The sequence below is a fragment of the Armigeres subalbatus genome, chromosome 2 (genome assembly GCF_024139115.2).
Source record: "Armigeres subalbatus isolate Guangzhou_Male chromosome 2, GZ_Asu_2, whole genome shotgun sequence".
Lineage (NCBI taxonomy): Eukaryota > Metazoa > Arthropoda > Insecta > Diptera > Culicidae > Armigeres > Armigeres subalbatus.
Window position 1 is genome coordinate 37,919,826 of NC_085140.1, and position 72,089 is coordinate 37,991,914.

At 39.2% G+C, this 72,089-nt stretch overlaps 4 protein-coding genes across 4 annotated transcripts; all 4 read right to left on the bottom strand.

Moving 5' to 3' along the window:
* Positions 1 to 11,414: 11,414 nt before the first annotated feature.
* Positions 11,415 to 11,995, bottom strand: LOC134214279 (flexible cuticle protein 12-like). Its single transcript, XM_062693684.1, has 2 exons — positions 11,796 to 11,995; positions 11,415 to 11,694 (listed from the first exon to the last, which is right to left on the bottom strand). The coding sequence occupies exons 1-2, from the start codon at positions 11,918 to 11,920 to the stop codon at positions 11,505 to 11,507; spliced, it is 315 nt and encodes a 104-aa protein (XP_062549668.1). The 5' UTR covers positions 11,921 to 11,995; the 3' UTR covers positions 11,415 to 11,504.
* Positions 11,996 to 33,834: 21,839 nt separating this feature from the next.
* LOC134214280 (larval cuticle protein 65Ag1-like) lies at positions 33,835 to 34,330 on the bottom strand. The gene has a single exon (XM_062693685.1). It carries the CDS (start codon positions 34,261 to 34,263, stop codon positions 33,952 to 33,954), a length of 312 nt encoding a protein of 103 aa, XP_062549669.1. The 5' UTR covers positions 34,264 to 34,330; the 3' UTR covers positions 33,835 to 33,951.
* Positions 34,331 to 52,095: 17,765 nt separating this feature from the next.
* On the bottom strand, positions 52,096 to 52,570 carry LOC134214281 (larval cuticle protein 65Ag1-like). Its single transcript, XM_062693687.1, has one exon. The coding sequence runs from the start codon at positions 52,515 to 52,517 to the stop codon at positions 52,206 to 52,208; it is 312 nt and encodes a 103-aa protein (XP_062549671.1). The 5' UTR covers positions 52,518 to 52,570; the 3' UTR covers positions 52,096 to 52,205.
* A 14,375-nt stretch (positions 52,571 to 66,945) lies between these two features.
* Positions 66,946 to 67,450, bottom strand: LOC134214282 (cuticle protein CP14.6-like). Its single transcript, XM_062693688.1, has one exon. It carries the CDS (start codon positions 67,362 to 67,364, stop codon positions 67,047 to 67,049), a length of 318 nt encoding a protein of 105 aa, XP_062549672.1. The 5' UTR covers positions 67,365 to 67,450; the 3' UTR covers positions 66,946 to 67,046.
* Positions 67,451 to 72,089: the final 4,639 nt, after the last annotated feature.

A 72,089-nucleotide genomic window follows, 5' to 3' on the forward strand; every position in this document is an offset into this window, starting at 1 on the left:
GATGCTTGGAATTTGAATGTAAAACTGTTGATCGAATGAACCCGTATCAACCCTTAAAGGCGCAAGGCGATTTTTTTAGTAATCGTCGGAAATATTTTTAATGTAAATAATCATTGAAATTATTAACATTGAACGTATTTTCGGTTTGTTGTTTTAAAACAACATTGCGCATTTAAGGGTTAAAATAGTGTCAGTAATGCCCCACAAATCTATTACATAACTAAATTTCAGATCGATGGATAGCTGGTGATCATGTTACGAAAATCTGTTTGTTGTTTTATCAAATTTTATGAATATTTATTTAGCGGTCTTGTTTTTTCGTAGCAACGAGCAATGCATGCTAAAAAGGGGTGAGATTGGGCCAAGCCTTTGGTTGATTTGCCATACATAGTTGGTAATAGCCGTAATGTAGGCAATTATTTTTAATGAACGATTGAATCGTTGCATCGTCACCAGTGAACGTTTTGTATGTATTTAATGTCACCCCTGTGAGGGGTGAGAATGGGCCAATTTTAAACAACATATAACTTTGAAGAATTTCCCTCATCTATTATTTTTTCCCTACACAGTGGTAAATTAATTGTTCAAGCTTGTACCAAACTAATTACAACTTGATTCCAATATTCACTACTAGAGCTTTGCAACATTTACTTGGAGCATATCACTTTTTGGCCCAATGATACCCCCGTAGACGGTACTTCTTTTATAATAACTCGTTCGACCAACCCAATATTCAGACAAATCGTTATGACCTAGTGGGGAACGTACTGCCAACAAAAAAATGTGAAACATTCACAGCTTAAGAGTAAAGTCTCTTTCGCATTCGGTTGAAGAAAATGTATTCTCTGTTATCAAATTGTTGAGTTGTGCACTTTAGTAGTTAAAAGCATTATGGCTGACATCAACAAATTAAGCTATACTAACTGACATCGTTTTGTTCTCAAAAATTGAAAAAAAAAAATGTACCCTGGTCACGATAAGCAAATTGATTTAACATTTACCTAGGAGAAAAATAAAAACAATCAACCTTCGCTGTGCAACGAATGGATGATTCTTCGCAAAAAACCATTCAACCTTGGCGAACGGTTGCTAGTGGTTAAATGCATCGGTCAAGTCATAATATTTACGACCTGTTGGATGACTTTATGAACTTCACGTTCATCAATGGGTCCTCAAATTCGGAAGACGCATCTCGTCCGCGAGACTGTTTGGCGGAACAAGACGACATTGGAAAAATTATCTTGCTTTCTAAACGCCCCACACGATGATGATACCTTCCCAGCAAAATTAATACTCGGTGCATTGTTCTTGGAATTTGAATTATGAAATTTGTTGTACTTGATGTTAAACCTGGAAGTGATTGAATTTTAAACTAGGCAGAACTCCAGCTATGCACAAGCTACGATGACATTGGTGCTATGAAGATAATTTTTACCTGCAAAATATAGATGTAAGCCAGCGATTACCATTCAATTTGTCGTTAAACGCAAATTATACGACAATTGCATGAAATTATTTCGATCTCCACAGTACGTGCCCGCAGGATTGAAAAAGGTAATCCACATCTACGTACGCACACTACCTTCTTTAGATTATACCCAGAAATTGGTTTGAATTGACGAACATACATAAAATGGAATTGGAATGGATTCCGCGAATCAATGTCATCGAATTAATAAGCCTTTTAAAAGCAATATACAGCAGTAGTTGGACTGCGTGATTAAGTTTATTAAAATTTTAATTACGTGATAATTAATGTGGCATGCAAAACGATGATATGGAGAATGGAGATACGATGATACTTGAAATGTGCTGGAATACCTATGATGCACATTTATGGAATACCTAATACTACTTTAACATGAAACAATTGGCGAAATAGTATTTACCATCAAGATATCTAAATTTTAAATATTATCAGCTTTATTTGTCAGATTCAAGTTAAATCCCCGGTGGGTAGTTTGGTCGTATGCTGATATGGGAGAGGGGATATGCTTCTACCCAAAATCTGATCGAGGGTCTGTCCACTAAGGACCGGCTATTCACAACAGCGACTGTTCCTCATGTTAAGGGCGGCTGATCATCACCCTGGTACCAGCGAGGGACTCTAGCCAAAACTATACGTTATGGTCATTCGGAAATATAGGGGAAATGGTCTTACAAAAATTCAAGGGTTTTGCAAGCCAACCTTTGAAAAGAAAAACAAAAAACGGGTGATGCGCGAGCAAATATGTACCGCAACAATCTGCCAAAACCACAGCGACGAGCAGAGACTAGCGATTGCACAATGCACAATAGGAAAAAAAAGGACGTATTTTTGGCCAAAATTATGAATCCTGCAAAAAATGGAGGTACTCAACATAAAAACATAGATAGAAAAGAAACATATTTTTTCTAAGGCTTCAATTTTCTGGCATGGTATCGATTTTTGTCATATTTTACTAATGCAACGGAATTTTGTCACTTTTTGGCTTGCTAAAAGCCTGTTTAATGCTGGATAAAATACTAATGGGCATATAAAGGTTTAACGGTATATTCGTGTCACAGACAAATGCACGCAACACAGATTTCCTAAAATGAACAAAAAAGCACTTTTAGCTTCTGGTAAAAATTCTCTGAGTAGAATAAATTCCAAACCAACAAAGGAAGGTGATGACATCAATGAAATAGAATTTCACTTATTTGAAATTTCATTAAGATTTCTTTCATAATTATAAAAAGGTATTGTGGCAAGGAGTTATTCAACACACTATTCATTCCCAACACGTTATGGTTTAATCTATAATTCGATTCTATTATGTTGTAATGTCAAAATTGTAAATTTTGAACCCCTTCCCTTCTCACTGCGTAACACTTTTTATATGATAGATGATTTTTTTCTTGAATTAGGCGCAACGTTAAGACATAACCCTTCCACTCAAAATGTTATGTAAATTGTGTTCGTCGCCAAATTAAATTAAAGCGGCATTATTGAGTAACTCAGATGAAAATTGAAAAAAAGAAGTGTATAAAAAAACCTGATTAATCCACCTAACGGTAATGCTGTCTTTCTCGTGCATTATAAAGAAATGTATTTTTGTCATAACTTTTGAGCCCATAGTCCGACTCATCTTTAATAGGGAATAATGGAACTACATTCTATGGTCTTGGTTTTCCATAATGCCACTTGGCATAATGTCATTTGGAAGAAAGTTTATTTGGCATAATGGCCATTTGCAATAATTTTGAACTGCTACTTAAGAGTGGTTTATTTGGCATGATTTGGAACTGTGAAAGAGAAATGGTTATTGTATTTTTTGCATTTTTTTCACATTGATAAAACAAAACGACAGATCTAGTTCCGAGGAAGGGATCACATCCATCATTGACTTATTCTAAGCATAAGCCTACAACCAAGAAAGGAACCGCAACTATCGTTGCCTGGTGTCAAACCTAAATAAACCCACCAAACGGCCACATCCAAAAGTTGAATCCCATCCACCATTGCCTCATAGCAGGCAATCACCTACTTTTAAAGAAGGCCACAATTATCACGATTATTTCAGAACCAAAAATCATGGGGACACCTGTTCCAGAAATGGCCAACAACGGGGTTTCTTCGAACTGACCCTTCGGGATCCGGCCCAATTTTGCCATAGTCTATGATATTTTGAAATTGGCCGATTTTTACGCCCCGGGAGGCGTCCCCAAGGGCCTCAGAACTGGCCCCAAGGTGGCGAATATCATATTTATATGTCATAATCTCACTCGTATTGCTAAAAGGCTGAAGTTTGATATCTATATTACCAAAGTTTGTGATATTTTGAAACTGGCTGATTTTGGGGCCCCGAAGGCTACCCCAAGGGCCTCGGAACTGGATCCAGAGTCGCCAATATCATGTCTGGATGTCATAATTCCACTCGTCTTCCAAAATGCTGAAGTTTGATACCCATATTGCCATAGTTTGTGATATTTTGAAAATGGCCGATTTTGGTGCCCCTGGAGGCTTCCCCAAGGGCCTCGGAACTGGCCCCAGTGTGGCCAATATCCCCAGAATCATATCTGGATGTCATAATTCCACTAGTCTTCCAAAATGCTGAAGTTTGATACCCATATTGCTAGTATGGAGCAAAAATATTGAACTGTCCATTCCCGAAGGGTCAGTTCGAAGAAACCCCGTTGTTTGCCATTTCTGGAACAGGTTCAGCATTATTTTTGGTTCTGACAAAATCCTTACATACAAATCTACCGAAATGATATGAATAAGACTAAAAAAGCAACATTTTGTTAGACTTAGGGGAAACTGGACACACATGATCCCCGGGGACACATGATCCCCCCCTGTTTTCTCGAAAACTAATCACATTTTTATACCAGTGATATGTGCAAACGAATCCGTTATATAGATTATTGAATTTGAGTAACATTTGATATTAGTTACTTTCAGTATATGGGTTTTAGAGAGGTTTTATTATTTAAGCATTCTCAATCCTTTTTTTCTTCAAAGGAGAAAAGTTTAATAACTTTGAATATGTCCAACCAAAACGTACCAAATTTTTACTGGACAAAGTTTGTTATTGTAGAATTGAATCATTCAATTAACTATTGCTTATTTTCCATTGAATACAAAAAACAAAACAAGATAAATACTCAACATGGACACACTTGATCCCCCACAGTTTGGACACATATGATCCCGATATTGCATATATTAAGGCGTTTGTTGTATACCGTCGCATATTATTGTATTGTCTGTAACTAATTGATCTATTAGAATTCTTTACTAGTTAAAAGGTATAAACAAATTTTATTTCTCTTTAATTTTGTCAATCAGACAATACAGGCTCAATTTGAATTTCTCAATAGCCTTATTCTATAAACCAGAACAAAGTGTAGTTGAACATAGGGGAACAGACGGCTTTGGCAGGTTTTGTTTTATTATTGGCAGGGGGGTTTTTGTCGACCGAATTTTATGAAATTTGGCCACAATATTCTTTGATATGCAAAGAATGTTTGGGCCAAATTTGAGCATAATCATTCATAAAAAAAAAACCCCTGCCAATAATAGAACAAAACCTGCCAAAGCCGTCATTACCCCTACTTAGTTTTGATTAGTTTTATTAAATGCATTTTAACGTTATTTTCAATGAAAAAGAATGTAAATTAAGCTTTGAAAATACTCAATAAATCACAGGGCTTAAAATCAGTATTGTTCGATCTGGTATTATTTTTTTCCGTTCGAACTAGGAGAAGTTTACTTACAATCACCATTTATTTGTAAATCTTCTTAAAGAATTTTAATGATAGGCTCATTCAATATCTTTTGGTCAGTCGTTGAAGAGAAATCGCATTTGTGTAATAATAACACGCACTACAAAAATGATGATGAGAGTTCAGTGCGTGATCTCTCATGTTTCGGACAGCAGAACGATCGCGCGGTCGGCCGAATTATTGTGTTCTGCATTGCGCGGCCGGTAATAAAAATAATCAGTTCAGTGCGTGATCTCTCATGTTTCGGACAGCAGAACGATCGCGTGGTCGGACGAAATATTGTGTTCTGCATTGCGCGGCCGGTAATAAAAATAATCAGTTCAGTGCGTGATCTCTCATGTTTCGGACAGCAGAATGATCGCGCGGTCGGCCGAATTATTGTGTTCTGCATTGCGCGGCTGGTAATAAAAATAATTAGTTCAGTGCGTGATCTCTCATGCTTCGAAGCGGGCTTGGTAGTCATATGGCTACTGCTTCTGCCTCATACGCAGGAGGTCGTGAATTCAATCCCAGGTCCGTTCCATTCTCCTACTTTGTATCTTTCTCTTAATTTCTCATGTTCTAGCAATCGCTAGAACTGGAAATGGACTTCCATACCGTTTCCATTACTATTCCTATACCTTCAATTTGAGTATTCTAACAGCAATCTGCTAGAATTGGAAATGAACTTATAGAGCTCGTTTCCTACATCCAATTAGAAATTCCATCAGTTACATTCTCCTATCTATCACATTGGCAGCTCGTTAACCAAGACGGACCTCTGTCTCTCCAACCTAACCCAGAAATTCCAACAAATTCCGCATGAACTCGTGGCAAGTGCAGAGGTATATTCGGCTTGCAGTGGGCGAGTGATTGCATCATCATTTCCTCCCCCTTCCCTACATTGACTTGCATTCTGACGTGGCAGGCGCCAATATGACATAATATGACCTAACAAATGAGATCACCAGTACTTGTACATTGAAGATGTGTGCTAGTCCCAAGCAAACATCTGTTGGTTCCCTGTGCAAGAACAGCTGATCTGGTCATAATGGAGTAGCAACTACGAGCAGTCAATCAAGCTCAAGCTCAAGCTAATAACACGCACTACAAAAATGATGATGCGTGATAGTACCATATTGATGTATGAAGTATTGAAGTCATCATCCTGGTATGATCACGGTTGTGGTATTGGTAGTAGTCTGGCGATCTCGATGTACCGTCGTCGGGGGAGGCAATGGGTCAAATAGGGGTGAGAATGGGTCACTGTTTCAGCTACTTAGAATGCTTTTAGAATAGATTGAATGCATCTGAGGGCAATAAGACCAAAATATAAGAGACCTTTTTGAACAATTTTGCTCTACTACCTCTAGACTGTCGGTGAGAACGATGACCCATTCTCACCCCCAGACCCATTGTAACCCCCGATGGCGGTATCACAGTCTTTTTTTATTGGTCCCAAAACAGGTACTCAGGGATGGCCATGGCATTTGCAGTGTGGCCAATTTTCAGAGATTTAATAGAATAATTAGATTCTAAAATTACAAAGATATATTTATGTATCGATCAACCATTTTTGGTATCATAACTGTATCAATCACAAAGAAAGATCCTCTTGGGAACATCATGGTTGTCGTGATATGACCACTGTCCTTTAGTGGATTGGATGGTTAGAAAGAAAAGTGGAGTTAGTGGAGAAAATGGCCAATTTTGTTGCTATAGCAGACATTCTATCTGTCACTATTACTCTATTCGAGAACTAAAATACTTGCATTGCTTAAGGTGATTATACAATCAAGTCATGTGGTGAATTACAAATTCACCACTCGGTTTTCTACTCATATTACAAAAAGTTCAAATCTAGCGTAATGATTAACGTACAATGCTGAAATTAAAGTCGATTATTTAGAATAAGTAAGCAAACGATCTACGGATGATTCATCCCCATGGGCGTTGTTGTTCTTTCAATTCGTTCTCTTGAAAAATCACTAGAAAAAGCACGTGGTTTCCAAGATGGTCGATTTGTGGCTTTGTTGTATAACCACCTTAATACCAACAATATTAATACCAAATTTTCGACTGATTTCGACTGATAAATTCGTTATCAAGTCCATCAAGAAGTGTGCAAATCTGTGCATGTTACATCGAGAAATATCCTAAACAAAAAGTGGGGATCATGTGTGTCCAGTTTCCCTATAGAGCCCAAAAAGTAAGTTGTCATATTTACTGCACTTGACCCAGTGACCCACCGGAATAACTCCGGATAGGAGGACCACATCACAAGTCCCAACATGTATCCGTACGAGCAGAACAGTGATAAAACCAGGCCAATACGACAAAAAATGACGAAATGGCAGTGATTTGATTTTTTTTCCTTCACTCAGGCCGATACGGGTTAAGAATCACATTCACCACTGTTTTATTTCGGGAAACCTCCTACTTTCAAAAATGAATTACATTTACCGTTTCCTAATTCCAGACAAACGGAAACACATTAATTTTATTGCTTTATGCAGAACAAGTCATGAATCCAAATGAGGCATAACAATTAAGGATAATGTCTTTTGAATATCACTTTTTACCAATTTTTTGCCTTTCTCGTATACTAAGTACCTATAGGGTCATTCCATACCAAGTGACCGAACCACTTGTAATCGATTGTGGATTTGTTTATCTACCGATTATATGTAAAAATCCAAATTTATTTGATGATTGGACCCCTCGGCAAACGCGAGCACCACCCGTTTTTGACGATTTGTAAAAACCATATTTTTGAACGACTCATATCTCGGACAGTTTTAAAGCTAAAAATGACTTCTTATTATGCATTTTGAAGAAAATTCTTCAAACTTTTTGAGAAAAATAACGATTTTCAGTTGAAGTGTTGCCATCTGTATTGTTTTTGCGTTTTAAGTATAAAATTGTATTTTTCTGCCAATGAGTATATTTTTATTTGGAAAATAACACCAGCATCGTGTTCTCCAGAGAATTTTGCATAAGAAACACTCGAAACCCCAAGGTATTATGAGCCGTTCTCGAGTTATAGAGTTTTGAATGTTATATGATTCATATGGAACTTATCAATCACATAAGATTTTGTTATGCATACCTAACCTTTACCCTTTTTGCTAGAGTGTTTTTAAAAAAGAAAAAGAAATTGTAAAACATGTAACTTTGAATAGAAAATAATGTACTTGCTGTTAGCGTTACGGAGCCGAAATCTTTTTTATACTGTTTTATTCTTACAAAATAACGTTAAATTAAGTGAACCGGAAAAAAAGACTTGTGTTTCAATCATAGAAACAAATATTTGCTTAAAAACAGCAAAATAAAGACATACGAGAGGCAATTACGACAGAAGAAACGATATGATTATCTAAAACCTTGATTAATTCACCTTGCGGAAATGGTGCATTTCTCGTGCATTTTGAAAATAGTATTTTGACCATATGTTTCGAGCCCATAGTCCAATCAAATTCAAATAGGAAACAATGGGACAGGATTTCCCGTAAAATGCAACATGTTGTGAGCAAATCGGTTAAGGGCAAGTGCCTAAAAAGTGGGTGAAACTTTTCTGCGCATACACACAAACATCACCTCAATTTGTCGAGCTGAGTCGATTGGTATACAACACTATGGGTCCCCGGGCCTTCTATAAAAAGTTTGTCTTCGGAGCTAAACTATAGCCTTTCAGTACGCTTAGTGTACGAAAATGGGAAAATAAAGTAGCTCATAAGGAAGTAGACTTTCACTATGTTGTTGTGGAAAAATAGTGTATGAAAAAGGCAAATCATTATGTAAATGATACTTGTACGTACAGAAGGAGAGGGTAAGTGATTTGTGACTATTTGTGACAAGTGGGAGGTAAGAGGGTTGAAAATGGCAAAGAACGTTGGATGCTATTTTCAAACGAATTTTGTAATTATGCACAAGGCAGAAGAAAAGCTTAATGTGAATACTAGTCGACCAGAGGAGAATTATCCACGAAAAGTTTTTATCTTACTACCACGGCAATTAAACCCACACTTCACAGCACGCAAATGTGATTTGACGACAACCATGAGCTCTCAGTAACTCACCAAGGAATCGAAAATTGTCAACTGTATATGTATATTACCAAAATATGAAAATAGTAGACCAAAAACAAACATCATAAAAATGGTCTTCTTTGAGATAATAATTTTATTTTCTGTATTTTGAAAATAAATGGATAATATTTGCTATTCAATTAATTGTATTTATTGCATTTTAACTCCTAGAGAATTCAGATTTTCCTAAACCATGTGAGATATTGCGTTAAAGGTTGACCCTAAGGATGCCAAAAAACTTTACAGAAGAAGGATCCTTGCTGGAACGACGACCAAAATTAATCACTTAAATAAAGCTTTAAAAAAATGTTTATTCTGCTAGCACTGCCAAACTACGTGTACCAATCATTCAACTGAGCGTTATTTCAAAATTTTTAATCTTCTAGGGCTGAGGAACAAATTGTAGTTATTCGGATTAAAAATTAAGGAAAATTCCGGAAAGAGAAATGATTTTGCCGTCTAACAACCACAGTTCACCAGATAGTGCTGCCAGAAACATTGATTCTTTGCATATGATTTCAAAAATCAATCTTCGAAGAGTTGTAATATTTCCAGCAATGCTTATTCTTCAGCTAACTCTTTCGGCAGCTTTCAGACTATATGGTAACGTATTGAGTCAGATGTTTAAATTAACGATAACATAAAGCCTCTAGAAGCAAAAATGCAAAAAAAATCCATACTGATCTTCAGGAAACTCCGAAAACTAAAATAAAATTTCTCGAAAGTTTTCCCTTAGAAATTTTGAAGAGTTTTATAAAGAAATTCCAAAGTTTTTGCTGAGGCAGTGGAAAAACAGATTGCCAAGGAAATTTCGAAAAATTCCCCAAAAAAAATCTGACAAATTTCCCAAAGAAATTTTAAAGTATTTCTGGGGAAAGAAATTAAGTTTTCCATGAATTTGGGGGTCAGGTACATAAGCAATGTTTAAAGGGAGACAACGATGATTGAAATCGCAAAACAAAATAGGGGAACTGTAACAAAGAAATACAACTCCAATCTCGTCGCTTCTTTTGCTAACACGCGTGTTCACTAGTAAAAAAAATCACAAAAATAAGAAACAAACTAAATTCCTTTTCATTGCTTTGTTTTTGATGGGATCGAAATAGGAGCTGTGGGATGAAGTGCCGAACCATTTCCCTACATGGTCGCTGGCAATCATCGTGGGTTCATTAGTGATGGGGTAGTGAGGTTGTGCTGGATGGTGACATGTTTGATGTTGTAGAAGAGTTTGTGTACAAGTGTACCTTGTGCCTAATCAGAGAGCTTCCAGAGTATTTGAGCGTAAAATACAGCAAAAAATACTCGGCGGTAAACAGTAGAACGGCATTTGGGAACGGCATCTGGCGGCGTAGCATAAATCACGAGTTGGGAAGTACATTTGGCATAATGGTTGCTTGGAAGGGGAAGGGGGGGCAATACGCCCTAGCTAAGCAAACACTGCTCTATTGTCTTATTTGTAACGCTATTCATGGGTATTTTTACATTATGCATCAGTTAAACAAGATAGCTAGTTGATGCCATTCAAAAATTGGTAAAAATCTCAATCATATTGATAATATTCACATTTCAAAAAAGTGGTGATATTTTGTTGCCGGAAAACTCATGAGGCAAAACGCCTTTCAGCTGGCGGCTCCTAGGGAACAAAGTACCACGCTCGGCGAATCAGCATTCTAGTATGGATAGTCCGTGGAGACGCAAGTACTTTGTAGGTTATTGCCACTAGGGCGTTTTGCCTCGCCAAAATGCTAGATGTTTCTTCAAAATGTGGAAATTTTCGGTTTTTCCGACCTTCCCATGCACTATTTTGAAACTTTCTTCGCCTATCCTACATAATTTTAGATCTAGTTTTGTTACGGACATCTTAATGACGGTAAATATGAGGGAAACCACAAAAGGCGTTTTGCATCGGGGGGGCGTTTTGGGGCCTCTTCCCCTACTTAATTGGCTTTGTCACTAAATCATGTCATTTCGTTCACGGGATGATTCGAATCAGGCAATTAACAACAAACCGGAGATAAAACTCGAAAACATCTGCGTACTTCTTCTTGTGTGATTTTGAGTAGGAAATTACGATAATAGTCAATAACAAATATTGCGTTTGAAATTATTTACATCAGTTTTAATGCTTTTTATTTTTTACCATCACTAGCAGAAGTATTAACAATTACACTAAATTTGAGGTACAGTTTAGGCATGTGGTAGATGGGGAGCTTCTGGCTGGAAACCATTTTCATCGGCAACGTAGTTCACGGTGTAGGTCTGCCCATCAGGTCCCTGGTAGGAGTACATTCCTCGTACGACCAACGCGCTGACATCGTCACCGAAACTCTTCAACTGAGCCTGTTCTACTCGCTGGAGTCCGTTGCTTGTCTCGTATCTAAATAGAATCCAAACAACAACAAAAAACAAAATTCCCATGAAGCACTTCACTTGTAATCCACAGTTTTTAGATAGTTATCACATTTTCACGAAACTAACTTGAAATTATATCCATCCAGTCCCTGGTTGTCGTTCTCGTACTGCAACACTTGTGCGTCCCGATCTTCCACTGGGGCAGCAACGGCGATAGCCAGAACGGCAGCGAATACAACGGCGAATTTCATTCTGATTTATGATCGATTTGTTGCTCACTAAACTATGCGCTTCGAGTTACTCTCGTACAACGGTTTTCGACGACACTGATGTCATTCATCGTTGACCGGTGCATATTTATATATTCAAACCCTATCGACCGGAGAGCGAACGCATCCTTCAAAAAACCGGCGGTGGTAGGACAAATAGACGCAAGAAAAAAAAGCTGCGACAAGAAAAAGCTGACCCTCTACCCAGATAGAGGTCTAGCGCATCATATCTGCATTCAAATGAGGTTTTGTAACACATGTTTTGATTGTTGCTAGCAGCCCAAAAATCTAACGCCTCTTCGATGTAGATTGGAGATTAGTAATATTTGCCCACAATCTTGTAGCCATGATCTAGCTGACACGGACTATATCATGGGATCGTCGATGCCAACAGGGGAAATATCCGTGCCATGTTGAGATTTATGATGACCACAACCGCCAATGCGCAGCTTAGCGTACAGCTATGCTGAAATGTCTTCTAGTCCGAATCGGAAACATGGATTATAGGGTATCTGTTCTATTAGTGGTAAAATGTTTCTATCATTATGGCATTTAACACCTCGTTCGAATAGTAAAAATTGTCTGTCTTTATGATAGATGTACGAATAATCAGATTCTTGAAACTGTTACCCATCTTAGCTAACTATGATACCGGCCGAACTTTCAAGCGTTATAGTTGTGGCAAAAAGATTGATTGGGGTACAAAATGCATCAGTAAATAATATGGAAGCAGCAAAACTATTACAAGCGCTTATGCTTCGAACGATGACCCCAAAAATTAAGAATTAGCTCAAAGTTGGTGTCGCAAACTTTGGTTTTGGCATTGGTTTTCTTCAATCTTCTTCTTGGAGTTCATAAGCCAAGGGTTCACGGCTCAGTTGTCAACCCGAATTTCTGGAAGCCAATCGTCTACCTACATCCCTGTTTGTAAAATATTTAATCTGCACGTGGGTAGCATTTTACGTGAATGGATTTAAATATTTTCTCGGCCCACAACTTCCACAACTATTTCGCTACCGCCTTTCCTAGATTTTTGTGGATTTTTTCGTAGGCTCAACTTAACATTTAATCAGGGATTGAATCCTAAAGAGAAAGAACAAGTCTCTCACTTATCATCTCTGTATACATATACGATATGTAGCATACCATGAGAGACTTTTTTCGCAAGCTGTCATGATAGAGAACTGATTAGGGTTGCTATACCCCATGATAGATTTCTTTTAGAAAGCTCCAAATGCGGGGAGCAGTGGCTCTGATGATGGATTTCAACTTGATCTACACAGCTGTGTAGTAACCAACACGAAAGGAGCGGAAACAAAGCGAGAATCACCATTTTTCTGTGGGGCTGCCTATCCGATTCTGTTTTTTCGCACTTGTATACAAGTTTGATAAACTTGTTATCATGGCTTGTTATGATTCGGAACAGTTTTTGCCTCTCTTTTATCGTTGTTCATTTTCTGTTGAGAGCGATTTCTGCAAACCCTGGCAATTTTCTAAATCATGACATGGTTGTCAAAAGAACGATAATATTAATGCTTCAATTATGCGATACTAGATTGAAACAACAATAATGTTCACTTGAATAAAGAATGTGAACATGCTAAAGCAACAACATTGAAACAATATCCTCGTTGTTTGATGCAACAATCGGAATAGTTGTTTCAATCTTGCAAGATTCTTTTGCGTGTTCTGAAGGTATGTCCGAAAGATTTTTTGGACGAGTATCTGGACGAATTCTTGGAGGAATATCCGGAGGAATTCCTTGAAGAAAAATCCAGGGGAATTCCTGGAGGAATATCCAAGAGAATTCCTGGAGAAATTCTTCTTCTTCTTCTTATTGGCATTACATCCCTACACTGGGACAGAGCCGCCTCGCAGCTTAGTGTTCATTAAGCACTTCCACAGTTATTAACTGCGAGGTTTCTAAGCCAGGTTACCATTTTTGCATTCGTATATCATGAGGCTATCACGATGATACTTTTATGCCCAGGGAAGTCGAGACAATTTCCAATCCGAAAATTGCCTAGAGCGGCACCGGGAATCGAACCTAGCCACCCTCAGCATGGTCTTGCTTTGTAACCGCGCATCTTACCGCACGGCTAAAAAGGGCCTCTGCTGGAGAAATATCCGGAGGATTTTTTGGAGGAGTGTCCGGAAGTATTCCTGGACCTGGAGGAAAATAAGGAAATAATTTAACCGTTTGATTGAGAAACTGCTTAGGGGAAAAGTGGGTAAAACCGACACCTTAAGCAACTTTACAGTTCCCCGATCTATGAATCAATTTTCCGATCTAGAAATTTCATACAAGCATACTTTGGCTCTTCATGCATCAGTCCATGAGGTCTCAGGACAATATTTCTTGATAGAATTTGATTTATGATGGAAACGCGAACAGTCTTTCATCCAGTCTAAACAGCTAGGGTGCGGGTAAGATCGACACCACATGAGGGTAAAACCGACACATCAATTCGTTATGGAATCGAACATCAGAACAATTCTAAATGATGTTACAACATAATTGAAAATGTTTAACAACATTTATTTTTATATTTGTGTATGAAATTCATGTTTAGGGGTCACTCATAAACGATGGTTAAACAAAATTTTATATATTTAAAATCATCACCACATATCATATTTTATTTAGTTTCTTTGGTGGGTCGGGTAAAAAATATATAGAGTATAAGAATGTTAGAATCAAATTTTCTAACTACTGTAAATATTGACCTACATTTAAATTTCACTAATTTCAAAAAGTTGTTTATAACGGCGTTTTAAAATAAATGCGTAGGTATGGTGCAGCTATGATAAGAAATGAATATGGCTAGTTCCGTAGGTGACAAGTTACATGTCTACAGGAGGAAATGGATCACGAAAGAACAACACTAGAGAACGGATTGAATATATCTAAGAGCAAAATAAGCCTAGAAACCGTATTCTTCTTTTAGTGCTCTTGTTATCCGACCTGCAGGTTTTCCTTGATGACTCAATATTACCCCTTAGACCTATTGTCACGCCCAATGATGACATGGTAAGTAATCAGTCAATGATTAAGTTATATTCCCCGGCGCCCCTTTTCCAATACTTGAATTATATTATGCGAATGATGTGTCTAATAAAACAGAGGTATTTCGTGATTCGATGGCAGGTGTCGAATTTATCTCAACTGATAACATAATAATGATGAGATACATGTGGATGTTTATAATTAGAAAAGAAAACTATTTTTCCACAACATACAAAAAATGATGTTCAATTATGGATCAGAGATGGATTAAATACTGAAAATCAACAAATTATTGTCGAAAAAGCTTATACACTGATGCCAAAATTTTACATAACTCATCTCCTCAATGGTGATCAATGCTAATTGCCTGTTTATTATGACTCTTACACGTCTCCGCCAGTTACAAAATGACTAGAAATACAAGAAATCAAACGTTTATTCAAAGTGTGTCGAAATTCTGTCCGATAATCACTTGAAATCAGAGATTTGAAGTGGTGTTGTTTTTACCCGCAGTGTCGGTTTTACCCACAATTCCCCTATGTTTTTTTTTTTTTTTTTTTTTTGTATCTTTATTAAAGAGACTTTCAGCCCGAGGCTGGCTCGTCTCCGAATTCCCCTATGTGACATTTTTGGCTAAAATGAGATTTATATATATTCTGATTTCTCGTCCAAAAATACGTATTCGGGTAGAAAAAAACAAGCACTTATGAAGTACTGTTTGCAGTTTTTGTACTGGAAGTGCTCCAGGGTGTTGAGTTTTTCTAAAAACTATTGATCGGTATCGTAAAAATCGCAAGTTTCGGTGCCAATTTGTTCAAAAACATTTTTTGTTGTTTTCTCGAAATTGTGTAAAATAAATGTATGCAATTTCTCAAACAAATGATTCTATTATTTGGTTTATTTGTCTAATATGTCTTATCTGTCTTATTTCTCTGTTTTGTCTTATTTGTCTTATTTGCATCCTCCCTAAGATTGACAAGGACAAAAACATTGTTTGATGGAGATCTTAGGAGTCATCTTACTATTTTGAAAGTTAAGAAAATTATTTTGAGCTTTTTAGTCTTCACTTGTCATAAGACGAGTTTGTACAATCCCATTGAATTCCACCACTTAATTGTATCTTGACAGATACGTATTTCGACCTCAACAGTAAGGCCGTCTTCAGTGTCTCGTACTTGACTCGACTAAGTATTTTGAAAGATTTAAAATCAATCCTTTCATCACTCATGAAGACTGGATGGAAAGGAGATATAATTTTGCACGACTCTTTAATGTGACTTTCCCAGGTCGTGTTGAGTGGGAATCTGGGAGGCCCATTGTTTGACCACGTTCAGTATTTTTTTACATATCACAATAGGACAGCCCCATATAAAAGAGTTGCCAAAACTACCAAAAGGCCTATTTTCGATTTGGGCGTGTAAAATATGATGAATACACAGCTTATAGCCTATATTTTTATAATTTGGACGGTTTTGATTTTTTAGTTTGTTGTAGGGAGGGGTGGGCGTTCAAACAAAATTTTTTACGTTTTTTGGGAAAACGGGCAGTTTTGGCACGTTTCCGTCTAAAAAGTAACATAAAGGGTGCATTCGATAAAAATGGCACACCGAAAATCTCTTATAACTTTTGAACCGTATGAGTTAGAAACCTGAAAATTTGACCAAATCTTATTCATAGTGTATTGTTTACATCTGCAGATTACATACAGTGGTTCTAATTATATCATTGGAACGAGAAATTGCCAAACCATGAAAAAACCATGAAACGTGCTGGCACAGACAAACAGACGTAACACTAGAGAAATTACCATCGACCATGACTTCAACGATCAATTTGAATTTGATTGGTTGTGCGTTTCACAACTAGTGGCGCTAGCGTCGTAATCCTTCGAGTTTGACATTTCACTTCAGCGCCTTCTGGTGACAATGTCATACAAAACATTGTTTCGTGTAACATGCACGCAATATGGTGGTAGAGGAGTTGGGAGATGGATTTTTCAGAAAAATGTTCAAGTTGTTACGTCTGTTTGTATTTGTTTGTATTTTTTTGTGTTTTGTGGTGCTGGGTTACATGTTTACAAGGTGCAAAAAGCCCCAAACCGAAATGAAAAGCATAACACCACTGCAAAACCCGGAAACTTTACACGAAGTTGTTCACCTGCTCGAGGAACAGTTTGGTTTCCGACGCGGTCGGTCAACTGTACACCAACTGACTCGAGTTACCAACGTCCTCAGACGGAACAAGTTTGTCTCAAAAACATCAGCCATGGCCTTACTCGATGTCGAGAAGGCATTTGACAATGTATGGCATGATGGCCTGGTGTACAAACTACAACGCTACAATCTTCCCAGCTACCTGGTGAAAATCATCAACAATTACCTGTCGGCAAGGACATTCCGGGTCTCAATCAGCGGAGCGAGTTCCAATGCGCCCAACATCGTCGCAGGCGTCCCCCAGGGCAGTATCCTCGGGCCCCTGCTTTTCAATCTGTTCACCTCCGACATGCCAGAACCTCCAGAAAGCAGCATTCTGTCTCTGTTCGCAGATGACATCTCCATGGTCTACAACGGTAGAGTGATCAGAGCGCTAGTGGCAAAACTCCAAAGAGGCCTGGATGCCCTGACAGAGTACCTCACCAGCTGGAAGATCTGTATCAACGCGGCGAAGACCCAGGTCATCATTTTCCCCCACTCCAAATCCCCTAAACTTGTTCCGCCTGGGGACTGTAAAATCATCCTCAATGGCACAACTGTGGAATGGGCCAATGAGGACGACTACCTTGGCTTGACCCCCGACAGCAAGCTTATTTTCAGGCAACAGGTTGACAAAACGGTGACAAAGTGTAACGTTTTGTTGAAACTACTGTACCCTTTGATCAACCGCCGGTCGTCATTGTCCCTGAAAAATAAGCTTGCTGTCTACAAGCAAATCATCCTCCCTGTGATCGAATATGGCATGCCGGTCTGGGAGAGCTGCGCTAAAACCCACCACCTCATACTTCGACGGGTCCAAAACAAATTCCTGAGGACAATAACATCAGAGATCCACCGTCTGGCCGTAATGAAAACCTTACATGAACGCTTTCGTGAGTGTAAAGAAAAATTTAGGGTCCGTTGCTTGCATTCGTATCAGGCTCCAATTAGGGCGCTAGTTCCAATCTAGGTTATCAAATTTTTATTGTAAATATTAATGTACATAGTGGTTAGGTTAGCGGTTCTATACCATTTCGCCGAAAGACATTTCGTCGAATGACATTTGGTCGAATGACATTTGGTCGAAAGGACATTACGTCGAATGGACGATTGGTCGAAGTGACATTTAGTCGAAAATGATTTTTTAATCCACTAGAGACGAAGGACATTTGGTCGAAAGGACACTACGTCGAATGGATATTTGGACGAATGGACATTTAGTCGAAATCAGATTTTAGAATGAAGAATCTTCGTACATTTGGTTGAATAACGTTTGTTCAAAAACAGATTTTCGAGTTAAAATTCTTGGTACATTTAGTCTAATGACGTTTTGTCGAATGGTCATTTGAAAAAAAGAACTTTAGTCAAAAACAATTTAAAAATGAATGATTTATTGTGGTGTTCATAAAAGTCACATAATTATCGCTCCAATATTGTTCAAAGAATGATGGGTTCATAAAAAGAATAAATAATACGAAAACGGTGAATATTCCGAGAATATTCCCGACTGGATATCGACTTTGGCGAACCCCTCTAACCGACTACGATGAATCTATTCCACCTGATCAAAAAAAAATCAGTTGAATGATGTTTCGTCAATAGACATGACGTCGAATAGATTAGGTCATATGACCATTTGGCCGGAATTAAATTTTCGGCCAATAATTATCGATTTATGGTTGGAATTTTATTCGCAGCTTATTGTATAAATATTGAGTGAAAGAAAAAGATTCAATGAAAAGAATAAGAAAACCATTAGACGAAATTAGACTAAACGTCCTTTCGACGAAATGTCATTAGACTTAATGTTCCAAAGCCGACTACGATGAAGTATTGGCAAAATAATATTTCACCATCAGTACCTAATATTTTGCTATTTATGTAGGTTTTCAATTCAACAACTATAATCCACCAGGGACTCCAGAAGTTTCTGTTGGCTCAGGTGAGAAATCCTCATTAGCATCTGTTCGGACGGGAAGGAAAACAATCCAGATAGCAGCTAATATGCAGCTTCAAAGCTGTAATATATTGGAATGATTCGTTTTTTGTCATACAAAAATACAAATGTTAACTTACATTATCGTTTTCTTCTTCTATGCCCTTATCCGAAACAATTTCTCCAATTATGTGTTTGTAGCGTCCTATATGACAATAATTCATTCTTTAGACATAAGTTCACTTTAGTTTTAAGTACTACTTACTTGTAGGCAAATTTAATTCAATTAGCATGAACTAACACTACCTTTTGCCGTACTAACAACTTTTGTACTATCTAGAATAAGTTTAGGGTTAAGTATACATATAGCTGGTAAGACAATTGCATGTTCATATAATCACCTTGTTCAATAATTACAAAATAATCATTTAATATTTAATTTTAACGTTACTAGTTTTTATATAATAGTTTAAGAGAATAATCGTATAATAAGCAATTTAGATTTATGGGTCAGTAACTATCACTTTCGCTTTCAATCCACGTTTTGCTTTCTCTGTATGACAGTCCGTTCTCGTTTTATGCTCCCTCATCCATTGACATCTATGCTCGTGCGACGTTGACAGTGACGGCTACTGGCCGAACTGAACTCACTTAAGTGAGACGAGAGGGTGCTCAGTGGTCCCGCAACAGCATCCGTATTCGTTTCTTCCGCTGCTGATTGAACTTCCTCACGTCCACTGTATTCCTCTAATCAGTTTATCAATGTATCTTGTAGATTATTTATTCAGATTTAACCAAAAATCTATTGACGAGTTATCTATGTAACTAATTACCTATTACCGACTAAACACTTTCAACATTCGACTAAATTTCCATTCGACAAAATGTCCTTTCGACTAAATGTCCTTTCGACTTCATGTCCTTTCGACTAAATGTCCATTCGACCAAATGTCCAGTCGACTAAATGTCCATTTGACTAAATTTCCATTCGACTAAATGTCCATTCGACTAAATGTCCCTTCGACCAAATGTATTTTCGACTAAATGTCATTCGACTAAACGTCATTCGACGAACTGTCCCAAAGCCAGGTTAGCAAATTAAAAAAAACTCACAAGTGCCTCCTGAAGGCCGTCATGATACATTACATCCAGGTTTTTTTTTACGCGGTTGGAATTCATTAATTTCTCGGTCAACCTGAATTTTCACAGCTTTTAAAATACCCCCTGAATTTTCTTTGATTTTTTGTGAATTTTTTCGTGGGGTTAACTCATTGTTTTATTGACGCTGAGGGTCTTAAACGACTAAAACCAAACCGTGTAAAAAAAAACCTGGGTGTATATTTTAAAAATGTTTAAATAAAGAAGAATTTTTCTACTTACTAAGTTGTTTACCTACGTCAAGGCTGACTTCCGTCAGTTTCCTGGGCATGAATATTTCGTAACTTCTAAAAAACTTCTAACTAATAAACTAATACGTAAACTAATAAACTAATAAGTAAATAACTAATAAACTAATTAGTAAATATCTTCTCTTACAACAAATAGCACCATCGCTCGAAATCGGATTTACGAGACTAACATCGAAACGGTATCAATACCCTGGACTGGAAACCATGAGCAATTAAACGAAGACCACTTCATGATAATATGGTCTTCGAATTAAATTAGATATGCGTGCGATTGTGAGACCATCACAGAACTAATAAGCTTGAAACCAACACCACAATAGCTTATACGAATTGAATTTCTTCTCGCTTATCCTGAGTTTCCGGGAAAGGATTCAATTTTCTTAATCAGTAGATTTTTTGAACTCGATGATATGTATATCACGTGTCCATGCTTGCCTAAGTTCCGTTCACACAATGAAACACTTTTGAATCGAAGGCCCCAAACACTCTACGCTCAATTGTGTTCATGATAATTTTCCCAAACATCTCCAAAAGTAAATAAATTTATAATATCTAATGTTATAAACACAGCAAAAAGTAAAAATTCAATGATATGTATGAAACAACTGGGAAAATTTAGAAACAAAATGCATTTACTTCTTAATTGATTGAGGATGAATTTCCAGTATGGAGTACTTGCCATTATAGACGAGTTGGCTCTATTCCAATTAATTCCACAATTTGAGTACTACCAGAATGACAGATGATCATTTAAAAACGTAGCACTATTTCTGGGACATGCGTATGTTTCTTCAAAACAGACATAATGCTATGATGTACTCAGAGCCGTAGCGTGGACTTCTGGCGCCCTTGGCGAAACCTTACTGGACGCCCCTTTCTTGCAGATGTTCAAAACAAAAAACGCAATAAAAGTAGGGAGAATTAAAAACAATCATTTGCGTGGTATACCTAATTATTTCTTTATGAATTACACCTCTATAACCTTCAAATGTTCCAATATAGGGGTAGGAAGTAAGGATTACTAAAAGTCGTAAAACTTCTAGAAATCCATTGAAATTTTCCTGATTTTTTGAATTCACGCACAAGTGGATCAAGCTAGGCCAAAAATGTGTGCTGGTCGGTGATTGGAGCGCTATCGGACCTAACTTACTTAACTTACTTGCAGGTCATCCAACCTTCAGAATCGCAACTTCAACTCTGGAGTGAATTGGTAGATGGTCGGAATAACGATTGGACCTAGTCGTATCAAGAAAAACCCAAGTGAATTGATTAATGGCCAGAATAGTCTTCAGTCTGTCGGTGGCACTGTTGGATCTTATTGAAATCTGTTGATGCAAATTCTTGTATTCTGTATGCTGTAAGATGAGTGACGTTCACCATTGAACTCATACAAGATTCTGGTTTAATAGTATCGGAAATGTCACTGGATCAAATACGATCGTTTTCGGACCTCAAATAGTTTTTTTTTCTGTAAAATTTGTTTTTTTTTTCTCAAATTCACACAAAATCCCTAAAACTACTTCCGTGTATACGTTTTATACAGTCTACTCTGTGTTTTGCCTTTAGCGTATTGAACATTCTCCCTTCAGGGCTTCCTCCCCAGAAGCATGTTCCGTACTCCTTGCCATTTGCATTTCCTCTTCTATCTTTTTTCTTTTTTTCCTAATCCGTCAAATGAATTATGCAAAAGACAGTAGTGGAGGCGATGGCATAAAACTCCTAAATTGAAGGAAACGTGCCCCTTGAGCCCGGTTACTAATTGAACAGTTGATTGCGGAATCGTTTATTACCGAGGAAATAGTCTGATCGCTTGAATCTGAATCACTTTGAACCAGTGAGTTTGAGAATATTCGTGATCATTTCCCATAGCGACATTCTTGATTTTTGCGCCCCCCTAAAGCCTGGCGCCCTTGGCGGGGGCCAACCTGGTCAACCACACGCTACGGCGCTGGATGCACTGTATTGGCTTAATTTTTTGACAAATAGATCAGGCAAAAACAGATCCGTAGTGGATGGTAGGACTTTACTAAGAATTTAAAATATATTTGTTGTTTGCGACCTTCAAGCCCAATTAACCTCCAAGAGGATTAATACTCGTCTTTTTATGGTCAAATCTATTCCAGTAATACAGTTCCGGTCTGATATTCTAGCTAATTAATGTTTTATGTTGTAGAAGAACTAATTTTTCAAATTTGATTAGTAACCCAAAATAGGTTGAGGTATTTATCAAGAATTCAGTGCACCTTTATGAGAGAATGGCGCTGAATTAATTTGTTTTTCTTGGCATCCCACCATCCGAGCCAAGGCAAGCATGAAGTAGTCTTGTCATTGAAACGCTCATTTTTGATAAAACACTCATGTATCATACATAAAGTGTTGGAATTTATAGATTTTTTTTTCCAAATTTTGATCATAAAACAGCCCGTTTTGCAATGACCTTAGATTTTATCGACTGACCAATTAGTTATGTTGCAGTTCGTGTCTTCTAAAGCCAATTTGTCTATGAAATAAGAGGTGCAAAATGTCACATCCGATGTGTGAAGCAAACTGATTTAACAGCCGATAAATAAACACCGACCGCTATTCGAAAAGTAAGATATTTCCTTGAATATGATAAGATGATACCGCATTGATTGCAACTGATCGTTTTTGAAATTCAATCGTGGATACCAGATGGTATAGGAATCTGAGCTGGTAATGCTCAACGGTTACGACATACGATTCTACCACACAAACTATACTAAAATCTAGATTTTTATCTAATCATAAATTACTAACCCGGTCAACAGGTTTGTCTAGCTTATCTGGCAAACGCTTCGATGACTGCCAAAATATTCAAAACCGATCTACTAGATGTTGGCTAAGTAATAGATGGTAGCAACTGTCATCAGCCACCGAAATGCCCAACACACACAGTTGACACAATCGAACTTATGTGTGGATCCCCCATCCGAGATGTTCACGGCAAGTGTCATTAGGGCTATCGTTGGTATGGTTCGCTAGAGAGGTTGAACTTGAACCGCATAGAGATGAAGATATTGGGGTAGGATATTTTTTTTGGAAATGAGCGATAACCGATGATAGGTGGCGTGAAGTGGCCGGTGATCGTTTAGTTTGATTTTTTTGTTGGTTTGGCTGAAGCTATTGAATGCTAAAGCATCACGGCCGGTAGCGAACTTAGTTCGAAATGCACTATAGGACAGCTAATAATGGATGCGGTACAGACCGAACGGTTGAATGCATGCGTTGTCGCATTCCAAGTAAGAGTTCAATGTCAATAACCCCTTCAGATTGGGAGTCAGGCTACAGACGGGTGAAAACTAGTTTTGTCGTGTTCATAGTTTAACTCTCATAGGATGACATAATTTTCGGCACGACGAGTTTGCCCATTGCTCGATGACATGCAAAAACAAGTCAAAATATTGAGGTATGGATTAAGACTTGTTGAAATTTATAAGATATAGGGCTTAAATTACATATGTTACGTTATGCGAATATGAGAGGAAACCTTTTTTTTTATTGTTTTGCAAGCAAAAACGTAAAGCGTCACCTTGAAAGGTAATAGAGAAAACAATCAACATTATAGATTTTTTTATTCTAATGAGCTTTAATCAAAAGATAAAACATGTGTATGACTATCAAGACAAAAAAGAAAACATCGGAATGAAGTTTAGACACAAGAAGTTAAGAAAATTATTTTGAGCTTTTTAGTGGAATGTCTTCACTTGTCATAAGACGAGTTTGTACAATCCCATTTAATTCCACCACTTAATTGTATCTTGACAGATACGTATTTCGACCTCAACAGTAAGGTCGTCTTCAGTGTCTCGTACTTGACTCGACTTCACTGACTCAAGTCGAGTCAAGTACGAGACACTGAAGACGACCTTACTGTTGAGGTCAAAATACGTATCTGTCAAGATACAATCAAGTGGTGCTATTAAATGGGATGGTACAAACTCGTCTTATTACAAGCACAAGAAGTTTTTTTATGTTCGAATTTTGCACATCAGGCATTATATGGTACACCAGTATTAAAAAAAGCCAAAAATATTTCATGAAATCGATTCGATTCTAAAATCCTGATTTGAAAATGAACAACGCTGGGTAGTATCATTCTTCTGCGCCGGACAAGTGAAAATCCTATTCTCTTCTTCTTCTTATTGGCATTACATCCCTCACTGGGACATTGCCGCCTCGCAGCTTGATGTTCATTCAGCACTTCCACAGTTATTAACTGCGAGGTTCATGGACATGGTTCCATTTTTGCATTCGTATACCATGAGGCTAACACGATGATACTTCTAAGCCCAGGAAAGTCGAGATAATTTGCAATCCGAAAATTACCTAGACCAGCAGCGGAAATCGAACCCAGCCACCCTCGGCCTGGTCTTGCTTTGTAGCCGCGTGTCTTATCGCTAGGGCCCTAGGAGAGTCCTGTTCTATAATATGTTAGTCTATATCCAAGACTGATTAGGTGGAAATATATTTTATCTTGTCTTGTTTCCGCACTTGCAGAACCAGTATTGAAAAGCATCCTGGAAATGTTGGTTGTATATCCGAGCATTTTCTTGACAGTATTAAGATTTGCCGAACATCATAAGTACGACACAAATATTAACTCGGCCAGGCCCATCGTGCAGGCTCGAGTTTTGAAGATAATTTATTATTCCTCGGTGATCAGGTTATTCAGTAATGAATTAAAAGATCACCGAAGAGTTCTGAATTCATTAAAGGAAGAAATGGGGACAGCCTTACCAACCGTTTCTTATTGAGGGGGTAAATCTTGATCAACTTAGTATTTGGCCGCACGAAATTAGACATTTCTTTGCCGAAAAAGCACATAAAAAGGTGGTTCAGGTTTTATTATACATGGAATTTAGTAAACTTTTGAGGAAAAAATATCGAAAAATTATTCGTTGGCATTTCGGATGAATTCTCGGACTTTTCTCTCAATACCACTCGTTATTTTTAGCACAGTAGAACGGTCAACTTGATCTGTTGATAGTTTTTTCAATAACGTCATTATCATTCGGTTCATACCATTCCATTACGTCCCGTCTGTAATGGCAGCTTGTTAAGTCAGGCCAAAGCAACGCCGGACAGTCGGGGGATTGAATGGATTGCAAAAATCGCTTCTGAAGACACTCCTCCTTGTATATTTGCCCATTTATGGTTGCTCCAGTAGTGATGAACACTTTAGTTTTCTTTCCACAACTGCAGATGCTTTGACATACCATCAATTCGTGGGCAATCTTGCCTGCATAGACATATTTGAATTTTCCTGGGACATTACCCTTCCGTTTGGCAAGGTAAAACTTGTGTCCCGGGAATTGAAAGTCCATTTTAATATTAATTTCATCGCCCATCAAAATACATCAATTGTATTTCGTCAGAACTTGCTCGACCAGCATTCTTGCGCGATGTTTGGCAACCAGGTTCTGTTTCAGGGTCCTGTTGGGATGCTTACTGACATCATACGACTTGAAACCTTCGCGCCGTCAGATTATTTGAGCTTAACCTTTTTGCTAAATCACGGAGGAAATCCCAGAAATGTTCCGAACTGCTCTGAAAACTTCCACTTGTAGATTCTGGTCGTTTATTCAATTTCTACGGTTGTTTTGTTCCACGCGATCCAGCAATTGTGATTCCCGATAACGTTTGATAGTTTTTACAGTCAATTTTGTTAATTTAAGATACTTTGAAATCGTTCCTCCTGACCATGTTGGATTTCCAACGTGAGTGTGCAAAATTTGTTCCCATCTCTCGCATTCCATTTCCGATATCTTTTGATCGTGAGCATCAAGTCAATGCATTCAAATACCTTGGTATTATCCTGGACCCTACTTTTTCATGGAATAACCACATCGCGAATGTTGAGCAGAAAGTATCAGTATTATGTGGTGTCATCAGGAAAGTTAAGTCCTTTGTATCGCAGACCGCTCTATTGAATTATTATTAAGCTTGCATTCACTGCATATTACAGTATCTGAACATAGTATGGGGCAATGCATGTAAATCCAAACTCAAACGGCTTCACACATTGCAGAATCGTTGTTTGAAACATATTTTCAATCTTCCTCGTTTGTATCCCACAATTAGCTTATATAATAATGAAAGCCATAAAATTCTTCCTATTCGTGGTCTTTGTGAGCTTCAAACATGTACTTATGTGCATGATATAATATATTACACAGGCATCCATAATAACTTACCGATTACATTGAATAATCAACTCCAGAATACAAGACAAGCACATCACTTAGTCCGAACCCAGGCTAAAACTAATCTTGGACAGAGAAGAATCACTTTTATTGGTTCTCAAAAGTACAACATATTACCTAACGAGTTGAAACAAGTCTCGAATACAAACATATTTAAAGCCAGATTGAAACTGTATCTAAAACATTAAATATGTGAATATCTTTGAAATGATCATTTAACCATGAACTATCCTTAAAGTACTTTTATTATAATTTTTCGTCGTTTTTCCAACTATATATGTATACTTTTTGTGTTTATAGGGATCCCTTAAAAGGAATTTAGTTTCCACTGGGTACACCCTGATTAACTTATTGTTGTAATTGTTCATCACACATACCTAAGCATTTAAATTTATTTGTATTTCTATGTTAATCTTCCTTGTTTAGAAATTAGATGCGTCCATTGCCAGGAAGCTCTCTGTGCGAGTTTCTTGGTGTGGGGGAAGTGGTGGGCCATTTACAAAAAAAAATAAAAAAAAATAGTTATGAAACTTTCACCATAAATTAAACAAACCTTCCGCAACGATGTGATGTATTTTACTTTTCGGTACGGTCACCAGAGGCGCCGCAGTAATTGGAAAGAAACGGTCAAATACTAAGTGAATCAAGCCAGAGTCTATTATATAGAGTTGCGCAAAGAGGATCTTCTTACACTTATTCTGAATGATCTTCTTGTTATTCTGTTTGCAACTTTCATTTTTGTTCAACCCTTAAAGTGACTTCACGGGAGTGTTCACTGCTAAAGCTTTTTAATTCGATAACCAAGTCACCCACAGAGTGCAAACACGTGAGTTTCTTGTTGCTACTTTATTGGTGGGTGTATTGAAGTTTTTTGAAGCTGTTTCTAGAACAAATCTAATACATTTCAATTCATGCGTTTTAATTCTCCATAATAATCATTAGGCGATAACAATACTTCCGCCTTACCAACAAGCATTTGTTTACTTTGCTCGATAGGTAGACGGTTTGACAGTTCAATAGGTAGATTTGGCTTCACTTTTTGCGTAACTCTATATATAATAGACTCTGAATCAAGCTTTATATGAAAATTAATGTTGGTAGTAACTTTGCTAAGGGGCTAGTGTCTCTTCTTACTGATCCAACTTCCAGGGATGGGACAGAGGTATATCTGACAACTAATGCCTAGGCTAAAGCGCCATTACTCGCTTGCTGAAACGAGATAAAATAAAATAATATCAATAAACCAATAGAAAGAATCATAAAACAAACGTTATATTGACACATAAACCTTGACCACAGTACCTGCCAAATTTGATTTATTCGAAATATTTACATCAAAGTCAAAACATCTCCTCCCATTTTCTAAATCTTCTTCTATTTTTTACCTTTCTCGTATATTTTATTTTTATTTATTTACAATTTATTATTTTTTTCCCTCGGTTTTCATTTGTTTTCTATAGACTATTTTCATATGCCTGTTTCAGTTCCTTCCTTGATTATTCTTTTAGTGAAAATTTAATGTAAAAATGATGTGATTTTTTAAGTGCTGCATTTAAGCTCTTAACACTAGGATACATTCGCTGAAAAAACTTTCGCGGATACATTCGTGCCGATAATCTTTGTAACTAAATTTTTAAATGGCTATAAAACAGATTTTCTCAGGTTTCTCATGTTTTTTTTATCAATCTCTTAGCCATCTCTCTTAGTGGCATTGTAAATTATTGTGTCTAGGGGTGTTTAGTTTTTCGCTATAGATATGGGAATGAAGCAAAGCATTTATAAAATGCAATTTTGGTGATATAATCACGCGACCGCTTACGTAAAAGGCAATCAAACTCATCAAATGCTTTAGCCAAGCAAGCCTTTGGCACAGCAGAGTGCGATTGAATTCGCATTCTATACCGTCCCGCCCAGACAGTTACTGGGGGGCATGGAGTGCGATCCTCTCGTTTAATAAACAATGTGCACTCGCTTGGCTGTGGATATACAATAGTAAAGCCCATGTGGAGATTGGACAAATCAAGCATCCGAAAGATATTCAATTTGCAAAAAAGAGAGCTAACCGCGGTGGAGGTTGGTACTCGGATTCTGATGGCTTTTCCGCAAACGTGACCTTTAAGTGGTCTTGTTGTGTAGGGGTTATCACGCCTATCTAGAGAGTAGGAGGTTGAGGGTTCGCGTCCCTCCAAGACACGTGGATTCTTTTTCGCAAATTTCATATCAATTTGTCCATTTCGAAACATATGCTGTGCATATGCACAGCCAAGATATTTAACAAAAAAAAATGGTTTTCGTACGGCCGAGTTGCCGAATAATATGCAACTAATTGAGATATAATCATATTTTTTTATCATAAATTATATTTTCCATCTATTGATCATGGATCACATATTTTGAGCATCCCTGTTATGCATACGGTGATTATTCGGTGCAGGGTGTGAGAAACTACAGAAAATATTCAAAAGCATGCTGTCTTCTGTGAACTTGCTAAATTGAATGTAATGTATAGTATGATAATAAAATATATGTTCTAGGATGTCCGAATTGTCCTGGAATTTGAATCTAATGGTCTACCGAATCAACCACAACTTACATGATGTTCCAAGCTGCGTATCAACCCAATCATGTGCTTTGAGTATTTGTATTCCATTTGCGTCTCAAATCTCATATGAGATGTGGCATAGGAGATGTTGCAAGATCTCTAAATTGTGCAGCAGTTTTTATCAAATGATCTACCGAATCAACCACGACTTTTATAATGTTCCCAGACGCAGTATTATGCCAATTATGTCCTTCGAGTATTTGGTTTTCATTTGCATATCAAATACTGGCGTATGAGATGTTGTAGGATCTCCGAGTTCTGTCCTGGAGTTTGAATAAAATGGTCTTCTGAATCAACCACGACTTGTCCCCAGCCCAGCGGTATCTACACAATCCAAGCAAGCTACCCAAGCAAGCTCATCGTCAGCTTGAGTTTGTGTCTAAAATCACTAAAGAATATCCTAACGCATACACTACCCGCCAAAAGTATGGAAGCGCAAAAATAAGTATTGCAACACCTGCTTTGAATATTGCAACACTCCGGAAAGTTTAGCATCACTCCGGAACTAACATATTCGTGAAGATTTATCGTCGGATCCATTACATTTAGAATGGTGGAACCCTCTACAAAAATTATCACGGCGATAAGTGCATTGCGAAAGAGGACAATTTAGCTCTTTGGAGTGCCCTGGCCACCAGGTAGACCGCGGATTATCCGGATTCTGAACCACGTGTGAAGTCACCGCTTAATACATCTATTCATTCTAGCGACATGCCAAATGTTCATCATCTTTCGTAATCGCAATATGACAGAAAAATCAATGCTGATTGACGCTTGCTTGACCCTTGGCGTCCTCCCAGTGGTCCTCCGGGAGTTTCGGAACATCCGGTAAAGTGGTTAAATTTTGAAATTCGTCACAGAAAGCTGCGACTTTTTCAAAGCCGATTGTTGCTGAATTACAACTAGAACTTCTAGAGCACCATCCGAGGAGAACGACTGGTTGTTATATTGAATTAGCTCTGCCATTTTTACAACAAGCGATTTTCAGAATGTTGCAGCTTTCTGAGTTGAATTACAGAAATTTACCACTTCTCCGGATATTCTAAAGCTCCCGGAGGATTACTAGGTGGCCAACAGGCGTCAATGGGAGATGCTCGCATTGATTTAACTCTGGCATTACTATTACAGTCAAACCTCTATGAGTTGATGTTCTATGACTCGATATCGACTCATGGAGGCAAAATATGCCATATTGAAAAAAATATTCTGGGTTACTGTGATGGTCCCTTCAAACAGATTTTCAATGATTCTCTATTCCACGTCTCGATATTTAAACGAGTCTTCATTATCGACTCATTGAGGTTTGCCTGTACAAACGGTATAGGAAAAATCGCAGTTTCTGGGATGCATTATAAAACCATTAAATATGACCACTTCACTGGATTATCCACTGGTCAATGAGTGGTGCTTGCATTGATTTTGCTCTCACAATGCTACCACAGACGTTTTAGAAAAACTCGCTGGGACGTAATTTAAAAATTGACCACTTTACCGGATGTTCCGGATCTTCCGGAAGAACACTGGGAGACCACTTAAGGTCAATTAGTGATGCTTGCTCTGATTTTTCTCTGACAATGCTTCCACCAACCGTTTAGAAAAAATCGCAGCGTTTTGGGACGAATTTAAATAATTGACCACTTTACCGAATATTCTGGATCTTCCGGAGGAATACTGGGAGACCACCTGGGGTCAATTAGTGATGCTTGCATTGATTTTTCTCTCACAACGCTTCCACAAACCGTTTAGAAAAAATCGCAGCTTTCTGGGACGAATATTAATAATTGACCACTTTACCGGATGTTCCGGAACTCCCGGAGAATCAGTGGGAGGCTACCACTAACTGGTCAAGCAAACGTCAGTCAGCATTGATTTTCCTGTCATATTGCGATTACGGAAGATGATGAAAACCGCATCTCGCTGGAATGAATGCATTTATTAAATTGTGACTTCACACGTGTTGCAGAATCCGGAGCATCCGGATGTCCACCCGGTGGCCAAGGCACCCAGGGAGCTAAATTGACGTCCGGCCTAATGCACTTATCGTCGTGAACAATTTTGTTGAAGGTCCCATTATTCTAAATGGAAAAGATCCGATGGGAATATGGGAGTTCTGAAGTGATGCTAAACTTTTTTGGGGGTGTTGCAATATTCAAAGTAGGTGTTGCAATACTTATTTTTGCGCTTCCATACTTTTGGCGGGTAGTGTATATGCTGAAGCCTTTTATTTGCCAATTTATTTGAAAATTGCAAGGCATTAGCTCCTTCAGAAGATCCACATGGACTTTTTTTGAAAGTTGCATAGAAAATTTATTTTAAGAATTTATAAAAATTTCGCTGAAACTCTTTCGGTGATCCCCGATGAAGTTCTTTCAAAATGGTCCATTGTCCATCAGAAATCAAGTCTGTAAGCCAAACTTTATTTTTCGTAAATTTTCTCCGAATTTCGGATTGACATTGATGTGTTTTGGACAATTAGGTACACTTTTTACCTGGAAATTAACAATAATTGGTAGGTTCCAGAGGTGAACCAGCTCACATAAAGACAATATTATTTGGTAGGTGGTATATAAAAGAAAATGATATCGTTGTTGGTAACATTACGGAAGTCGTGGTTGATTCGGTAGACCATTTGATTCAAGCTCCAGGGCAATCCGGGGATCTTAAAAGATCTCATGTACGACTTGGAGGACATAAATAGCTTTACGCTGAGGCTGAGGACATATTGGAAGCAGTGATTTAATCGGTAGGTTGAAGGACGACATGTCGAAAGTCGAAAGGACAAAAGGTTGAAGAACTAAGGTCGAAACAAAAAAATCTGAGTCAAAAGGTCGAAGGACAAAAAGGTCGAAACGTCGAAGAACAAAAGATAGAACCTTTGGCTGTAGGTGAAAAGGTCGAAGGTCAAAAGGTTGAAGGTCGGTTGTTCGAAGGACAAAAGGTCGAAGGTCAAGAGATAGAAATACCAAAAGGGTCGAGAGGACGACCACGACCATTCTTTTGCACATATATGCTTATTTGTGTTTCACCTGATAATATTTCATTGTACAATTTCTCCTTCTTTTACTTATGGGCTTTTCTTTAGAGTTTCGTACATTTATATTTATTTGTATTTAACCTGATTTTCATTGTTGAATTTTTCCTTCTTTAAGTCGTAGACAGGTCTTTCAAAAGAAAACTCTTTCTACCTTTCACGAGGAATTATTCTTTGGTTTCACATGAAATCCCGAGTAGAAGAAAACAGCTCAATAACATCAAATGTTGATTAGATAGCAAATTGAGATATGGACATGATTCATATAGGAGATCAAAGATCAGACGACAATAGCAGTAAAATATCATGAGGAGATCAATTTATACTATTTGTAAGAAGTGATCAATATCATTAGATTGTTCTTATCCATAGCATATCTTGATATTTAGATGATATTTCGGTGCAAATTTTGGATATTGTTGCCTGTTCTTTTATCTCTTATATCAATCAAGTCCATATCATGTTTTGTTATTTTGTTCATGGCTTCTGCCAGGGATTCCCTTGAATTTCGGCAGGAAATTTTCTTCGATTATCACGGGCATTCATAAAAATTTTCGCAAATTTATGTTGCATCAGAAAAAAATCAAAATTTTCATCAGAAAACCAGTAGTAATATTTTAAGGAAATTCTCTTCAACTCTTGGTGGCAGTGCATACGTCACACCATCCAAAGCGCTACAGAGAAAAAATCCTCTAAGCCATTAAAAATACAGCATTTCGGATCCATTTTGAAATACTTTCTTCCACAAAATACTATGCTATTTTTTGTGTTATTTTGTTCTGATTCAATATATCGATATCGAAAGCAAAAATATCGATATGACCGATAAATTGAAAGCAAAATATCGATACAAAAATATCGAGTATCGAAACAAAAATATCGATATTCCGATATATCGGAAGTATCGGAAGGTCCCTAATGCCGCGGTACATGGTTCGGTGCCTAATGATCCAGTAGCACATCAATGTCAATCTCCGCGTTCTTTCTAACAACAACGGTACAAAAGTTACCGATTAAGCTCTGTTTGGGCATGTCATGAAGGCGTGAAAAAACAGCTTGACAGCTGCAAAAAATCGCCAGAAGCTGGACTAGAGCATAGGTGATGCTAACGGTGCTGGTTTATAAGATTGAAGGCTGTTATGATGGCCGTTATTAGGCCGAATAATATTTGGCTATATAGACATAGACGGTTTCATAGAAGTACGTAAGGAGGTAGAAAGCAGGCGGAAGAGATAATGAGGAAGCTGAAAGGAGGGCGGAAAAAGAAGGGAGGAGAAAAAGGGAAGAGGTAAGAAGGAATAAAGAAAAAGGAAAGGAGAGTAGAAAGAAAGAAAAAAGAAAGAAAAGGAAGAACTGACTACTCACTTCTTATTTTTTACTTCTCATTCGACCCAATGACCATTTGGCCTATTGCAACCTTTCAACTTTATATCTAAAGCAATTAGATTAGGTAAACATGTTCACAATGAATAAGAGAAAATCGAGAAAATACTAGTTATTGTTTCGCTTTACGTAATTTTTTTATTTAAGTCGTGTAAACGGTACTCGAATCAATTATTTACAGTCGTTATTATCTACACAGAAACGGATAAACCTAACACTTTTCACAAAGTTAAGCCTTTGGCAGATGGGCAGCTTCTGGCTGGAATCCATTCTCATCGGCAACGTAGTTCACGGTGTAGGTTTGTCCATCAGCGGCAGTGTACGAGTAGCTTCCCTTAACGACCAAAGCGGAAACATCTTCTCCGAAGGTCTTCAGTTCGGCGGTCTCCTGGTGCTGGATGCCGTTGCTGGTGTCATACTGGAAACTGTAACCATCGGCGGCAACATTGCTGTCGTACTTCACGACCTGAGCGTCCTTATCGTCGACGGGGGCGGCCAGAGCCAGCGCAATCAGGGCAGCGAAAGCAACGATGAATTTCATTGTTCTGGATGTTTGGTCACTTGTGTGAAGCTACTCGGCACGAATCGAAGATGAGACTGATGAATTCCAGAACCAGGATCACACATTTTATAGACAGCAATTTTTGAAGTTGCCCCATTATAGAATCACATCCGAAACTAATGCAAACGGTTGCAAAACAACTTCGCATCTTACCGGTTTATATACATACAATTTTAGGTAAACATGCTTCGGACGGCCAAACTGGAAAAGCTGATTAGATGGCCAAACGTGCGCATTTAGATTCACTTTCAATCTACCAGTTGAGTGGAATGCGAAAATATATGATAATCGTGTATGTTAATGTTACTTGGAAGGCTTTGTTTCAGAATGGAAAAAAATAAGGGATTATTTTGAATAATTCTAATATATGTGTGTTCATATATACATACATAGTTTATATTTTACCTATGTATATTCTATAAAGATGACAGAAATAGTAATTGCAACATGAATTTCCAGTACTGATTGGCCCAGTATGGAAGCGAAATTTTATTGAAATTATTCTATTACAATGCTTTAAAAAATCTAGCTGAGTTCTCAATGGCTGAATATGCAAAAATCGGATTATTCAAAGAAAAAAAACATTGCTACTTTTTTGTTGAGTTGAAACGAGCACGGCGCATGACACACGCTTGAGGCTATGCAAAATCGCACTAACCACTTTTTGTTTCCAGAATATTTATAATATTTTGTATGCAGAAGGAAAACGGAAATGAACACCGGAATCCTCAGTTATCGGATTGAGGAGTATCCTGTACGACTTGTAAACAATTGGATATGCTACCCAAAAATTGGGTAATCTTTGTGATTTAGCAATTAGCAACCTGGATCCGATAGCTCAAGACCGCTGAGGATGGAAGAAGATAGTACGTTTGAGCGGTGCGTTTGCGCTTCTGTAATTTACTCTGTGTGACGTATCTATGCCTTGTTTTGAACATTTGTGCAAGCGTATGGAAAATGACAATAGTAAAGAAATAGCAACTAAGAACACTAGTTGGTACTAATCACTTACTAAATCCGCTATCCATCAATAGGCAAGACAACTTAACTCTCTTTACAATTTTTACTCATTTGATCTGTCATTTAGCTGTTATTAAGGTTATCTATGTCATGAAGCCCTCGATAGCCGTGCGGTAAGACGCGCGGCTACAAAGCAGGATCATGACCCTCAGCAGGCTGGGTTCGATTCCCGGTGCCGGTCTAGGCAATCTTCGGATTGGAAATTGTCTCGACTTCCCTGGACATAAATGTATCATCGTTTTAGCGTCATGATATACGAATGCAAAAACGGTAACCTGGCTTAGAAACCTCGCAGTTAATAACTGTGGAAGTGCTTAATAAACACTAAGCTGCGAGGCGGCTCTGTCCTAGTGTGGAGATGTAATGCCAATAAGAAGAAGAAGAAGATGTCTATTGCATGAGTATGTACCTTGTGTGGCAAGTACAAGAGATACACCATGCCCACCTAAAAACATCCTAGACCAGACCGAGAATCGAACTCCCCATCTCCTGATTGGTTTACGCCTTTGCTCGGAAGGCTAGTTTGAGACCACTTCTTACTACAGGTTTCTTCTTCTTTTTCTTCTTCTTCGTTGGCATTACATCCTCCACTGGGACATTACCGCCTCGCAGCTTAGTGTTCATTAAGCACTTCCACATTTATTAACCGCGAGGTTTCTAAGCCAAGTTACCATTTCTGCATTCGTATATCATGAGGCTAGCACGATGATACTGTTATGCCCAGGGAAGTCGAGACAATTTCCAAGCCGAAAATTATCTAGACCGGCACCGGGAATCGAACCCAGCCACCCCAGCATGGTCTTGCTTTGTAGCCGCGCATCTTACCGCTCGGCTAAGGAGGGCCCCTACAGGGGGCCCTCCTCGATTGTATGGTTTACCTCGATTATATTAACCCTCGATTATATGGACCCTCGATTATATGGACTTCGATTATATGGACTTTTTACCTCGATTATATGGACATTTTTTTTCGCTCAATTTTGTTTTGTGTTTTGGGGTTTTAAAAAGATGTTGAATATTGTAAGTCATATTTTACATTGATTCTATATTTATTATGGTACATTGGGGCAAATAAAGGCCCGTAAGGCATGTTGGGATGTTATATATGGAGATGCACTTTGAGTCATATGTTCGATTGACTTGATTGATTTACCAATTTACGTTGGAAAATTTAATTGTATATATTGATAAATATCTTCTTCTTCTTCTTATTGGCATTACATCCCCACACTGGGACAGAGCCGCCTCGCAGGTTAGTGTTCATTAAGCACTTCCACAGTTATTAACTGCGAGGTTTCTAAGCCAAGTTACCATTTTTGCAATCGTATATCATGAGGCGAACACGATTATACTTTTATGCCCAGGGAAGTCGAGACAATTTCCAATCCGAAAATTGCCTAGACCGGCACCGGGAATCGAACCCAGCCACCCTCAGCATGGTCTTGCTTTGTAGCCGCGCATCTTACCGCACGGCTAAGGAGGGCCCCTTAGATAAATATACAATTCTTTAATCTGCAACAGCCACGGCCACGTCCTTACAAATAGGTGGTGAAAATTAATGCGTATTTTTGGTGATCTCTGCTAACGAAAACGTGAAGTGAACTGTCAGACTGACAGTATGCGGAGCAAGTGATAAGATGAGATTGTCATATTTAGCTATTAGATCTTTGCTTCCAATCTTTTTCTGCTTTTGGTGCATGGAATTAAGTATAGAAGGACAGATGATGCATTAAAATTTAGCAAACTGGACCCACTGAGACTGATTTTTTAGGTATATCCACGAAACTGGAAGAGTTTATTTCAATATGAGATACATAAAGTTCCAAATGGTTTTCAAACCTGGCATTATTTCTTCTGGACGAACTTGATAATTATTTGAATGTAAAAAACTGAAAACTCTTCGAGCTGTCTTTACGTTTAAATAATAGAGGTAATAAACTATAGAGGAAGATTGTCACTGTCGTCACTGGTGAAACATCTTTTGCTGGCGAGGATAGGGCACTAAATGTCAACGAAGGAAAAATCAGAACGTTTTGACAGATAGGTACCCAACATGTTTGGGAACGATAACAAAGGGAACCGCAGCGACAATCGTCCTCTATAGTTTATTACCTCTATTGTTTAAATAAATGTTGTCGAATATCCTGGTATTCATATTTGTTCAGCACAAGGCTTAAAAATTATAGTGACGCTCAACGGTAGGAAAAGAAATTGAATATCTTTAGAATGTTCTTGTTAGCAGTTCTTGAATCAATTGCTGCTAAACCGTTCAGCAACGCGTGATCCTGAACCGCTCAAGCAAACTCGTTCATGCTGTGTAATGTGAGCGATGTTTTTTTCGTTAGTGTTGTACAAAATACAACAGCCGCAGTGATGAAATTTTGTATGCAATCTCAAGTTTTGTCCGGGATTATTATGAGGGCCACCACTGTGCGTCGTTTTGAATTTTAAAATCCGTTGAAAAATACAGCCCTGCTTTAATATACGAACATAGTCCAAAATAGCCATAACAATTTATCCTTTAATATTCCACTTAGCAGGTGTAGGTGCACTGTGCAATGGACCTTTCCCATCAACAATTTTTCTCCGCTCAATCGATTCTTCAATTTTTTGAGGACAACTTTCCCAAAGAACTCATACTTTTTGACGTCATACTTTTTGACGAATAGTGCTGGTTTCCAAGCTTGACCTAATATTCGCCCAATTTTAAATTAAAATAAGGCCAATTCCAATTCTTCAAACGTGCGGCACTTCCCCGATTTTTTTTTATTCTAAAGTATGAATTATGTGAAAAAGTATAATAACAATAAAACGAGATACATTTTTTGGCGGGAAATGACGGGAAACGGGAAAAATTGGTTCTTGTAAAAATGACACTGATACGTGGATAGAGCCCCTTATTTACATTGATTTAATTTTTTTTAAGAATATCAATCAAACGCAACTTGTTGCAAGGAGATCTTTTAAAGATAAGTGCCAGAAAAGTGAGACTGTTTCTACGCGACTTTTGCATAAACAAATGCATTTTTTCCATATCTTCTGAGCCCATAGTCCAACCCGGCCAATTTTCATAAGGAGACAATAGGACAAAACTTTACATCGGTTTCAATTTGCTGCGTTCAAATCAAAAGAGGACAAGTGTCAGTCCTTCTATATAAAGCCAGTTTTTGAATCTAACATATACCTTACTCGACCACTCAGTGTTTGCTTTGTTGCTGAAACAGGAAGGCACTGTAGTTAGAATTCGTGAATAAGTATATTAGTGTGCTCACATTGAGCTGGGCGAAGTCTTCATTACTAATGTAATCTTAGAAACAAGCGGCTGGAAAAAAGGTTACGTTCTTATAGAAAATCATAATCTACTGAGTTATCATAAAATGAGCCCAAACATGCGGATTAGACTGTAAGGCAATATATGGATATTTTCTATCAACTTTTAAGACTTATTTCATCGTGTACCACAAATTTCGAGAAAACAAAAATTTGCTTCGATTATATGGAAAATTCGATTATATGGACTTTTTGCATCGAAAAGTCCATATAATCGAGGTATACCTGTATATATGGTCGAGGTTCAGCCAAACCGCACCAAGCGGCTTTAGACTGACTTGTGATATTTTGTTCGTTCAAGGAAAAAGGAAATTGTTTCATACCAATTTAATCCTACATTTGCAATAGGATATCTTCAGTTATGGGGTTGAGGGATATCCAATACGATTTGCGATCAATTAAATCTGATAAACGAAAGTTTGAGCAGAAAAATCGGTAATTTTTCGCTGACGCTTGGTGCTTTGGCTGAACCCCGACCATAAGTTTCCGTATTAAACGAAAAACCTTTATTCGATATCGATTTGTTTTTCTAATGGGAGACCCTTCGGAAGAACGGTATCAGCCCATTAGGCCAAAGTCATACGGCCTAATGGCAATTAGCTCGAATGGTCATGAAGTTGAATGAGAAGGAAAAGTTGGGAAAAAAGAAGTAAGTTATTCCTTTTACCTTCTTTGTTCATCCTTCTTCTTTCCTCTTTCTTATTTCTTTTATCTTTCTTCCTTTTCATCCTTCTAACTTATTTTTTTCATCTTTCTTCAGTCATCATCCTTTTTCTGTTTTCATGTTTCCTATTTCCTTCTTTTTTTTTCTTGCTCATTTTTTAATTTTCCTTCATCCTTTTTCTTTACTCTTTCTTACGTCTCTCTTCTTTCGCGTTTCTCCCTTTATCCTTCTGTCTTCCTCTTTCTTAATGGGCTTCTTGGCCGTGCGGTTAGCGACGCCAATCGTTTAAACGCATGTGCTATGGAGTGTGGATTCGATTCCCGCCCTGGTAAGGAGGAAACTTTTCGGAAACTCCACTAGTCCACTGGATGCTATGTGTCCTGTCTGTTTTCTCTCATGCTAGGTGTTCAGTGTTCAGTATGTACGACCTCTGGTCGAAGACGGTGTTCTCATCTACTTTCTTCTTTTTTTCTTCCTTTTTGCCTTTCGCGTATACTTAGTATACTTAGGCTAAGGATCACTCCAAAACCGAACTTTTGATAGAAGGCTCGGAGACCCATAGTGTTGTATACCAATCGACTCAGCTCGACGAATTGAGGTGATGTCTGTATGTGTGTATGTATGTATGTGTGTGTACAAAAAATGTGAGACACACTTTTTTGTACTTAGCCTTATCCTTGCAACAGGTTGCATCCGACGCGGAATGCTTCCTAATTTTTCGCTGTTGAAAATTGGCCCAATCGACCATTGCGTTCCGGAGTTATTAAAAAAACAATCGATTTTTTTTTCAAAGACTGCTGCAATGCATTTAAATGAACACAAATAAATTTGAATTGATGGAAATGACTAAATCCCTAAAGGGCAATTTTGACCTCTCTTATGTGCTTTTCTTGTTACTCTTATGTGTTTTTGTTTTATAATACACGAGGAATGCACCATCAACGCTAGGTGGATTATTCTTCGTTCTTCCTTCTCCTTCCTATTTATTCCTTCATTCCTTTTACACTCATTTATAACTTATTTTTTAATGATATGGAAATGCTAATATCATCTTCCAAACTTGGACGTACATGTTCATGATAGAATTAGAGGCGAAAGTATAGAATTGATAGTTCCGTTAGGATACGGCAGGCATGAAGAATGTTTTTATAGAAGTCGATTTGAAAGCGAGCGGAGGGCAATATTTGTGATGGCACATATCACACGACCTTCCTTCTGCCAAGCTCCCGTATGAAGGAGGAGGGATGAATATCAGTGTGGAAGTTGCCTTACTTTATTACTTATTGGTCTCATCTCACTTTTGACTTTTCTCTGCTCAATTCTCACTTCTCATTTCTCACTTCTGACTTCTCTTTCCTAACTTCTCAATCCTTACTTCTTGGTTCTCTTTTCTCACTTCTCACTTCTCACTACTTATTTCTTACTTCTCACTACTCCCTTCTCACTTCTCGCATTCCACATCTCACTTCACACTGCTCTCTTTAGAATTATCTAACTGAATGCTTTCGTCTGTTTGGATTTAGCACCGGAAAATTTTTCGGCTTTGCAGTCACTTTAGCAATGAAAACAAAAGTTTGTTTCTTTGCCCGACGTTTCAACGGGCTATGCCATCTGCCCTCTTCTAATCCGTTTCCTTCTAAACCTTAAAAAGGCATTAATTCTGTAAGGATTTCATTCTCTGTGTAACGAGAGTCGGCGGAGAGCTTATCCCTTGAAAAAGGTTCAATACACGGGACCGAAACGTCGGGCTATGCCAAATTATGCCAAAAATGAAAAGTGAAAAGTGAAAAATTAAATTGCTAAAATGACTGCAAAGCCGAAAAATAAGATTTATCACTTTACACTTCTCAGTTCCCACTGCTTACTTTCCTCTTCTCACATTTCACTTCCTACTTGTTATGTGGCCTAATGACCATTATAAGGTGACTGTTCGGCCTAATGACCAATATCTTGGTTTGGCAAAAATCCCGGAACACAAAAATCGATCTAGTCATTTTTTCAATAGGCAACGGGTTCACCGAAGAACGCAACTTGTTGCAAGCAAATCGGTTGAGGATAAGTGATACTAAAAAATTGAACGTGTGTTTTTTTTTGCGAACGTACCGTTTGACTCAAATCCCGAACAGACCCATATTCCGAACACTCGTTACATAAAGACTTGACTGAAACAACTCGTTATTATTGTAAAATAAATAAATTATATTGACAGGCGTACAGCTCACAATGAGATAACAATCAAATTTTGAATTTCAGAGAATTTAAGGTGATTATACAATAAAGCCAGAAATCGGCCATTTTGTTAACCACGTGCTTTTCCAATATATTTTTCAAGAGCACGAGAGGAAAAAACTATAACGCGTATGGGGCTGAAATAATGGTAGATCGTTTGCTTAGTTAAGCTTAGTACGGAGATCGCAAGGAAAAAGCTCAAGGAAAATTTGATCTAATTACCAAAGGAATGTTGGCAATTGAAGAACGTGATGAAAAGTAGGCGAAAAATAAAATATTTTCTGTGTTCAATCGGCGGTGAGTTTGGCAAACTGTCAAGCGGGTAATTTGAAATAATAAATTTAAGGAAAAACATAATTCAAACATTGTTTTTTCACAGGTTCATGGTGTTGGACAAGGATTCTTCAAGTCGGATTAGAACCGGCAATTGCCAATACGACTTCGGTTGGACTACAGCTGGATATTTATGGCACGAGATTAGGATAAGGCTTAAATTGATATCTTCCTTGCCATTAAATAGTTATTAATTTAAATTTTGTTTTCTATTTTGTAGTTTTGTCCAAAAGAGAAAAGCTCATGAATTCAACCAGAGGAGAGAAATTCTTCGAAAATTTCAATGTGTTTTACATTTACTTACATTCGAAGCATAGCCTAATTTGTTCATATACTCAGCAGGTGAAGCAAAACCGGGCACTCAGATGTTTAATTGTCTAATAATACAAACCCAAAAAATCCTTTAATTATTAATTCCCATCCGCTGAGAAGTTGCTTCGGGAATTACTTCAAAAGTTCCACAGAAATTTCTCCGAAAGTTGCTCCATGAATTCCATCAGAAGTTCCTTCAGGAATTCCACCGAAAGTTGCTCCAGGAATTGCTACAAAACTTCTAGCAGGAATTCCTCGGGAAGATCCACCATGAATTCACCACGATTCCCTCTTAAAGTTGCACAGATCATTTCTTCAAAATTTTCTCCAGGAGATCCTCAGAATGTTCCAACAAGAAATTCCTCCAAAAGTCCCTCCAGGAATTCCTCGCAGGATCCTTCAAAGGATCTCCGGAACTTCTTCATGTAATTATGTAATTCTTCAGAAAGCTGCTCTAGGAATTCCACGGATAGTTCTCTGGAAGTAACTACGAGAATCTTTTCAAAAGTTTCTTCTGGAAATCCTCCAAAAGTTCATTCAGAAATCTCTCTGGAAGTTCCTCCAGGAATTCCTTTGGAAGATTCTCCAGGAGTTTGTTGGGAAATTTGTCGGGAAAATTCTTCCGAAAGTTGCTATTCCTTCAAGTTTCCCCAGGAATTCCTGCGATAGTAGTTTTAGGAATTTCTCCGGAATTCTGCTCCAGAAATTCCTCCAGAAATTCTTCTGTAAGTTGCTTTGTGAGTTCCGTTAGGAACTCTTCCAGCATTGCTCGAGAAATTACCTAGGAAATAACGCCAGGCATACCCCGGAAGTTCCTCCAACAAAAAGTTTTGTTATGTCACTAAGAGCTATTACAGAGATTACAACAATTTCTCAAGAAATTTAATTCAACACTCAACAAACAAGCCTCCTAAACAGTCGGAATGCTTTTTCGAATCGCTTTATCTCAGCCGTCAGTGAACCGATTTGAGCAATTGTTGAAATCACACGTTTTTGTCTGAGATATTAAAACCTCCAATCGGACCAAAAAGGACCTTTATGGACATCAAAACGTCGGAGCAAGAAGTGATTTTTATACTAATTGCGTGGTTGGTGCTCACCAGCTTGATGCTGATATATAAAAACTTTTGGAATGTGAAAGAAAGTAGCCGTCTTCTCCGGAAGTTCCTTTAGAAATTTCTCCGGAAGTTCCTTTAGGAATCCTCCGGAAGTTCCTTTAGGAATCCCTCCAAAAGATTCTTTAGAAATTCTTCCGGAAGTTCCGTTGGGATTTTCTCCAGAAGTTCTTTTAGGAATTCCTCCGAAATTTCTTTTAGGAATTCTGCTGGAAGTTTCTCTAGGAATTCCTCCGGAAGTTCTTTTAATAGTTGCTCCAGAAGTTTCGTTAGGAGTTCCTCCGGAAGTCCTTTATAAATTCCTCCAGAGTTTCCTTTAGAAATTCCTCTGGAAGTTCTTCTAGGTATACCTTCTGAAATTCTGTTAGGAAATTCTCCGAAAGTTCCTTTAGGAATTCATCTGGAATTTCTTTTAGAAATTCCTCTGGAAGTTCCTTTAGGAATTCCTCCGGAAGTACCTTTGGGAATTCCTCCGTAAGTCGCTCTAGGATTTTCTCCGGAAGTTCTCTTAGATTCCTCCGGAAGTTTCTTTAGGAATACCTTCCGGAAGCCCTTTAGAAATTCCTCCGGAAGTTCCATTGGGATTTTCTCTGGAAGTTTCGCTAGAAGTTCCTCGAAAGTTATTTTAATGATGATGACAATGGTTTTTAGGGATTCCGCTGGAAGTTCCTTTAGAAGTTCCTCTAGGTATTCCTCCGGAAATTCCTCCAAGAATTCATCCGGAAGATCCGCCAGGAATTCCTCCGAAAGTTCCGCCAGGAATTCCTTTTGAAGTTCCTGCAGGAAATCCTTTTGAAGTTCCTGCAGGAATTCCTCCGGAAGTTCCCCCGGAATTCCTCCGGAAGTTCCTCCAGGAATTCCTCCGGAAGTTCCTCCAGGAATTCCTCCGGAAGTTCCTCCAGGAATTCCTCCGGAAGTTCCTCCAGGAATTCCTCCGAAAGTTCCTCCAGGAATTCCTCCGGAAGTTCCTCCAGGAATTCCTCCGGAAGTTCCTCCAGGAATTCCTCCGGAAGTTCCTCCAGGAATTCCTCCGGAAGTTCCTCCAGGAACTCCTCCGGAAATTCCTCCAGGAATTCCTCCGGAAGTTCCTCCAGGAATTCCTCCGGAAGTTCCTCCAGGAATTCCTCCGGAAGTTCCTCCAGGAATTCCTCCGGAAGTTCCTCCAGGAATTCCTCCGGAAGTTCCTCCAGGAATTCCTCCGGAAGTTCCTCCAGGAATTCCTCCTGAAGTTCCTCCAGGAATTCCTCCGGAAGTTCCTCCAGGAATTCCTCCGGAAGTTCCTCCAGGAATTTTTCCGGAAGTTCCTCCAGGAATTCCTCCAGGAAGTTACTCCAGGAATTCCCCGGAAGTTACTTCAGAAATTCCTCCCGAAGTTCCTCCGAGAGCTCCTCCTGGAATCCCTCCGGAGGAATTTTCGGGATTTCTTCGAACCTTCCTCCAGAAATTTCTCCGGAAGTTCCTCCAGAAAGTCCCCTGGAAGAATCTTCTGGAATTCCTCCCGAAGTTTCTTCGGAAGCTCCTCCAGGAATTTCTCCGAAAGCTCCTCCAGGAATTCCTGGAGGAACTTCCGGAGGAATTCCTGGAGGAACTTCCGGAGGAATTCCTGGAGGAACTTCCGGAGGAATTCCTGGAGGAACATCCGGAGGAATTCCTGGAGGAACTTCCGGAGGAATTCCTGGAGGAACTTCCGGAGGAATTCCTGGAGGAACTTTCGGAGGAATTCCTGGAGGAACTTCCGGAGGAATTCCTGGAGGAACTTCCGGAGGAATTCCTGGAGGAACTTCCGGAGGAATTCCTGGAGGAACTTCCGGAGGAATTCCTGGAGGAACTTCCGGAGGAATTCCTGGAGGAACTTCCGGAGGAATTCCTGGAGGAACTTCCGGAGGAATTCCTGGAGGAACTTCCGAAGGAATTCCTGGAGGAACTTTCGGAGGAATTCCTGGAGGAACTTCCGGATGAATTCTTGGAGGAACTTCCGGAGGAATACCTAGAGGAACTTCTAAAGGAACTTCCAGCGGAATTCCTAAAAAAACCATTGTCATCATCATTAAAATAACTTTCGGAGGAACTTCTAGCGAAACTTCCAGAGAAAATCCCAAAGGAACTTCCGGAGGAATTTCTAAAGGGGCTTCCGGAAGGTATTCCTAAAGAAACTTCCGGAGGAATCCCTAAGAGAACTTCCGGAGAAAATCCTAGAGCGACTTACGGAGGAATTTCCAAAGGTACTTCCGGAGGAATTCCTAAAAAAACTTCCAGAGGAATTTCTAAAAGAAATTCCAGATGAATTCCTAAAGGAACTTTCGAAGAATTTCCTAACAGAATTTCAGAAGGTATACCTAGAAGAACTTCCAGAGGAATTTCTAAAGGAAACTCTGGAGGAATTTATAAAGGACTTCCGGAGGAACTCCTAACGAAACTTCTGGAGCAACTATTAAAAGAACTTCCGGAGGAATTCCTAGAGAAACTTCCAGCAGAATTCCTAAAAGAAATTTCGGAGGAATTCCTAAAAGAACTTCTGGAGAAAATCCCAACGGAACTTCCGGAAGAATTTCTAAAGAATCTTTTGGACGGAGGGATTCCTAAAGGAACTTCCGGAGAAATTTCTAAAGGAACTTCCGGAGAAGACGGCTACTTTCTTTCACATTCCAAAAGTTTTTATATATCAGCATCAAGTTGGTGAGCACCAACCACGCAATTAATATAAAATCACTTCTTGCTCCGACGTTTTGATGTCCATAAAGGTCCTTTTTTGGTCCGATTGAGGTTTTAATATCTCAGACAAAAACGTGTGATTTCAACAATTGCTCAAATCGGTTCACTGACGGCTGAGATAAAGCGATTCGAAAAAGCATTCCGACTGTTTAGGAGGCTTGTTTGTTGAGTGTTGAATTAAATTTCTTGAGAAATTGTTGTAATCTCTGTAATAGCTCTTAGTGACATAACAAAACTTTTTTGTTGGAGGAACTTCCGGGGGTATGCCTGGCGTTATTTCCTAGGTAATTTCTCGAGCAAATGCTGGAAGAGTTCCTAACGGAACTCACAAAGCAACTTACAGAAGAATTTCTGGAGGAATTTCTGGAGCAGAATTCGGAGAAATTCCTAAAACTACTATCGCAGGAATTCCTGGGGAAACTTGAAGGAATAGCAACTTTCGGAAGAATTTTCCCGACAAATTTCCCAACAAACTCCTGGAGAATCTTCCAAAGGAATTCCTGGAGGAACTTCCAGAGAGATTTCTGAATGAACTTTGAGGATTTCCAGAAGAAACTTTGAAAAGATTCTCGTAGTTACTTCCAGAGAACTATCCGTGGAATTCCTAGAGCAGCTTTCTGAAGAATTACATAATTACATGAAGAAGTTCCGGAGATCCTTTGAAGGATCCTGCGAGGAATTCCTGGAGGGACTTTTGGAGGAATTTCTTGTTGGAACATTCTGAGGATCTCCTGGAGAAAATTTTGAAGAAATGATCTGTGCAACTTTAAGAGGGAATCGTGGTGAATTCATGGTGGATCTTCCTGAGGAATTCCTGCTAGAAGTTTTGTAGCAATTCCTGGAGCAACTTTCGGTGGAATTCTGAAGGAACTTCTGATGGAATTCATGGAGCAACTTTCGGAGAAATTTCTGTGGAACTTTTGAAGTAATTCCGAAGCAACTTCTCAGCGGATGGGAATTAATAATTAAAGGATTTTTGGGTTTGTATTATTAGACAATTAAACATCTGAGTGCCCGGTTTTGCTTCACCTGCTGAGTATATGAACAAATTAGGCTATGCTTCGAATGTAAGTAAATGTAAAACACATTGAAATTTTCGAAGAATTTCTCTCCTCTGGTTGAATTCATGAGCTTTTTCTTTGGACAAAACTACAAAATAGAAAACAAAATTTAAATTAATAACTATTTAATGGCAAGGAAGATATCAATTTAAGCCTTATCCTAATCTCGTGCCATAAATATCCAGCTGTAGTCCAACCGAAGTCGTATTGGCAATTGCCGGTTCAAATCCGACTTGAAGAATCCTTGTCCAACACCATGAACCTGTGAAAAAACAATGTTTGAATTATGTTTTTCCTTAAATTTATTATTTCAAATTACCCGCTTGACAGTTTGCCAAACTCACCGCCGATTGAACACAGAAAATATTTTATTTTTCGCCTACTTTTCATCACGTTCTTCAATTGCCAACATTCCTTTGGTAATTAGATCAAATTTTCCTTGAGCTTTTTCCTTGCGATCTCCGTACTAAGCTTTATGCTGAACAATCATAATTTGAGTTTCGGCACAGTACGAAAACTATTACGCCAGATTTGGGTTTTTGGAAATGTATGTAAATAAACGTGTGGTGAATTTGAAATTCACCACGGGCTTTATTCTATAATCACCTTAAGGTGATGCACAATATATTAAGTAATAGAAAAACTATTGATTCAAGTTCCAGTACAATTTGAACATCTTAAAATATTTCAAGTGCTTAGATAAAAACTGCAAGTAAACCACATAGATGTACATAGATGACATAATTGGCCTGATGCTGAGGCTGAGGACATATCGGAAGGCCTTAATTCTTTCGGTAGAACATTTGATTTGAACTTCAAAACAATTTTTAGATCTTAAAACATCCCATATCCCAGGATTTGAGAAGCAAATGGAAGACATATGCTAGACGAACATAATTGGGTTGATATCGTTGCTAGGGACATCATGATAGACATTATTGATTCGGTAGACTATATGAGCTAGGAATCAATTGAAGAGAAAAAAGTAATATTTTTTTTCAGGAAATTTCAATATTATTCTATTACTCACCACAATAACATGAACAGAAGGTTTTACCTTAAGTTATACGAATACTCAATAAATAATAATAATATCAACAATTCCTAAGCTCTAGGATATTTTGGAGATCTTACAACAGCTCATATGACTGGATTCAAGATGTAAATAAAAGACAAATACTCGGAGAGCATAATTGAGTTGTTACCGCGGTTAAGGACATCATGGAAGTTGCAGTTGATTCGTAGATCATTTGATCCAAATTCTTGGACAATGTGTAGATTTTGTAACATCTTGTGTGCCTGGATTTGAGACGCAAATGAAAAACAAATACTGGGAGTACATATTTGGGTTGGTACCGCAGCTGGATACATCTTGAAAGTCGTGGTTGATTCGGTAGTAGTGTTACCAGACGTACTCTTTTAAGAGTACATGTACTCTTTTTGGGGCAGAAAAATTACGTACTCTTCTTTTTCGGAGAAAATGGTCATATGTACTCTTTTTAAATATTGTCAGTATCAACTTGATTTTCAAACTTAACATTACAAAGTGAATGAATTTCCTTAGTTTGTACAAAAAAGTACGCTAAGATTGTGTATGTCACGTTTTGAATTGAACGTATTTATTATTTTCATGATATTTAATTTATTTAACTGTTCCTAGACACGGCGAAATTTAAGATAGGTCTCCAGTTTTTTCGAGAAATTTAGATATCAAAATTCTGGAAAGTAATAGATGAGCCAGCCCTAGGCTGAAAATCTCTTTCATAAAGTGTTTAAAAAGTTGAGAAGCCAGCACGATTATATGACAATAAAATATGACACCGACAAACTGCAAGCTGGACCGAGAACATTGTCCAACCATGCATGGAAATTGGGAACATTATTTAAACGTTCGTTATCATACTACAGGCTGCGTTCATTCAAGCTTTTAAACCTATTATTCAGATATCAGACTGTTTCATGACGTTTTGGCTCAAATCCCGAACACGACTGATATTTCGAACACTGGCGTTTTGGCACCTTAAAACTAAAAATTCCATTCCAAGATTACAAATGAATTCAAGATCCTATGGAGAGAATTATACGAATAAAGCCAAAATGGCCATTTAAAACCGAGCGATCGGAATATGAGCCATGTTCGGAATTTGAGTCAAAACGTTACACCATTTTTCCTATGAAGAGTTGATCTTTTCAATTTCCCCAATAAATTTGAAAATATTAGATAGTTTCTTTGGGATTTATTCTATGAATAGTTCTTCAACTTTTTCACTTATATCTAAGAAAATAAAATGGCTTTTATAACTCACGAAAGCAGTTGACACGCTATTTTGTCACAATAATTTTGTTGAATTCATACACAATTTACGATACAATTTCATCCTACAAATAATAACAAAACTATACCGTTTTGACTCAAATCCCGAACATAACTCATATTCCGAACACGAGTTTCAGCGTGCTAGAATTCAAAATTCCATCGGTTTCCGTACGGAAGATCAAGATTACAATCAAATTCAACATCCATCCCATGGAAAGAACCACGCGATTAATGACGAAATGGTCATTAATATTCAGGTGCTCGAAATAGATGTCATGTTCGGGATTTGAGTCAAAACGGTACAATATCAAACTTGAATTATAGATAAAAAAATCATGAATTGTACCCTTTTTCACTTGTCATAAGACGAGTTTATACAATCCTATTGAATTCCACCACTTAATTGTATCATGACTTAAGTCGAGTCAAGTACGAGACACTGAAAACGGCCTTACTGTTGAGGTCGAAATACGTATCTGTCAAGATACAATCAAGTGGTGGAATTCAATGGGATTGTATAAACTCGTCTTATGACAAGTGAAGACAATCCACTAAAAAGCTCAAAATAATTTTCTTGTCAACATGAATTGTACTCTTTTGTACTCTATTTTCACTTTTTTTAAATGTACTCTTTTCAGTCAAACCGAATCTGGTAACACTATTCGGTAGACGATTTGATTCAAACTTCAGGGCAATTCGGAGATCCTAGAACATCATAGTTTATTATCACGTATGTTTTCTGTATAAGTAGTTTACATTTTATTTAAAAAGTTCACATAAGACAACATGCTTTGAAATTGTGTAGTTTTATATTCCCAGAATATCAGCTTTTCACGAAGGTCATGCTATAAATTTTGAATCACATTTTGAATTGACGTTTCGAGCGTCCACTTTAACTTTTTTAATTCGATCAAAGTATGCTTTGCTATGTTATTAACATATTAATAGCATGAAAACGTTAGAATTTGCAGACAATTTCATATTTCATTCTTTTGTTCGCTATTTTTTTTAAACAAATTTTTCACATTTTTTTGAATTTCAAGAGTTGCTAACGTTTTACAGTGTTACTGAATACAGTTGTATCCAGGTGCCACAGACTTAGATCGAAGTCAAGGAAATGGAAAAGAAAAAGGAATGTACTGAATGAGACCTTAAAATCGTACAACAGTGCTTCAATCATGACTAATTCAGCACCAACATTTCAAAAGGACGAAACTGCCTTTGTAAACAAAGCTTCTCCCGTCGCCGGTGGGCCAATTTGTGCCCACCAAAGCAATCCAGCGCCATTTAATGAAAGAAGAGCATACGTTGCTTCCATCAGTGGTGTAGGATTGCATGGGTGGGCTCAAGTAAGCCCACAAGTAGCGGGATAAGCAAAATCAGTTTCATCCTTTTGAAATGTTGGTGCCGAACCCGCCGGAGCAACAATTTTCCTGATTACTGGCTTTATTATCTTCTGTTGATGGTGATGCGGAGTCCTCCAGCTAGGCGGAGGATCCAGCTAGGCGCTTCGATCCACGCTTCTACCTCAATCGATCCGCACTTCTTATAACTTTGGCTACTATTTTTCACTCGACTTTACTAACGATGCGGGATTTATTAAGAAAGTCCTTTCCTTGGGTGTTTATCATGTGGAAGCTGTTATCTATGGGCTCGGCGGTAGCATGGAGCATATATAAGAAGCTGTGCACCCCGTCATGTTATATACTGATTTGTAGAAAGATTTGAAAAAACAAGTCAGGTTCCCGAATTCATTAAAAATAGTCTCTTAATAAAAGCCTTTTTGTAGTTTAGACGATTGTCAGCGGCATAGACGGTGATAACAAACCGATTTTGGTCAACCCAAATTTCCTGTTTTCAGTGTTTTTTTCATTTTCTGTCAATGTGGTATCTGATGCCGTTCAATGTTTCATTTCACATTTTCGTGCATCTGATCTAAGCTTTTAACCGAAATCAATCGTCTAGAGTCAACTATTGTGAACACTCCCTGTATCGATTTACATACATTCGCGTAAGCGTTCCCGTAAGATTTTGGTTGGCACTGGTACCTTCTTCAAAGTTTTGCAAATTCGATTTTTTTTTCTTTTATGTGATTTTTAGTGGCGAGGTCCCGTTTGATCACTTTATGCATAAGAGACGACCACTGTCTACCAGGAAATCGTTTTATCTTTAGTATTATAATCATTGTTGCTAACAGTCGTAAGTAATCCACAAGCACAAGCTGCATTTCCTTTTCAAGCGATCAGCTATGCAGCTGTAGCATCGTTATGTTGCGTTTGTTTCATATTTTTCATTTTTATCTAATTTCCACATCTGTCAAGGAATCAAGCATCCTTGCCTTCCTCCATCTCTGAAGAAAACTGAGATAGCTTTTTTAAGGATAAAATATAAATAAAAAGCCAGTTTCAACTGATGAGTCGTCTAAATACTTCGGGGTCTGATCTTCATGCGACCCATAACTGAAACATAGTGGAGAGCCCAAAACGATTTTTTTTATTAAGTTGTACTGACAACCATTTTGCATGATAGTTTCTGCATCCCCGTTTATGCAAGAATGTCAACGGATACATAACAGAAGTACTTAGGGATTAACTGACTTTGACAAACCCTCTGGTGGAGTTACCGCCTTGTGCTTTAGTGTTTCACTCTCTGTCTTACCGAATCTGTACATATGCAGCCCAAGCATACCGATTTGAATATTGAAAAACTAAATTTGTTTCATTTACGTCGGATTTTTATTGAAACTCATATAAACGATTTCCGAAACAATTATTTACAGACGTTATTATCTACACAGAATCGAATAAATTTGATTTGTTTCCACAAACTTAAGCCTTTGGCAGATGGGCAGCTTCTGGCTGGAATCCATTCTCATCGGCAACGTAGTTCACGGTGTAGGTCTGCCCATCAGCGGCAGTGTACGAGTAGCTTCCCTTAACAACCAAAGCAGAAGCATCTTCTCCGAAGGTCTTCAGCTCAGCGGTCTCCTGGTGCTGGATGCCGTTGCTGGTGTCATACTGGAAACTGTATCCATCGACGGCAACATTGCTGTCGTACTTCAAGACCTGCGCTTCCTTATCGTCGGCAGGGGCGGCCAGAGCCAGCGCAATCAGGGCAGCGAAAGCAACGATGAATTTCATTGTTCTGGATGTTTGGTCACTTGTGTGAAGCTGCTCGGCACAAATCGAAGATGAGACTGATGAATTCCAGAACCAGGATCGCACATTTTATAGACAGCATTTTTTCGAAGTTGCCCCATTATAGAATCACATCCGAAACTAATGCAAACGGATGCAACACAACTTCGCATCTTGCCGGATTATATACATACAATTCAGGTGAACATGCTTTTGACGGCCAAACTGGAAGAATTAATTAGATGGCAAAACGTGCGCATGCGGTTTCACTTTCAATCGACCGGACGAGTGGAATGCAAAAATGCGTGATTATTAGTTTTTATTTTGAAATAAGAAAAAAGCAATTTTCCAGATAGATTCGGCACATAAGAAGATGTTCTGTGTCACCTAGGTAAATGGATCGATCGAAAATAAAAACCGGATAGTAGAATGCAGTTTGTATAGTATTTATTATGTAGTTGCATAAATGATTAGCATATTCAAATTAGGAGTTGATTCTCCAGTAACGAAAACTTTAGCCAACTAAAGCAAAACTTCTCAAATATCTCGTTGATGCATAGTATTCCGAAAATTAAATCATCAATTCCTACAAATAATGTAAGGGATATGCAAAGAAAAGAAGATACACTTGAAATTATTCATAAGCTTGAACTTTCTCTCAAATGCGATATGTACAACACGTCAAAACATGATTGAAGATAGTTTACAGTTTGAGTATTTTGCATTCGTGTATGAATGTGATTCATATTTGGGAATCGATGTAAGCCACACGCCGTCTAATATGCGGTATTTCATTAAAAAACTTAAAAAGTTTGGTTTGAAGTTTTTGAAATATTGATTGATTATTATTGTCTCGGATTACTTCCAATATGCTATATTTTTGCCTTTCTCGTATACAAAGTATACGTAAAGGCTATATGCTCGCTCCAAAAACGAACTTTTTATAGGAGTCCCGGAAACCCATAGTGTTATATACCGATCGACTCAGCTCGACGAATTGAGGTGATGTATGTGTGTGTATGTGTGCGCGCAAAATAATCTCACTCATTTCTCAAGCACTTATCCTCAACCGATTTGCTCTCAACAACTTGCATTCGACGCGGAATCTTGTCCCATTGTTTTGTAGTGAAAATTGGCCCAATCGGACTATTTGCTCTGGAATTATGGTCAAAATATATTTTTTTACAAGAAAAATTCTCACTCACTTTTTAGGCACTTACTCTTAGCTGATTTACTCACAAGTTTCATTCGACGTAGAATCTTGTCCAATTGTTTCGTATGGGACAGATCGGACTATGGGTTTCGAAGTTATGGCCAAAATTCATTTTTTACATAAGAAACACATACAAAATTCTCACTCATTTTTCAGGCACTTATCTTTAACGGATTTGCACTTCCTTATCTTGTTCAATTGTTCATCCTTCGCGTGGATAAACAATCAATCACTCAAAGCGAGCGATTGTTCATTTGAATTTTCGATTAGTCGCCCGCGTCATCATTTCTTCAACGTAAGGAAAGTAGAAAAGAAACGGGATTTAAATTGAAAATAAGGAGGTATTCACGACTGTTCAACCACATTGATAGTCAACGGAAAAATATTGTCAACCAGCAACCCTTATTTAATCTCAATTTGTGATGTACAATGTTCTGAAAACTCAGATGTGAAAATGTACATTATGTGGAAGATTATGATTTAAAAAATGTATTGCAGGTAACAACTTTCCTTCAATGGAACTCGAACCCATGACCCTCAGTACGCTAGACTGGTTCTTTTAACCAACTAAACTACGAAAGACCTCCGTCGGCCTTTGCAACTTAGCGGCTACTGAATGAGCCTGAGATACCCAAATTGGACTCATAGTCGAATCACTCACAATCCATTTGACTTCCACAAAGTGACAAACGAGGAGTGAGAAGTGCGAAATAAGAAGTGAGAAAATGGAAGTACGAAGTGGAAAGTAAGAAGCGCAAAGTGAGAAGTGAAAAGTAAGAAGTAAAACGTTAGAAGTTGGAACTGAAAAGTGAGAAATGAGAAGTCAGAAGTGAGATATTAGATCGTATAATTAGGAAATAAAAAGTGAAAAATAAGAAGTGGAGTGAGAAATGAGTAGTGGGAGTTGAGAAATGATAAGTGAAAAATTTGTAGTAGTAGTGAGGAGTGAAACGTGAGAAGTGAAAGGTAATAAGTGAGAAACGAGAAGTCAGAAGTGAGAAATAAAAAGTTATAAGTGTGAAGTGGAAAGTGACAAATGAGAGAGATGCGTCAAATGAAAAATGAGGAGTGAGAAGGATGTTGTGAGAAGAGAGTAGTAAGAAGTAAGAAGTCAGAACCGAGAAACGAGAAGTAAGAAAGGAGATCCTTTCTTCCCTTCTTTTTTTCTTCTTTCTTCTGGTGTCTTTCATTTTCTTAATACATTCAAAGTTAATTGCCTATATGCCGGGTATTAAGCCACCCGGTGTGGAAATTAATTACTATGTCTGAAACTTGATTATGCATATGTACAACATGTGATAGATTTAGTTCGGAAAAGGTATTGGAGGGTAACCGCCCCTTCAGTGGGGTTTGATCCCACGACCCCAGTTCGCATGACAGGTGCTGATGAAACCAAATTCCCAGCACCAGGTACCAGCCGATCTCTCGCAATACATTTTCCGTTTTCTTAATGTCTAATATCTCTTCACTCACTTCTCACTTCTCAACATCTTCGCAACGTTTCTCACTATCCAATTATCATCTATCACTGCTCACCCCTTACTTCTGCTTAACTCAGTACCCACATCCTACTTCTTATTTCGCAACTATCACATCTCATTTCTCATTTCTCATTTCTCACTACATACTACATACACCTCACTACTCAATACTCACTTCCGTTTTCAGTACTCACTACTCACCACTCTGTATTCATTTCGAACATCTCTTTTCTCACTGCTCGCTGTTCACTATTCACTTGAAACATCTCACTTCTCATTTCACTTAATAAGAAAACAAATTTGAACTGTTCGACCAATCGGCACTCTGTAAATATAAATTTGTTCCCTACCTCGATACCTCCCTAACTCGATGGTCTCTTCAATATCGAGTAAGGGAGAGTTCACTGTACTATTCTTCAGCTAAAGAACATAAGATAAAATGAAAAGAAGTTGTACTCAGCTTTCCTTCTTTCCAGGAAGGTACTTACCACCCACAACATTGACAGGTATCCGGGCTTTTTCAAAGGAGGCCGTCGGGCCTTTTGAAAGAAGGCTTTCGGGCTTTTTGAAAGGAGGCTTCCGGGACTCTTGAAAGGAGGCTTCCGGACCTCTTGAAAGGAGGCTCCCTCTTAAAAAAGTCTTCCAGGCTTCTTGAAAGGGGGCTTCCGGGTTTATTGAAATGAGGCTTGCGGGCCTCTTAAAAGAAGGGTTCCGGGCCTCTTTAGAGAAGGTTTCCGGGTCAGTTGAAAGGATGTTTCCAAGACTATTGAATGGAGGCCTCCGAACATTTTGAAGGAGACTTCCGAACCTCTTGAAAGGAGTCCTAAAAGCCTAACTCTCAACTTCATCGGGAGCACACGCATACTCGCCGATGTGCTCAAGGACCGTGGATTCGGCATCGTAGCGCTGCAGGAGGTTTGTTGGAAGGGATCAATGATGCGAACGTTTAGAGGTAATCATAGCATCTACCAGAGCTGCGGCAACACACACGAGCTGGGAACAGCTTTCATAGAGATGGGCGATATGCAAAGGCGCGAGATCGGGTGGTGGCCGATCAATGAAAGAATGTGCAGGTTGAGGATCAAAGGCCGGTTCTACAACTTCAGCATAATCAATGTCCATAGCTACATCCATATTCTACGCGCAGCTGGAACGTGAGTAAGACAGCTGCCCAAGCCACGACGTCAAAATCATCATAGGAGATTTGAACGCTCAGGTTGACCAAGAGGAGGAGTTTAGACCGACTATTGGAAAGTTCAGCGCTCACCGGCTGACGAACGAAAACGGCCTACGACTAATTGATTTCGCCGCCTCCAAGAATATGGCCATTCGCAGCACCTACTTCCAACACAGCCTCCCGTATCGGTACACCTGGAGATCACCACTGCAGACAGAATCACAAATCGACCACGTTCTGATTGATGGACGGCACTTCTCCGACATTATCGACGTCAGGACATATCGTGGCGCTAACATTGACTCTGACCACTATCTGGTGATGGTTAACGACGCAGCGGAGAACAACGTCGGGTATATGGGACGAAGTCGACGGAACGATTGGTTCGACGAAGAGTGCAGCCAGATTCTGGAGGAGAAAGGACGCAGCGCGGGCGGTCGCGCTGCAGCATGGTGGAACGTTATAGGCGGAGGCGGAGACAGCAGACCCGCCTTTTTTAGGAGAAGAAACACCGCCTGGAAGAAGCGGAGTGCGAGGAGATGGAACAGCTGTGCCGTTCTCAAAAAAAAACGCTTCGTGCCGCGAGCCGAAATGTGCCGGGATAAGGATGGGAGCATCTTGACGGACGAACGTGTGGTGATCGAAAGGTGGAAGCAGCACTACGAGGAACATTTGAATGGCCCTGAGAGTACAGGCAGTGAAAGTCAAGGCAGCGGAGGAGATGACTACGTCAGTTTAACGGACGATGGAAGCCAACCAGCCCTCACCTTGAGAGAAGTTAAGGATGCCATCCAACAGCTAAAGACCAATAAAGCAGCTGGTAAGGATGGTATCGGAGCTGAGCTCATCAAGATGGGCCCGGAAAAGCTAGCCACTTGACTACACAAACTGATAGTCAGAATCTGGGAAACTGAACAGCTACCGGAGGAGTGGAAGGAAGGGGTTATATCAGGTATCAGGTATCTGAACGTCGGCTCCAGGAGCACGTTCACCTCAATTCGGGAGATTTGTGCCATCGCCTTCACAGCCTTTCTCATCAAGCTCCTGACGGAAAAGGAAGTGAACAAAAAGGAAAGGAATATGGATGGGAGAAAAATGGGAAGTTTGGGAAAGGGACCCTTGAAGAGGGCATACAACGTATACAACACGTACAAAAGCTCATAGCTCCTTAACACAACGGGTTATGAACAACGGAATACTTTGATGGTTCAGGTTTCTGTAGTCAATTTCACTTAGTAAGTGTTTACCAAATATTTGGAAACGCAGTTGCGCATAAACTGGGCAGTTACATATCAGATGATAAGAAGTTTCATAATCGGATTCACAACCATCACAGACAAAGGATTCAACACGTTGAATATTTGCCATGTGATAGTTGAGTCGGCAGTGACCTGTCAAGGCCTTGACTAAGACACTGCAATTCTGTTTAGACAGATTAGCTAAATAGTTAGCTACTACCGGAGATGGCTCTCGGATATACAATTTTGTTTGTCGACATGAATCCAAACTACTCCAATACCGTTTGTGCTGAATGGAAGCCCAAGAGCTAATCAAACGCTTTACCCAACACTTAGATATTGGAATAGCTGGCTCAGGACCAAAAAAGTTTTGTGATGCCAATTCGTTTCCAGCTATGGAAGAATGGCCAGGTACCCATATAAGGTGCAATGTATTAACTGAATTCAGTTCCTCTATTTGAGTTCGACATGCGATTACTAACTTCGACCTTGAGTTGGCCGAAGCGAGGGCTTTGATAGCTGCTTGACTATCTGAACAGAAGTATATTACTTTTGCCCATTATGTGCTTCTGCAGTGCGGATTGCACTCCACACATATTGGCAAATATTTACGCTTAAAAGACAGTGCAGTGTCTACCCAGTGAGTGGGACTGTTCCAATCTTAGCTCACTCGAGTAGACACCTGCACCCGCTCTACCTTCGAAGAGGGAGCCGTCAGTATAACAAACAATGCTGTCCGACATACTTCTCTCCAAATAGCCAGATGTCCACTCATCCCGCGAGGGGAATTGTGTTGAAAATGTCCTATAAGGAAAACTACAAGTGTGAGATCACTTGGAGCAAGGACTGTTCTGTCCCAATCAACCATGAGTTGTAACAACGAAGATGTGTGTAGAACTGCGGTTCACAGGATTCTCTTCCATGTAACCGAGAACCCATAATCGGTAAGTACAAGAAAGTGCTTCTTGTTTGAGATGTATGTGTAGTGGGACAACGTCGAGAAGAGCCTCGAGAGCAGCCGTGGGAGTCGAAGAGAACGCACCAGTCATTGCCATTAGGCACATCCTTTGAAGATGGCCTAATTTAGACTGAATTGTCCTCACTTCACCCTTTTGCCACCACCACATAAGACAAGCCAAAATTGGTCGTACAACTGTTGTGTAAATCCATTTGATATATTTAGGTTTAAGACCCCAAGTTTTACCAAAAGTTCGTCGGCATTGACCGAAAGCCATACACGCCTTTTTGACTCTGAACTCAATGTTAGGAGTCCAGGAGAGCTTGGAACCAAGAATTAGTCCCACATACTTTACCTGATCCGTTACATTGATTTCAGAGTCAAAAAGATGTAATGGGCGAATACCATTACGGTTACGTTTTTCCGTGAAAAGTACAATAGATGTTTTATTCGGATTAACCGAAAGGCCATATTGGCGACACCAACTTTCAACTACCTGAAGAGCATTTTGCATCAGGTCGAATAAGGTAGTAATGCACAAACCCACTATCAATGTAAGATAGTCGTCGGCAAATCCATAGGTAGGAAAACCGCCATTATTGAGTAACCTCAATAGCGTATCTGCAACGAGATTCCACAAAAGTGGAGATAATACTCCCCCTTGTGGGCATCCGCAGACACTTAATTTCCTAATCGCTGCTTGACGTAATGTCGAGTAGAGATGTCGGTTTTAAGCATCTGGTGAATCCATTTGGTAATAATATTAGGTAGCCCATGACAACGTGCGGCTTCCAATATTGCATCGAAAGACACGTTGTCGAAAGCACCTTCAATATCTAAGAAAGCACCCAAGCACGATTGCTTTTGAGCGAATGCTTTCTCGATATCGTACACAACCTTGTGTAGAAGAGTCACGGTGGACTTTCCAGATTGGTAAGCATGTTGATTAACATGAAGAGGCATGTTTGGCAAACAGTCATCACGAATGTGATGATCGATAATGCGTTCTAAGTAGGGTTTTTAGTACCGATCCTTTTTGGCGAGTCCCGGTACTACGGTACTGAACCCCTTAGTACCGGGAGTACCAGGAAAATACCGGTACTGGAAGTTTTTTTTTCGAAAATCATTAAAATCAATAAATAGTCAGGATTTAATGGTAACGATTCAAACTTTATTCATTGCTTTGTATGTATTCAACACCTGTCTTGGGGCTTGTCCTTATCCTTGAAATATGCTTTCAAAACGCACAGCATATTCAATGTTTCGTCAGACATACGGGATCGTATTTTAGTAACAAAGCTTCCAGAAACAGAGAAAGCTCCTTCTTAGTCTACAGAAGTAAGGCGAACTGTTGCTAGTGAACCACGAAGCATTGACAAGTATTTTCCTTTCAGCTTTTTCTGAGTCGTTGTAAGTTAACTCTTGTCTTACAATCTTTACGAATCCTGGTGCAGTAATCGAACTTACAGGAACAAGCGGGGACGATTTGGAAAATACTGATGAAGTGTGACGATTTTTTTTGGGATGTGACGATGTCGTTGCGGTTTGATTGTCTTGAGGTACATCATCGGACGCCTGACGTTTGTCCTAATTGACTATCGCTGTCGTCACTGGCGAAACATCTTTTGCTGGCAAGGATAGGACACTAAATGTCAACGAAGGAAAAATGAGTACGTTTTGACAGAAGGGACGATAACGAAGGGAACCGCAGCGACAATCGTCCTCTACGCCCAACCAGCGGATGGCAGATTTTAATACAGTTCTGCATAAGAACCTTACAGAAACTGTATAATAAATGGGCATATACAATTTCGGAAGATTTTAATACAATTGTTGTATTGAAATAATACAGATTTGTATTATTTTAATACAATATTTGTATAAAAAGCCTACAGAATTGTATATGCCCAGATTTTATACAATAATTGTCAGATTTATTTTTTGGGTGTATAGTTTATTACCTCTATTGTCAGATGTTTGAAATTTTAGTAAAAAAAAATAATATCTTTCTTACTAGCTGCTGCATTCAAATAATGTGGTTTTAACCATCGAAAGTTCTAACCAAAACTTTTTCCTCAGTACCGAAAATACCGGTACTTTCATTAAGCAAGTACCGGTATTTCGGTACCAAAAATTAGTCGGTACTCCCGGGAATTCCGGAACCTGAGCCCAACTACATGAAAAGACATCAGGAACATCCGAAGATGCAATATCTACACATCCAGGGAAGTGTGTATCAAATAAGTGCTCTAACGATTCTTCATCAGAAGAAGTGTAGTCGCCATTTGGCTTGCGAATTTCGCCAACTTGGAAATCCTTGGATCTCGCAAGAATTTTGTTCAATCGAGTGGCTTCACTCAAATTGGAAACATTTGCACAAAGGTTTTTCCAGCCGAATCGTTCAGCAGATCGTAGAGCCTTCTTGTAAGCTTTGCGAGCTAACTTGAAAGAATCCGTCCCTGCTGAATGGTGTCTGTTCCAACTCCTTCTGCACTGCTTCCTGAGCTTAGCCAAATCGGAATTCCACCACGGGGTTCCTCTTGAGGTTTTCACAGAACGCAAGGGGCAAGCTTCTTTAAAAGCTTCCACGATATGCAACATTGTAGTATCAACGGCATCGTCCAAGTCGGTAGGAGTTTCAATGGATGGTAGATATCCATGAAATTTTGTCGAGAGCAACTCTGTATAGAGATCCCAGTTGGTTGAACGGTGATTTCTAAAACGCAAGGTCTGCGAAGAAACATTCAACTGATCAAAATAGATGTAGCGATGGTCAGATATGGATTCCTCATCTGACACATGCCAATTCGTCAACTCGTGACTGATTCTATTGGAGCAGAGAGTTATGTCTAATACTTCTGCTCTATTATATACCATAAAGGTTGGGCGATTGCCTATGTTAAGTAAACCAAGTTCGGTACTACTCAAGAATTCCATCAAGCTGGAGCCTCTCAGATTGATGTCCGAGCTACCCCAGATGGTGTGATGAGCATTAGCATCACTACCGACAATTAGCGGAAGGCCTTTTGACGTGCAATAACTGACAACTTATTTGAAAGCATCCGTAGGGGATGGTTCATCATGTGGTAAATAAACCGAACAATCCGGGGATCCGGGATACATCTCTGGTTGTTAGTTCAGAGAGAAGTGTAGCAACGATAGCGTTGTTAACAAGTACACATGCACGCAGCATTGATCGAGAGTTTGCCATTTCATTACTGAAAGCAGCAACAACCGGGCTCACTAGGTTACCTAGGTAGAAGCTACCCTTGCAAAAATAGGGTTCCTGCACCAAAGCCACGTGGGATTTTCCATTATGCATAAGTCTACAAGGATTAATCGTTGCTGTTCTTTTACGCTGAAGATTGATTTGAGCTATCCTAACTGTAGTTATTGCGAATTACGATAATCCACTCCACAACTTCAACATTTATGTGAACAGCAACGATGAAACCAAGTCGGTATCGTATCAAGAACGTCAAAGACGAAACACAGAGTACACTGTGAAAAACGCATAAAGCGGGTCCATATAGGTGACAATTAGATGAAAAACTAAATAAAAACATACTCATAATACCACCCTTATTTAACCTCAAGTTGAGATTGAAAAAGAGTAGCCGATTATTCCGGAGAAGCAAAAAGTCAACTACGCCATAGCTCCGGTTAGCGCAATAAGGGCTCAATACTGTGAAGGGTGTCCTGGTGCCTCACAGGCTTCGTTAGCGGTTAGGATTTTATTGGGCCCCACTAATCATTTATTCGTAGGCACGGTAAGCATAAAGCCGCATCACACCAAGAATTAGCCACTGGAACAGGCAATCCGTAGCGTTATTCTTAGCCAGACAAACGGCTGCCGACATCACACGGCTATCTAGGCTGATCGTGGAGAGAAGTTGACATTGAATTTACGTCAACTCTCAATGTGGCCGAACAGCCATGTAAAGGAACGAGGAACATTTGAATGACCCTGAGAGTACAGGCAGTGAAAGTCAAGGCAGCGGAGGAGATGACTACGTCAATTTAGCGGACGATGGAAGCTAACCAGCCCCCACCTTGAGAGAAGTTAAGGATGCCATCCAACAGCTAAAGACCAATAATGCAGCTGGTAAGGATGGTATCGGAGCTGAGCTCATCAAGATGGGCCCGGAAAAGCTGGCCACTTGCCTGCACAAACTGATAGTCAGAATCTGGGAAACTGAACAGCTACCGGAGGACTGGAAGGAAGGGGTTATATGCCCCATCTACAAGAAATTGTCGCCTTTCGCTGGAGTGTGAGAACTTTCGAGCGATCACCATCCTTAATGCCGTCTACAAAGTAATATCCCAGATCATCTTCCGTCGTCTGTCACCATTAGTGAATGAGTTCGTGGAAAGTTATCAAGCCGGCTTCGTTGACGGCCGCTCGACAACGGACCAGATCTTTACTGTAAGGCAAATCCTTCAAAAATGCCGAGAATACCAGGTCCCAACGCACCATTCGTGCCTGTTGTTCAACATTGCGCTAGAAGGTGTCATGCGGAGAGCCGGGTGTAACAGCCGGAGTAAGATTTTCAACAGATCCAGTCAATTTATTTGTTTCGCGGATGACATGGACATTGTCGGCAGAACATTTGCAAAGGTGGCAGAACTGTACACCCGCCTGAAACGTGAAGCAACAAAAGTTGGACTGGTGGTGATTGCCTCAAAGACAAAGTACATGCTTGTGGGCGGAACCGAACGCGAAAGGGCCCGCCTGGGGAAGCAGTGTTACGATAGACGGGGATACCTTCGAGGTGGTTGAGGAATTCGTCTCCCTCGGATCCTTGACGGCTGATAACAATGTTAGTCGTGAAATACGAAGGCGCATCATCTGTGGAAGTCGGGCCTACTACGGGCTCCAGAAGAAACTGCGGTCAAAAAAAATTCGTCACCGCACCGAATGTGTCACGGCGTACCCAGTATCCAGATGGTAGCTAAAGCCGGAAGAATACGATGGGCAGGGCATGTTGCAAGAATGCTGGACAGCAACCCTGCAAAGATGGTGTTCGCTTCTTACCCGGCAGGTACGAGACGGCGTGGAGCGCAGCGAGCGAGATGGGCAGACCAAGTGTAAAACGACTTGGCGAGCGTGGGGCGCATGGAGAGATGCGGCCTCGAACCGTGTATTGTGGCGTCAAATTGTTGATTCCGTGTTATCTGTTTAGATGTAGTCTAGATAAATGAATGAATCATCGAAAACCGACTTATTCTCAATATGCGCGACAGGAGATCATTGTCCTTTTCTGTTGCAGTTTGGGACAAACACTTATTGCGAGTTGAGTTTGTCGCAACTTTTACAAGAGAGGACAATGTTGTTGTCATTGGCAATGTTGTTATTTTACATTCCCTGGTCTTGGCACAACCTTCTCTTGTATGAAACGGTGGTCCTAAAAAGAACTGATTGCTAAAGACGCCATACATGCGAATACATTTTTGCAGCGTCTCCCTCCGACGCGCACTTGTGATTTTACTTCTTGTAATCAATAAAGAAGTACAATTGCATGTTATTCGGCAACTTGGCCGCATGGAAATATTTTTTTTGTGAAATAACTTTGTTAAATATATGTTTCGAAATGGACAAATTGATATTGAATTTGCTAAAAAGAATCCACGTGTCTTGGAGGGACTCGTATCCTAAACCTCCTACACTCTAGATAGGCGTGATAACCCCTACACAACAAGACTACTTAAAGCTCACGTTTTGCAGAAAAGCCACCATAATCCGAGTACCTACCTCCACCGCGGTTAGCTCTTTTTTGCAAATTGAATATCTTTCGTCAGCACGAGATTGGTCGGCTGAAAAATAACAAAGCCCTGGGGTTGGTCAAATAGCTGGAAAGCTTTTTCTTACTTTCTTTTACTTCAAATTAATTTATTTTTCATTTTTCGTCTAACATATTATTTTCTATCACATCTCAAGTGGTTTGCCATAATCGAATTTTAAGCCGTGTATATGATTCAATCGATCGGGACCAGCTATGGCAGCTAATACACGTGTGGCTAATGCACGAAAACGGATTTTCGGATAAACTGATACGGTTGATCAAGGCGACGATGGATCGGGTGATGTGCGTAATTAGAGTTTCAGGGAATTCTCAAGTCTCTTCGAAACGTGCAGAGGTTACGGTAATATGAAGGTCTTTCGTGTCTGCTATTCAACATCGCTCTGGAGGGAGTAATACGAAAGTCAGGGATCGTACACGAGTGGTACGATTTTCACTAAGTCCGTACAGTGATTGGTTTCACCGACGCCATAGATATAATGACACATAACTTTGAGATGATGGAGGAAACCTATATCAGACCAAAAAGGGATTGGACTAGTCATCAACACGTTGAAGACGAAGTACATGATAGGGAGAGGCTCAAGAGAGGACAATGTAAGCCACCCATAACGAATTTGTATCATTAGTGACGAAATCGAGCTGGTTGAGGAATTCGTGTAGTTGGACTCACTAATGACCTCCAAAAATGATACCAACAAAGAAATTCGAAGACGTGGCTTGAAACCGTACATACTTTGAACTCCGCAAGACGCTCCGTTAGTATAGAGTTCGCCGCTGTACCAAACTGACTATCTATAAAACACGCTCACCGGTAGCCCTGTATGGACACAAGACCTGAACGGTATTTGTGGAGGAGCAACGCGTACTTGGAGTTTTCTAAAAAAAAGTGTTGCGTACCATCAGGGATTGAACTTATCATTTCATTACCTTTTAGTATTCAGCCAATAACTCATTCCAGAAACGGAATTCTGAAAAGTGTTGTATGGTGGACTTCTGGCGCTATTTCCCCTCTACAACTTTGTCTAAGAGTACATTGCTCTATGTCAGATATTTACAGCGTGAAACGCTAAAATCATTCAATATACTAAATGATAATAACACTTATTATCATTTAGTATATTAAGTGATACTAGCGTTTCACGCTGTAAATATTGGACATAGAGCAATGTACCATAAGACAAAGATGTAGAGGGGAAAAATGCTAGAAGTCCACCATATAACACTTTTCAGAATTCCGCTTCTGGAATGAGTTGTTGGCTTAATACTAAATGATAATGAAATGATAAGTTCAATCCCTGCGTACCATCTATGGTGGGGTGCAGATGGCGGACGGTACGTGGAGGAGGCGAATGAACCACGAATTGCATCAGCTGTTGGCAGAACCATCCATCGAAAATCGGACGATTGCGGTGGGCTGGGTACGTAGCCAGAATGTCGGATAGTAATCCGGTGAAAATGGTTCTCGACATCTATCTAACGGGCACAAGAAGGCGAGGTTCGCTGCGAGCAAGGTTAATCGATCAAGTGGAGGACGATTTGCTGACCCTCCGTAGATTGCGTGGTTGGCGACGTGCAGCCATTGTCCAAGCCGACTGGAGAAGTCTTTTATGTACTGCACAGGCCACTCCGGGTTTAGTCTGAGCAAATAAATATTTTTTTTGTGTCTTTATTAAGGATACTTTCAGCCCGAGGCTGGCTCGTCTCCAGCAAATAAATAAACAAATCTACAGGATATGTTGAAATTTTCATGAAGCGTTTTTATGCAATTCAATTTGCCGTCTATTTTTTGCGGTAATCAATTGAATTTGCGCAAACTTTTTAACATCTGCAACCCAGATAAATAGTTGCAAATGAGACGCAAAACCCAGATGCACGTGCAGTTTTAAATGTGCGTTATAGGTGATCGAAGTGGATTGTATAATAATAGTTTTTCAGCCTTGAACAACTCAAAAACTAGATCCCAACTATAAGATTGCAGAACATTTTCACGCCCGAAAAAATATTTCTGGAAGAAAATTTTATCTTTGCAATTAAAACAACGATGATTAGATGCAAATTTAATCATCGTTGTTTCAATTGCAAAGCCAACTAAATCTTCCCAAAAATTACAACAACAGTCGCTTCCAGAAACAGAAAATTTAGAATATTCAAATCATTTGCACTAAAAATGTTACATATGCAGTCTATCAAATCAATGAATCGCCTGCTTTGAGCGTGCTTATAGCGGCACACTAGGAGTTAACTTTTGGAAATTTGTATGACGAAAGGCATCTAATGTTTAATATCTCGAAAATAAGCACCTTAATCGAAAAAATATTTTATAATACTGGTACCAAATAGTTTTTCGTGAAAAGTTCCAACGCGTTAGATGTCTTTCGCCATACAAACTTCGGATGGTTAACTCATGCTGGTTATTTTCACATATACGTTAGCGCCTGAATCTGTCAGCGGCAGGTAGGAAACCAGCCACTGTATGTGATTCATTGTTTCATTTGTTTAGAGAGTTTAATACACAAGCTCAAAGTAAGTAGTTCGAAGCTGTCCGATGAAAACAATATCATTACTGAGTTATCTCATAATATATATTTATATCCAATCAGTCATCTGTAACACTCAACACTGTATCTTATTATGGATTTCACCTCTTCACAACAGTAAATCCTAAGCCTTTGGTAGATGTGGCGCTTCCGGTTGGAAACCATTCTCATCGGCGATATAGTTCACGGTATAAACCTGTCCATCGTCAGCGGTAAACGAGTACGATCCACGAACCACAATGGCCGCGTTATCTTCTCCGAAGCTCCTCAGTTCAGCCTGTTCCTGTTGGCGGATTCCGTTGCTGGTTTCTACCTCGTAGTTGTACCCATCAATTCCCTTGTGGTCATTATCGAAACGCAAGGTCTGGGCATCCTTATCTGGCACCGGAATGGCCAAAGCCAACGCGAAAACAGCGACGAAAACAACCGCGGCGGATTTCATTTCTATTTTGGATTGAATTGCGTAGAAACTTATTCGCGAAGCTCAACTTTTTGCTGTTGCAAGTAGTACAACTCGTAGACACGAAACTGATTGAAGTTCACCGAGTGCGTTTCATTTTTATACATGATCATTTCCCACACCAATTCGACTGTTCCCATTCCAGCATGTGACATTCCTTCTGACTCAAGCAAACACGAGCATTCAGCGAAACTTACCTTCGCAAAAAATAAAAGGCAGACAGCATTCTTCTTCAGTGTGGTTGCATCCTCTTCGAAATGGATCCTATCCGGAGGCGCTACGACCCATAATCGATTATCTGATACATTTATTTCTCCCCTTCAATGTTAACGACCGGCGCGCGATGCTGGTGACGAGGATTGTCGTTGATCACAGAAGGATGAAGACCTGTTGGGGTCATAACCTCATAACGACGACCACTGAAGATGAACATCGAAAAAAAAAGAGAATGTCGAGTGAAAACCATCCTTCATTACTATTTAATGGTAATTGGAGGGCGGCTTGACAAAACAAATTATTTTAAAGTCGCCAAGAATAGAATGCATTCACCATTGAGTTCGAGTTTGAATCATGTGTTGATGGCAGCACATACACCAAACTAACGGATGACAGACTTCAAATCAGATAATACAGTTGCAAAATCTGTATTAAATTTTAGCATATACTAATTGACATGTCGAGTCAAATACGAGACACTGAAGACGGCCTCTCAGTTCAGGTCGAAATACGTATCTGCATAGAGGCATATATAGAATCGGCAAGGATTTATTACCAGGGTAGAATCCGCGGCTTCCGGTAGATGGTACCACCAGGGATGTGGCCAACTAGCGAGACATGTTCAATAGAGCCTATTTCAATGTACCTGAGTTGGTCAGGTTCCGTGGCATTCCCCCGGGTCCTTAGCGGTTAAAATCCCAAAAAACGTGAGCATCAGCTTTTTCTGTATGAAATCGTGTTTTAAATGGCGTAGGTTAAATGGCGTACCTATGTTCAAAAGTATGTTGCATACGTCAAAGAGTGCCATTTGACAACATTTTATTTTTGATTAATTCATGTAAAATAAAGATAGATTTTTTTTTCAATATCGGTTGAAATAAAATGCGTCTTCGGGAAAGTTGTCAGAAATATTTGTCAGAAAAACTTTGTCAAAGACACCACGGCTCTATCTATTGAAACGAACAATATATATATATATATATATATATATATATATATATATATATATATATATATATATATATATATATTTAATTTCATAGTTTCAGTCGTCATAAAGATAGAGTTTTGATTTTCAATGCAATAAAACCACCCACCGAGAAGAAAAACCAGTCTCCCACTGGATGGGGGAAGTATTTTTGTTTCAAAACTACATAACCCAATAGCGAAGACATAATTATAGCATTATCTCCTGATTTTTCATCTCAAGTCATTTGCGATGGAAAATTGCTGGATTTTAACTTGGTTTTTGGCATAGTTGAAAAAGTTTTTTGGACATGATTTGATTTCATTTTCCTTGGTGCACCTAAATCCCTACAACACCAAAATCCGTCCACTTCGTGAGATATCAACACATTAAAGGTGCTTTAAGGGATTAAATTTATAAATCATTTATCTTTTCTTGATCTTATCCAGCTTTCCACGCTCGCCATCATGGCGGCTGCTGTAAATAAATCTGAGAGTAACTGCTACCGACGCCCGCGCCCTCGGGGCCGAACTATTCTCGACGCTGACTTGTTCTAGGGTCGTTCATTGGCAACGGTTTTGAGATTGATATCGATCGAAAGATGATTCGATACAGAAGATACAGAACAAATGTTCATGGTATCTTTGAGGTCGGAGGATTTGTAGAAAATTCTGCATTCTTGAGAAAAATTAAAAAAAAAAACATTTTTCATAGTTTCTGAAAAAATATTATTTTTCAAAGATCGACTTTAATAACAAAGAAATGGTAGATTTTATCAAAGCAAAATAAAGTAAAATTTCGACGCTTCATGTTTCATGACGCATGTTTATTAGGAGACCAATAATGCATATGTTATGGAGTTCATTGCGTGATTTCTCTTGTTTCAGACAGCAGAAAGATCGTGCGATCGGCCGAAATTTTATGTTGTGCATTGCGAGGCCGGTAATAAAAATCAGTTCAGTGCGAGATTTCTCTTGTTTCGGACAGCAGAACGATCGCGTGATCTGCCGAAATATTGTGTTCTGCATTGCGCGGACGATAATAAAGTTAATCATTTTAGTGCGTGATTTCTCGTGTTCCAGATACTCCAGTAATCAGAGCGATCGGCCGGTCGTCGAAATTAAGTTTTGATTTGTGCGGAAAGCAAAACGATCGACTGGTCACCGAAATTTTGTTCTGCTTTGTGTGAGTGAATAGCAGAACTATCGCGCTATCGGCCGAAATATTGTGTTCTGCATTTCGCGACCGGTAATAAGAGTAGCCATCGAACAAGTAAGTGCAGTGCGTATTTTAGTCGTCGGGAAAAAAATAAAATATCTATCCAGTGTTCGGTGCCTCATGAGCATGTCGCGCGCGGTCGAAAAAAGTGCGTTCTTCAATAGTTTGCTATAGCCATCGAGCAAGTGAGTACAGAGTTCTGCGCTTCCGTGCGGTCGTCCAAAACGCGAAGCTTCTCAGTTTCCATATGCCACCGGGCGTGCATGTTTTAACTTTTAACTCGAATTAGTGTTATTTCCCATCCCATAGATCGTATCGCTTACCAAAGTGAATCCAGATAAATTTTCCTTTGCAACTAAAAAAATATCCTATCCCAAGACAATCGTGGAGATGCAGAGGTATACTTGGTCTCTAGAAGCAACGAGAGTCGGACTAACAATCCTTCTATTCCTATATGATCGTAAGGACGTGGCCGGCGCCGTTATTGACTTTAAATATTTGAGCTCCCGAAACGTGTACATCAAGAATGGGTAGCTAATCCCAAGCCCCATTCATTGTGTTCTCTGTACAATTTCGCAAGTTCAGTCAATCACGGAGTAGCAACTACGAATTGTGCGGTCTGCTCATGCTCAGACCAATAATGCATAAGTTATGTTATATATTTCGAAAAAAAAATCAAGACCTTCGTAACTTTTTATATCCGGCACAAATACACACAAAAGATTACTGGAAAGATTCCCCAGAAATCGATCGATTGAGATACAATTAGTTAGGAATGATCTGATCATATGTGTAAGGGCATATGTTTGTTTGCACGAAACAGCTCACTTTTTTATTTTTGAATACCGACTAATATTGGGGCTGAACAGGATTTTATTTTCTAATATTGGCATAGGATTTTTTTCAATACTTTATATCGAATCTACGAAGTTTGATCTGCAAAAATATCTCCTCATATTCAAGGTTAAAGATATTCAATATACTTTCTGGAAGTTGTAGCTATTTCCTCTGAACAAACCCACGACATTCAGCATAGTCAATTGACCTTTACCGTCAAAAATTGTATCTCGTTTTATTGTCTCAGTCAACTTTCCCAAAGAACCCATATTTTTTCAAGCCTATAACTATTTTTAACACGTACGTCCCCAACCCCCATTTTACGACAAAACTCAAAATTCAAAACCACGCTGCTCACCCAATTTCTAACGGATTTTCAAGCAATCTTCTGGAATCGATCACAAAATTCCTATAGGTTTAGGAACCGAGGTCATTTTTTTTGCCATGGCCATGGTTCCGGAGATATTCCGGGGAGTACTGGGGCTACCTCCCTCCCGGAAAAAATGGTCACTGGCAGATCGACTTCGAAATCCATCGTGCGACATGTCAAACTTCATGATTTTGCAAAACAAGTATACTGAAGTACATTTCGGCGACTTTCGATCGAATTGGCCACCCTCCGGGTACTGCCAGGGCCTTGTTCCCTTGGGAAAGTGGTCAATATTCGTCCAATCTTGGAACCCATCTTGCGACATGTCAAACTTCATGATTTTGCAAAACAAGCACACTGGAGTACATTTCAGCGACTTTCGATCGAATTGGCCACCCTCCGGGTGCTTTCAGGGCCTGGTTCCCTTGGGGAAGTGGCCAATATCCGTCCAATCTTGGAACCCATCTTGCGACATATCAAACTTCATGATTTTGCAAAACAAGTACACTGGAGTACATTTCGGCGACTTTCGATCGATTTGGCCACCCTCCGGGTGCTTCCAGGGCCTGGTTTCCTTGGGGAAGTGGCCAATATCCGTCCAATCTTGGAACCCATCTTGCGACATATCAAACTTCATGATTTTGCAAAACAAGAACACTGGAGTACATTTCGGCGACATTCGATCGAATTGGCCACCCTCCGGCTACTTTCAGGGCCTGGTTCCCTTGGGGAAGTGGCCAATATCAGTTCAATCTTGGAACCCATCTTGCGGCATGTCAAACTTCTTGATTTTGCAAAACAAGTATACTGAAGTACATTTCGGCGACTTTCGATCGAATTGGCCACCCTCCGGGTGCTTCCAGGGCCTGGTTCCCTTGCGGAAGTGGCCAATATCCGTCCAATCTTGGAACCCATTTTGCGACATATCAAACTTCATGATTTTGCAAAACAAGTATACTGAAGTCCATTTCGGTGATTTTCGATCGAATTGGCCACCTTCCGGGTACTTCCAGGTAGACCTGTGCGCTGATTGATATTTTACCGGCGGTGGCGTGATAGATCATTTTCAGACAGCGGCGGCGGCGTCACGCCGTTAGTG

Excerpts from the sequence above, each read along its gene's own strand:
- LOC134214280 (XM_062693685.1), bottom strand. The coding sequence starts at position 34,263 with ATGAAATTCATCGTTGCTTTCGCTGCCCTGATTGCGCTGGCTCTGGCC.
- LOC134214279 (XM_062693684.1), bottom strand. The coding sequence starts at position 11,920 with ATGAAATTCGCCGTTGTATTCGCTGCCGTTCTGGCTATCGCCGTTGCT. Across the intron at positions 11,695-11,795 it reads CTGGATGGATATAATTTCAA|ATACGAGACAAGCAACGGAC; the intron begins GTTAGTTTCGTG and ends GATTCTATTTAG.
- LOC134214282 (XM_062693688.1), bottom strand. The coding sequence starts at position 67,364 with ATGAAATCCGCCGCGGTTGTTTTCGTCGCTGTTTTCGCGTTGGCTTTG.
- LOC134214281 (XM_062693687.1), bottom strand. The coding sequence starts at position 52,517 with ATGAAATTCATCGTTGCTTTCGCTGCCCTGATTGCGCTGGCTCTGGCC.